The sequence below is a fragment of the Humulus lupulus genome, chromosome 2, assembly GCF_963169125.1.
Source record: "Humulus lupulus chromosome 2, drHumLupu1.1, whole genome shotgun sequence".
Lineage (NCBI taxonomy): Eukaryota > Viridiplantae > Streptophyta > Magnoliopsida > Rosales > Cannabaceae > Humulus > Humulus lupulus.
Window position 1 is genome coordinate 158,027,280 of NC_084794.1, and position 72,089 is coordinate 158,099,368.

The 72,089-nt window shown below is 40.8% G+C and overlaps 1 protein-coding gene across 1 annotated transcript; it reads left to right on the forward strand.

Moving 5' to 3' along the window:
• The first annotated feature begins 27,967 nt into the window (after positions 1–27,967).
• LOC133818650 (nicastrin) lies at positions 27,968–53,774 on the forward strand. The gene is made up of 16 exons (XM_062251655.1): positions 27,968–28,178; positions 28,752–28,865; positions 35,074–35,188; positions 35,507–35,589; positions 36,054–36,130; positions 39,441–39,518; positions 39,727–39,798; positions 39,916–39,989; positions 40,461–40,593; positions 40,697–40,768; positions 42,011–42,130; positions 43,031–43,102; positions 43,973–44,113; positions 52,044–52,128; positions 52,240–52,681; positions 53,308–53,774. Exons 1-16 carry the CDS (start codon positions 28,091–28,093, stop codon positions 53,570–53,572), a joined length of 2,031 nt encoding a protein of 676 aa, XP_062107639.1. The 5' UTR covers positions 27,968–28,090; the 3' UTR covers positions 53,573–53,774.
• The last annotated feature ends 18,315 nt before the right edge of the window (positions 53,775–72,089 follow it).

Sequence of the window (72,089 nt, forward strand, 5' to 3'; positions counted from 1 at the left end):
ATTTATGATTTAATGACTAAATCTTAGTGTTTTCTTGACTGGTTTTTATATTTTTAAGCTTTTGAGTTTCAGAGATTGAAGTGGGATTTTGGTGAGTTTCTAGGCTAAGTTTTTGCTAGGTTGTGTTGCTAGAATCGTGTTAGAAGTTTTGTGATAATCGAGTTGTGGAATTGGGATAGTTTTGGATGGTTTTGAGTGAGGTTTGAGAGTAAAAAATGGTGGTGTTTCTGGGTTCGAAGGGGTCGGGCCGCGGCATAATTCTTAGAGCGTCGCGGCTGATGAGTGCTGAAGATGGAGGGCGGGCCACAGCATAGGGCTTGTAAGGCCACAGCCCGTGTCTGGTTCTGGGCGAGGATGAGCCTCTGTTTGGGGTCCATGCCGCGGCATAGGAAGCTTGAGCTGCGGCCCTTAAGGAAATTTGGGTTTTGGGGATTTTAAGCATGGGAATTTAACCTAGGGTGCTCGGGATCGAATCTACTACCGTGTTTGGTGGAATTCGATGTTCCGGAGACTAGAACCTTATCTAAAAGTCCTTTCACAATTATTAATGGTATTCCTTATCTTGATTGTGACTAGGTATAAGCTAGGGGCTTGGGAAACGGATCGTGATCAAGAGGCATCTCACGTAACCAGTACACTTGGAAACTAAAGGTAAGAAAACTGCACCCGGTTGTGGGTTTATAATGGGACTAAGGGTTCCCTGTTTTGTATGCTTTATAAAGGATGGTATTATGCCATGTAAATAATAAACAAACGGCCTAAGAGTGTTGGCATTTACATTGGTTCACAGGGCGCGGCTCAGCCACTGGTAGCTGAGGATAGCTTATTATGCACCGAGCTCGGTTTAAGCGGACCGGAGTCAGTGGGGTAAACAGAGGGTGCGACCTAAGGGTGTCGACCCTGATTATCATGTGATTTGATTGTTATTATTGATTGGTGGACTTGTCATGCTGAATAGTTAAGTGTTGGTTTGTTGATTCTTTGCTTATGTCTATGGGCTATGTAATTAGTGTGATATGCTTGTACTATAATGTTATGTTTTCTTGCTGGGCCTTGGCTCACGGGTGCTACGTGGTGCAGGTAAAGGCAAGGGCAACCATGATCAGCCCTGATTCAGAGAGCTCTGAGAGCAAATTGTACATGATCAGCTGCTCAGCCGCCACGGTTGAGGAGGAGACAGGAACAGGAGAACCATAAATGTCTGTTTTGCCCTTAGAGTGGCTAGTGTTTGTTTGTACTCTGAAAATTTTGTAAACTAACTTTTTAAACGTTGTTTCTTTTGGGATCCCTTGTGTAAAATGTTTAATTATATGAAATGTATCTTTTGAGACCAAAACCTTTTAACCCTAGCTCATTAATGGTGTTATGATCTACTTACACATTATAGTGTTATGTTCTTTCCAGAACATTAGCAAAGTAGATAAGATCAGATGTATTTGTTACATCGGACAGGACCGATATTGACAGTTGATAAGATAAGTAAACATACCATTATTATCTATTCTATTCATATCATATAGTTGACCATAGGTCGATTCAATCTCAATTTTGAGTGGTTAGTATTCTAACTGATTGTATTATTTGAGTTCTTTGACTTGTTCGTTACCAGCTTACCCTACGGACTAGCCCATACTTACATCTTGGGAACTCGGTAGTATAATTGAGTGGGAGTGTTAATCATAGATATGAACTTCTATAGCTTCTGATGAAGAAGTGAAACGATAGTTTCCTTTTAGTTTGGTTCAAGGTGTTAAATGATAGAGATCTCATTTCAGTAATTAAATTAGTTTACTGAAATATCATTTACAAGGAACGAAGTGTTTTAAGGATAAAATACAATGAGGGGTAAGATGGTATTTTAGTCCTATCTCATTGTAGATCGTCTATAGAGGATTGAGTGACAATTATGGTTGTAACAATGGATAATTAATAGCGTATCTATATTTGTTATAGAGCATTCTATGAATTCAAGAGTGCAATTCCGAGTCTATAGTGGAGTCACGAGGAATTAATAAGTTAGTAAATTTATTTGTTAGATTTATGATAACTTATTGGAGCTTGATTTCATAGGCCCATGGTCCCTATTGTACCTTGGATAAAATCATCTAGATAGTCTCAATTAATTGATTTAATTAACAATTAGAACTATCAAAGTTGACCAGGTCAATTTTGGATAGTTTCACAAAGTTATGTAATTTTGAGAAGAAAAGATAAATTATGGCAGATTTATTAATTAAGATAAATTGGTATCTAAATTAATAAATAAAAGTTCAAATTATAAATAATTAATTTGATAAAGGATTTAATTAATTAAATCAATAGAAAATAATGCAGGCCTTGATGTTAAGTCTAATGGGCTTATAATCAAATGGGAAATTTCACGGGCGTAAAGCCCATGATAATTTCGACCTAGGGCTTCAAATTGGATATTATTTTATTGATTTTTAATTAAATTAAATGGCCTAATTGAATCTATAAAATGAGTGCTTAGAGAGAAGTCAAAACATAAGTTTGATAAGTCACAAGTCAGATTTTCTGATAGTTTTAGATTTTCTCTAAACACAAGTCATTTTCTAAGCCTCTTTGTTATTTTCTCTTCTTCTCTCTAGATCTATCTCATGTGTTGAGAATTGCCCACACTAGTCTAGGTGATTCTAAGGATACATTGGAAGGCTATGAAAAAAATAGAATATCGATTCAGTTTCTTGATAATACTAGACGACAGAGAGGATACAAGAGTTAGAGAAATTGAAGGAATGACTCTTTAATTCCACTGCGTATACTGTAAGTATTCTATTCATTGTTTCTCTTTGAATTCAATTTTAGAAAATGTTTTAGGCTATCTCATATTAATTTGTTTAATATTAGATATACATGAAAATAAATAAATATCATGTATAAGTTTTCCCAACTGTTGACTGTCTTTTTAGCCAACGACGTGAGAACGTCAATAACGACAAGCCTTCAAGAGAATATAAACGACACAGACGGTATAATAAAGAAAATAAAGAACACACAAGATTTTTATAGTGGTTCAGCCCCGATTGTCGGTAATAGCCTAATCCACTTAGAGTTGTGATTTATAGACCTATACTCAAGATCAGATGGACTGAGCCAACTGAGTTTCTTCAGTACAGATTGTGAAAAAATACAAGAATTCTCTCTTATTTCAGCACTTTCTCTCTCTAGAATAGACAGACCCAATTTTCTCTGTCTAGAAATAAGAAGCAGAAGGAAGCCCTTCTTTCATCACATAAGCTCCCTATTTATAGGCCTGAGATCCTCAATTGATATCCCCTTACAATCGGGATATTTTATTATTCATCTTATATTTATATTACAATAAATGTTTAAAATATAACTAATTCCTCAATTTGAGTGAGGAATGAGAGATTCCCGCGTATGTTGTTGAAGCTGTCTCTGGGAACCTTGACTTAGTCTCCTCTATCTAATTGATCCACCTCTTACTGACTACCCATGCAAGTGTTGGTCGGACGTGCATGGTGGTAGGACATGCATGGTGGGTTGAACGTGCATGGTGGTAGGACATGCACTTCTCTCCTCTATCATGGCACTCTCCTCTAGCATGCCATGTTCCTCCTTGAACCAATCTCCTTGGCTTCTCCTCGGACCAAGGTAGTCCGAGGCAACCTCCTTGGCACCTCACCTTGGACAACATTGGGGCAACCTCCTTGGCACCTCACCTTGGACAACATTGAGGCAACCTCCTTGGTGTCTCACCTTGGACAACATTGAGGCAACCTCCTCCATAACATCTCATCTTGGACAAGGTCAAGGCATTCTCCTTTAGCATCTCCCAAACATGTCCGATCGAACATTGTATAAGCTCTCCTTATCAAAATCTAAGTCTCCTTCCTCTTGCATGAGACTCCTCCTCCTTAGCTACTTACCTTGGGCACGTTCGAGCCAACACTTAGGAAACCTTGGGAGGCTTGCCTCCTACACATCCTTGGGGTCTCTTAGGACCACATCCTCCTTGGGGTCTCCTAAGACCACTTTCTCCTTGGGGTCTCCTAACACCACTCCCTTGGAGTCTCCTAGGACCACATCCTCCTTGGGGTCTCCTAGGACCACTCCCCTTAGCTCTCCTAGAATGCAATCTCCTTAGCTTCCTAGGATGCATCTTCCTATTTTTTGGGTATAACACCAACAAATATAACAATCGAATTATCATTGAAGGAAATATCGAAACCTTGTTGATGCAAAATAGAAATAATAAAGCTCTCAATTAATAATCACATTACTAATCATAAACTAAAAAAATTCTAAAATATTAGTTTTCTTGTTCTAAATAGAAATCTAAAATCTCTAAAATAAGGACAGGCCAAAAAAATTTAAATTGTTCAAAACAAAATTAAAATTCCAAATAAAACTAAAAATCAAGCTCCATCTCCATCCAGCGCACAGTTAACCTCTTTGTGAAAAGTGTTGACGCGGTTCTTCGCCAACAGGTATTTAATAGAATAAGAGAATGGGATTAGTGCTAAATAATTAATCGTAACAGATGAATGATCTTGAAATAAAATGGTGATCGAATACTTTTTTAGGTGGTTCAAAGGTTAAAATCCTTCTACTCCACCAGCCAATATTATTGCTAGTTTTCTGGTATTCTTTACAGAGTATTTCTTTACACCATAGAATCCAACCCTTTGCAACTCCCAGGGTCTCCATATTTATAGGAGAGGGCACCTGGGGGTTGGCAAGGGGGGCCATCCCGTGACCCTCTTACCCATCATGTCACTTCTATGACATTCATGATTAATTCCTAAAACCTGACAAGTGAAGTGTGGTCTAATCAATAGGTAAGGGGGATAATGGGCCGCACGGCCCAACCCAGTCGTGGGTGCCTGAACACGCACGTTTATGCTGCGTGTCCGAGAATTCAGGGATATATCAGACACGTGATGTCTGATATATGCACGTTTATATTGCGTGGTTGACTTTATAAGGGGTCACAGCTGCCAACTCAAGCTCGTATCTCGAACTGGAGGTCTTCTTAGCCCGCGGTGTCCATACTTCTGACCTGACTCCTTAGTAAGCCTTTGGTTACCTCGAGCTAAAGAGGTGGGACCTGGTAACAGCAGCTCCGGGTACATGTCATCCACGTGACTGATAAATAATTATGCCATACCTCAGCTCGCTAATAGCCCGTGGAGAATTAGGGCGTACATTTGCCCCCCAAGCCCCTGCTCGTGGCACACGACGTCACTTGGGGCCACAGTGGGGGCTTTTAGGCTTCCTTGTGGACTCTTCACATCCCGCCCATTACGCAGGCGTCGAATACGTGGAGCATCGTGGTTGGTGACGGTACGTCTTCCGAGAACCACATTAAATGGCCTAGCCTATACCCGACCGTCGTTTCACCTTTCGAGTAGTGATCCTTGAATCCTACATCAAGGAAATCTAACGTTCCTCCTCACTTGGCCTCTTACGTATATAAAAGGGGTGGCCACCTTACGCATGGGCCACCCGTTCATTTGGAAATTTTCTTATTTTCTCCTTTCTTCTCAGTCTCAAAAAACTCTCTTTCTTCCGGTTACTGTTCCCAGCGTTCCAGAAGTTCAGGCGCGAGAGCTCCTTTGAGGCTTCGGCACCAGCAATTTCAGCAGGACTCCAACCCAGACGACCATTTCAGCCTCCTCACAACAAAACATTCTGTAAGTTCTCCGCTTATGCATGCTTTAAATTTCCTCCTCACTGTTGCTTGGGTAAATTATTTCTGTAGCCGCATGCAGTATTCTGCTAGTTTTTGTGGGTATGATAGGCGTAGGTTTTTAATCTAGGGCATCGATCATAGAAAAAAAACATTTAGGAGCATGACTCATAAGGTACGCTCTCTGGGGAAATTTTCTGGGTAGAATTTTTGTATGCCTGTTTGAAATAACCAGCTTTTAGGGTGCAAAACCGGGTAGCTTAGGGGACACGCCTCACAGGCGGTTTTGCACTGTTTTCCTACTGAAACTTTCCTTCCAAGGCAAACTTTTATCCTGACCTTCCTAACACACGGATTCTGAGTAATCGGGGATCCGTTGGGAGCACAGGCGTGTGTTCATAGAACCGCGTGGTCTCACTCTCCACGGGCTGAGATTACCTCAGCCCATGTAAAGGAAACACTTCGCGTCAGATTCTTTCTTATGCTTAGGTCGCCCTTTCTAAATTTTCTTCTTTTGTTCATTAGGCAACTAGATGGGACCAAAGAAGAACGCCCCTAAGAGACTGCTGGCAGCTCGTCTTCTCAGCAAGCCAAAGGAAAGGAGGTGGTCACAGATTCTCCAATCCTCGTTTTTGGTCCAGCCGTGGAGCAGGAGCTCGAGGTGGGGCCCGACACTTTCTTCGAGGCCAAGAAGATCGTCTCGAAGATCACCAGCCAGGGGAAAGTGAATAAGATATTCCTTTCCCATAATATTGAGATTGGGAGGGGCGCCCTAAACGCCCGACCTCTCCTAAAAGGCGAGCGGAGCTGCGCGCCGCTCGATGAGGAATACACGGACTGGAGTGATGAGCACTTCAAGGCTGGGGCCTTCCTTCCGCTGGACCAGTACTTCGCGGATTTTCTCAACTACGTGAAGCTCGCTCCTTTCCAGCTCCCCCCTAACTCCTACCATTTGTTAGCGGGGTTGAGATACTTATTCCTAAAGCAGGAATGGGAGGTCCCCACGCCGGCGGACATCCTTTACTTTTTCTGCCTCAAGGCCAGCCCGGAGCAGAGGGGGCGAGGCAACGGGTTCTACTATCTGACCCGTTTTCCAAACACGGCTGCGGTCATCGAGCTGCTCAGCCACCCCAACGACTTTAAAGACCAGTTCTTCATGTCCAAGGGGTTTCGCAATTGCGAACATCACTATTTCAACTGCCCTCGTAAGTACCCTTTACTCTTAGCTCGTAAGTTAATTATTGATTAGCTTCCTTTATTAGTTCCTGACTTAGAAACAATCATGCAGCCATTTTCGCGCGGACGACCAAGTCTGTGACCCTCAGGGGTCAATACGAAACATTGGCGGGGCTGCCCCCCAGCAAAAAGGACTATCGCCAGCTCGTGTCCGACGAGATGATGCTGGTGTGCAAGCTAATCTCCCTAGGCCAGACTCTGGCCTTGAGGAGATCGCGAGGCCTTCCTCCAGCTCGCGAGATGAGGCCCATACCTGAGGAGGAGGCCGAAGGAGAAGAAGAGGACGAGGTGCCCCTCGTGCGGCAGAAGCGGGCGCTAGAGGTCACCCAAGAAACAGACGTGGAGAGGGCCCGGTCCGAAGCAGCAGTCGGCCCATCCGGGCAAGGTAATCCTTATATGTTTAGGGACTTAGTGTAATGCCCCGGACTCCCTAATGTGGTTTAACGGCTGGATTTGTAGGCCGGGAGGGCCATAATTTTTTAATTATGCCATTAAATGTGTTTATGCATGTTTATGAGAATTATATTATAATATAATGTTAATTGTGTGCATGTCGATGATATATGTTGAGACCACATTATGATGTGGGTTTGTTCGAGCTGTTCAACATGAGACAATCGTAGAATATTGATTAGCGGTTTAGTCACAACAGGTTTAAGTGTCAGGACTTGGGTTGAGTCTCGGGGTGATTTTGATGATTAGAGTGTTATCGGGTGATAAAGGGTAACGGGATGTGAATTATTGGTGTTTATGATTATTGAGAATAGCGGGAATTGGAGAGCGTTAATTATGATTAACGAGTTAGGAGGAAAGTACCAAATATGCCCTTGGGAGCCTTTAGAAAGTATTAAATGACCTAGGGGTAAAATGGACAATTCACCCCTAGGATAGATATAACCTTTGATAGTTCAGAAAAGTAGTGGAAAACAGAGTATACTTTAGAGCTCTCCCGTACCTTCTTCTCCTCACTGTTCTTTGTGGTTTTTGAACCAATTTTGAGGATTCAAGCTTGGGAAGCAAGCCTTGGGAGTTTGGGAGTGTGTTCCACCATTGAAGGCCATCATAAGCCAAGCTTTGGGTAAGTTTCTAACCATGGTTTTCTCTGGTTTGCTCTGTTTTGGCTTGTTTTGCAGCTGAGATTACTAGGATGAATTCATGGTTTTTGTTGGGAGTTTTGGCTAGGGTTCCCATGCTTGTGATGTTTGGGTGTGTTAGGATGGTTTTTGGGTTTATTTGGCATCAAGAATAGGCTTTGGAAGCTTAGGAATCGAGTTAGAATCGAGGAAGTTGAAGAAGGTCGGTTCAAGGGTGTTTGGGCCTGGAGGTAGCGCTACAGCGCCCACCCTAGGGCGCTATAGCGCTCCTCAGGAGGCTTTCTGGTGCTTGGGAGGTTCTGTGTAGAGCGCTATGGCGCTAGGGGTTGAGCGCTGTAGCGCTACCCTGTTCCTTCCAAACCCCGTTTTGAGTGTTTTTAAGGGTTTTTGACTTGGGGTTTCAATCCTTAAGGCTCGGGATCGAATCTACTCACCGTGTGGGCATGTTTCGGGGTCCCGAGGGTGGTGCTTAGGTTAAGACCCTATTATTGTGGATTCTCATTAATTGAGGTTATAATTGGTTGTGATTAGGTAACCGCTAAGGAACTAAAAGACCGATCGTTCTCAGGGGTCGTCTTTATCATACTTCTCACTCGAACCTAAGGTAAGAAAACAGTGTACGGATACAGTTGCACCCTGTATAGGTATATGACATGCATGGTTTGATATTGAAGCATGTTGGTTGATATATGTGAACGTGGATTGCATATTAAATGCTAATGAATGCTGATTACCTGTTTAAGACACTGACTAGTCAGGGACCGACTCTAAAGTCGATGATCACGCATTGAATGGCTCTATGGAATTAATGCGGGACCGACCCTAAGGTCGAAGAACTTATAAGCGCTTGCCTGGTCTACGACCAGATGTCTATAGCCAAGGTATATGACCCCGGTGACCGTTAGTCACGTGGCTAAGGGACGCTGTCCATAGCTTCGACTCTAGAGTCGTGAGGAAGGTTATGTTGATGACTAATCACCATGCACCTGTCCTGATCGAACATATGAAAGAATCACTTAACCGTTAAGCCCTGGTGACCCTATCGTCACACGGCTAGAGGGAGTGATGCTCATTATTGTGACTTTTGGCTATTGTCACCTACTAGTTGGACTGATAGTTCTGAGTGATTATTACGGTTGTCGTTGATATTATATCATGTCTTATTGTGTTTTCTTGTCGGGCCTTGGCTCATGGGTGCTATGTGGTGCAGGTAAAGGGAAGGAAAAGCTTAACCAACCCTGAGTGGAGAGCTTGGGCGACGTTGTGTACATACAGGGCCGCTTGACCGCCACGGTCAAGGAGTTCTCAGAGGGACTAGGGGTTTACCCTATTTTTTCCGCTTAGGCCGGCGGGGACTGTATATTTGGAACTGTAGCGACTCTTTTGTATTACGAACTACTTGTAAACATTTTGAAAGGCTCATGAGCAGTTTATTTACCTAATGAAATGTACCCTTTCCTTTTTACTGGTTTTCTACCTTAACCTGATAATAACACTTAGATCACGTTTTTAACCAAAGGACTCGGGTAGCGGGTCAAATTTCCGGTTCACCGTTCACCGTAACTGTTCTGGGGTAACTGGGGCGTTACACTTAGATAGGGCCACTGCAGACCTTCGGTTTGCTAGGTTCAATCCCAGCCAACCCGTTCATCGCCATCTAAGTGACCCAGACCGCGACGTAACCTTACTCCAATGCGTCGACCAGCTCGTGTTGGATTACGAAAGTAGCCGCCCTAGGGGCACTGTAGTCGTAGATAACACCATAGCTTTTAGGTCAGTCTTTTTTTAGGAGTATGGGACCAATCTTCGATCGTGGCCCTCCCTTCGGGAGGGTATAGTAGCTCTAGGTCTTAGGCAGTACGTAGAAGAGTCTAGTCCCGAGCCAGATTCGGACCCAGAGCCTCTTCCAGCTTGCGAAGTCGTTATCCTATATTCCCTCGCTGCAACTCCGGGGCCGGTGGTCGTGACCATAGATTCCTCCTCTAGCTCGGAGGGTAGGATCCCTTTTAATATATACTTGAGATCTGTTTTCCCTTTTATTTTTGTTGTCTTGCATAAATATTTTTACTTGTATATTAATATTGTCTTTTTTTTGCCAGAGGATATGTCTCAGCCCGGGAGCAACGATCTGCGAGATATGTTCCCTGGAGGGAACCCTTCCTCTGGAGCCTCCAGGCCCATGGTGAAAAAGCTCCAGCTGGCAAAGAAGGCCATCGAGAGTACCTCTAAGTCCCCTGCAAAGGGGAAAAACCAGGCTCTGGTAGCTCAGGAGAAAGTGCCTCCGCCCCCTCCTGCAATGAAGATGCCTCCTCCTCCCCCGCGAGTTCCCGACCCTGCTCGGGAAACGGAGGTGCCCCTCGGGACCTTGTCGACCACAGCCTCCGAGGTGCGGGTTCCGGCGAATCCTCGGGCTTTGGAGAAGATCCCCGACGTCTTTCGGGGAACGGTCTACGAGACGGCGAGCTACACCGTGGACCATTATTACAATGCCGCCGAGAGGGACCTGCGGGCGATCGAGACAAGGAGCTCAGAGAACGTGATGGAGTCTTCACTGGGGATGGCTCTCATGGTAATTTGGCCTTGCCATTTGTATTCCTTGCTCATTATGCATCACATGTTTGTTTTTTCCTCTAAGGCAATTGCCTTATCATCTTTTGGTCTTGCAGGGTGCCTTGGCTCTCCATCGGAGCATATCCCGATCTAGGGCTCGGCTCGAGGATATGAGGGGCGAGCACCAGAAAACTTTGGCTGCCATTAACACTGCCCAAAAGCAGGAACAGGATGCCAAGGATGCCCTGGCGACTGTGCAAGTTGAGCTGGACGCATCTCGACCTAAGTTGCAGGAGGCCGAGGCTACCAAGGCTGCCCTAGCCGCCGTGAGGACTGAGCTCGAGGAGGCCAGGGCCGCTCGGGCTGCACTGGACGCCGCGAAAGCCGAGGCCGAGGAGGCCAAGGCCGCCTGGCGACAGAGAGGGTAGCCTCTAGCTCCTCCATGGAGTCTATGCTATACCATTGCTGGGTCTATAACCCAGATGGTGACTTCTCCTTTCTGGGGGCGGTCGCATGGAACAGCTTCCTAGAGAAGTTCAAAGCTCGCCTTCAGCAAGAGGCGCCCTCCGAGACTGGGGAGACCTCCGCAGCCGCCGAGCAGGAGGGCGAGGTGGTGACCTCATCGGAGCAGCCTGGCGCTAGGACTTCTTTTCTTTTTACCATTCGAACACATATTTTTTTTTGTAACTTTGTATGAGGTTTTCTAACCTTGAGACAATTGGCTTTATCAACTTTTTGTTTCTATGCATTTTGGTAATAGTCTCAGTTTTTGTTGGTGCTGTGATTGATATTTTACGCTTTTCTAGGAAAAAACATGCTAACCAATTTTGAACCAACTTCTAAGATAAATCCTGGTTGCATCCTGGACATTAATTTAAAAACTTAGTTCGCGTTAATTTTTTATTAATACCTCGTGCTTTTTAAGAAAAACAACGATCAATCAATTTGAATTAACTTCTAAGTTTTAGGACCTGGTTACATCCAGGACGTTAATTTGAAAACTTAGTTCGCGTTAATTCTTGATTAATACCTTGTGCTTTTTAAGAAAAACATCAATCAATCAATTTGAACTAACTTCTAAGTTTTAGGACCTGGTTCATCCAGGACGTTAGTTTGAAAACTTAGTTCACGTTAATTCTTGATTAATATCTTGTGATTTTTAAGAAAAACACCGATCAATCAATTTGAACTAACTTCTAAGTTTCAGGACGACCTGGTTATATCCAGGATACGACTTAGTTCGCGTTAATCATTTATCAATATCTCGTGCTTTTTTAAGAAAAACAACGATCAATCGATTTGAATTAACTTCAAGTTTTTTAGAACGACTTGGTTATATCCAGGATACGACTTAGTTCGTGTTAATCCTTTATCAATATCTCATGTTTTTTAAGAAAAACATCGATCAATCGATTTGAATCAACTTCTAAGCCTTTTAGGACGACCTGGTTGTATCCAGGATACAACTTAGTTCGCGTTAATCCTTTATCAATATCTCGTGTTTTTTAAGAAAAACATCGATCAATCGATTTGAATCAACTTCTAAGCCTTTTAGGGCGACCTGGTTGTATCCAGGCACCATATGCCCCCCAAGTAATTAGGAAATGGTCTTTCGTGGTTACTTGAGATTACATTCGCAAATATACACAATAATGAAAAAAGATTTAATCCTCATTGCTTAATAAACAAAAAATGGCCTTTCTGAGTAAGCCTTACAAGGGTATTACTGATCATATTTCTTCAAATGGATGGCGTTCCAAGTCCGTGGAACTGCTTCTCCATTTAGCCGAGCTAACTTGTAGGTTCCTTCCTTTATGACCTCGATTACTTGGTATGGCCCTTCCCAGTTTGGTCCCAATACTCCATCTTTGGGATCTCTACTGGCTAAAAAGACTCTCCTGAGGACCAGGTCGCCAATGCTAAAGGCACGTTTTTCTGACCTTTGAGTTGAAATAACGAGTGATTTTTTGCTGGTAATGCGCGAGCTGAAGCTGCGAATCTTCTCGTCTTTCATCAACCAGGTCGAGGGACACGCAAAGCAGTTCATGATTGCGGTCCTGGTCATACGCTTGGATTCTATGCGAAGATACCTTTATCTCGACGGGAAGGACTGCCTCACTCCCAAAAGTTAGGGAGAAAGGAGTATGACCCGTAGGAGTTCGATGCGAGGTCCGGTATGCCCACAGTACCTGGGGGAGTTGTTCTGGCCAAACTCCCTTGGCTTCGTCCAGTCTCTTCTTAAGGCTCACCTTTAGTGTCTTATTGACGGCCTCAACCTGCCCATTTGCCTGGGGATAGGCCACGAAGGAGAAGCTTTTTACAATGTCGTACCTTTCACAGAATTCGGTGAAGAGGTCGCTGTCAAACTGCGTTCCATTGTCTGATACGATTTTCTTTAGCAGCCCAAATCGGCAGATAATGCTTTTGACCACGAAGTCGAGGACTCTCTTAGAAATGATTGTTGCCAAGGGTTCTGCCTCAACCCACTTGGTGAAGTAGTCAATAGCCACCACCGCGTAACGGACCCCTCCCTTTCTAGTAGGGAGGGCGCCAACCAGGTCGATTCCCAAATGGCCACGGGGACGAGATCATCTTTAGCTCGACTGGGGGAGCTTGGGCAACTGAGGAGAATCGCTGTCACTTGTCACATTTCTTGACGTAAGAGACCGAGTCCTTCGACAGAGTGGGCCAGTAATATCCTTGCCTTAAGAACTTCAGGGCCAAGCTTTGCCCCCCAGTGTGATCTCCACAAAAACCCTCGTGCACTTCTTGCAAAATGGTCTTTGCTTCACCTGGAAGAACACATCGCAGGAGAGGCAAGGAGTGCCCACGCCGGTATAATAGACCATCTACCACCGTATATCTTGGAGCTTGGTAAAGTACCCGCCTTGCGTCCTTACGCTCTTCAGGTAACTTTCCTTCGGTGAGATATTCGAGGATGGGGGTCATCCAGGTTGGTCTGGCGTCGATCATCTAGACCTCTGCCCCAACTTCTATGCTTGGTTTTTCCAAGAACTCCACCGGTACTAACCCCAAAGTCTCCATCTCCCAGGAGGTAGCGAGCTTTGCGAGGGCTTCTACGTGTGCATTCTGCTCCCGAAGTATCTGCTCGACTGAGCCCCGTTCGAATGCAGACAGCTCGACTTTTACCTTGGCCAGGTAAGCAGCCATCTTGGTTCCCCGTGCTTGATATTCACCTAGCACCTGGTTTACCACGAGCTGGGAATCACTGAAGCACTGAACGGAGCTGACCTTCAGCTTCTGGGCCACCCTTAGCCTGGCTAGTAAAGCTTCGTATTCGGCCTCATTGTTGGAAGCCTTGAATCCGAGTCTCAACGCCGAGTGGAATCTATGGCCTTCTGGGGATATCAAAATGATTCCAGCCCCGGAGCCATTCTCATTAGATGATCCATCTACGAAGATCTTCCATGACACCTGGGCCGAGGTGACATGGGGTGAATCTTCCACAAGATCTTCCCGGAATCCTGTGCATTCTGCCACAAAATCAACCAGGGCCTAGCTTTTTATTGCAGTTTCCGGAGTGTATAAAAACTCGAACTGGCTGAGCTCAATAGCCCATTTCAACAAACGTCCCGATGCTTCAGGTCTTTGCAAAACCTGCCTTAAATGTTGATCGGTTATGACGTGTATTGAGTGGGATTGGAAATACGGCCTGAGCTTTCGGGAGGCCGTGATGAGACAGAACGCCATTTTTTCCATCAACGGATATCGGGACTCAACTCCGAGAAGCCTCTTGCTGATGTAATAGACTGGTTTTTTAACCCGGTCCTCTTCTCAAACCAATACGGCACTAGTTGCATCTTCTATGACATCTAGGTAAAGGAAAAGAGGCTCTCCTGCCGTTGGTTTTGACAATACGGGCGGCTCGACTAGATGTGCTTTCAGGTCGAGAAAGGCATATTCGCACTCCTCTGTCCATTCGAACTTCTTATTCCCCCGGAGTAGGTTGTAGAATGGCAGGCACTTGTCGGTGGATTTAGAAATAAACCGATTAAGGGCTGTCACCCCTCCTGTCAGGCCTTGAACATCCTTTCGCGATCGAGGTGAGGGCAACTCGAGCAACGACCTGATCTTATCGGGGTTCACCTCGATTCCTCTAGTGTTGACAATGAAACCCAGGAATTTTCCAGATGCGACCCCGAAAGTGCACTCCTGCGAGTTAAGCCTCATGCCGTACTCTCTTAGTATCTTGAAGCATTCCTCCAAGTCGAAAACATGGTTATCGGCAGTTTTCGACTTAACAAGCATGTCGTCAACATACACTTCCATGTTCTTCCCGATCTGGTTGGCAAACATCCTGTTCACCAATCTCTGGTATGTAGCACCGGCGTTCTTCAACTCGAACGGCATGACCTTATAACAATAGACGTTAGTTGGGGTCATGAAGCTAGTGTGCTCCTGATCTGCTGGGTTCATGGCGATCTGATTATAGCCTGAGTACGCATCCATAAAGGACATGAGCTCGTGCCCCGCTGTGGGGTCTACCAATTGGTCGATCCTTAGCAAGGGAAAACAGTCTTTGGGGCAAGCTTTGTTCAGATCGGAGAAGTTAATGCAGGTCCGCCATTTCCCGTTGGGCTTCGGGACCAACACAGGATTGGCGACCAAGATTGAGAACTTAGCTTTGCTGATAAAGCCGCACTTTTTGAGCCAGGCTACTTCCTCTTCCAGGGCTTCAGCTCGAGTTGTTCCCAGGCGCCTCTGTTTCTGGGACTTCGCAGGCATGCTCTTATTCAAATGGAGGGTGTGCATGATGGCGCTTGGACTGATTCCCACCATGTCCTCATGTGACCATGCGAACACATCCAGGTTCTCCTGCAGGAACTTGATCAGCTCCGCCTTCCTCTTGCCACGGAGGTTTTTCCCAAGCTTAAACATCCATGAGGGATTCTGTGGATCGATATTTACTTCCTCGAGCTCTTCGATAGCTTGGAGCTCGGACTTATCCTCGCCTACTCTGGGGTCAATATCATCACTCAAGATGATATTTTCCCCTTCGTCGCTCTGAGGTTTTTCAATCTCAGGATTAGGCAAAGGTTCCTGAGATTCCTCTTCTCCACCTTGGACGGTCATCGTTAACTGCCCAGCTTTTAATTTTCCCTTCATGGAAATGTTGTAGCATTCCCTAGCAGCAAGTTGATCACCACGGACCGTGCATATCCTCGTGGAAGAGGGGAATTTCAGCGTGAGGTGGCGGATGGAGGTAATGGCTTCAAAAGGCATAAGTGTAGGTCGACCCAAAATGGCATTGTACGCGGCGAGACAGTCGATGACCATAAACTCGAGGAGTTTTGAGACTGTCCGAGGTCCCTCTCCTAAGGTGATCACCAGCTCGATCGTCCCTATTGCTGCCGACCCTTCTCCAGAGAAACCGTAAAGCATCATGGAAGTTGCTTTCAGCTCGGCGACAGACAAGCCCATCTTCTCCAGCGTGGACCGGAATAGAAGGTTTATTGAGCTCCCATTATCGACCAGCACTCTCCTAACCCTTCGATTAGCGAGCTACACTGCTACGACCAGAGGGTCATTATGAGGGAACTGGACGTGGCTGGCATCTTCTTCAGTAAATATGATTGGTTGCCTCTCCAATCGTTGCTTCTTTGGCAGATGCTGCTCGGGGACGAACTCCACTCCATTATGAGCCTTAAGTTTATTGACGTACCTCTTTTGGGCACCTAGGCTCATGCCAGCCAAATGAGGACCTCTAGAGATCGTGGAGATTTCTCCTCCTATCACGGGAGGAGGGACGTCCTGATCTACCCGAGACCCGGGCTGACTGACCGGGACTTCCGGAGCTGGATGGCCTGTGGGAACTCTATTCCATGCATACTGAGCCAAAGTTCCAGCTCTGATGAGAGTTTCGATCTCATCCTTCAGGTGTCTACAGTCATCGCTATTGTGGCCAATGTCGTTGTGGAACCGGCAAAACTTGGAAGGGTCTCGCTTTCCCTTCTGGTGCTTTAATGGCTCCGGCTTCTTCCAGGGGAGGCGAGCAGAATTTGCTAGGAAGATGTTCTCCCTAGAGTGGGTGAGCTCCGTATAGGTCGCGTAGACCGGCTTAAATTTTTCTACGGATTTGTTCTTCTTTGGGCCGTGCTAGTTGCCCTCGCTGCTCCCCTTTCTCTTGCCTCCACCAAACTGGTTATTCTGCGTAACGGTCTAGGTCGCTGTCGCAACCTCCGCTCCTGCTCCAGTGGGCTGTTTAGGGACCTGGCTGGTCCCTACAGCTGAGGCTTGCGCCTCCTCCAGGTTGATCCATCCCTGGGCCCTATTTAGGAATTCATTTATGGTGCTAACTCCCTTTCTTTGTATCTCATTCCAGAGTCCCCCCCCCCCCCCGACGAGGATTCCAGTCCTCAAAGCCATGAGCTTGGAGCTGTCATCTACGTCTCTGGCCCGAGCAGCGACGTTCGCGAATCTGCTCAGGTAAGCCTTCAGAGGCTCATCGAGTTGCTACCGTACGTTTGCCAGGGTGTTGGCCTTGACGCAGGTAGCCTGAGAAGCTCAGAATGCTCTCTTGAAGTCAGTAGAGAAAGTTTTCCACGAGCTGATTAACTGTTTTTTACTCAGTTTGAACCACTGTTTGGTCGGCCCAGTCAAGGTGGAGGGAAATATTAAACATCTCAGCTTGGGGCCGATGTTGTGGGCCATCATCAAGGTATTGAACATACCCAGATGATCTGACGGATCCCCGTCTCCGTTGAATTTGGACAAGTGCGGCATACAGAATCTAGGTGGATACGCCGTCACCGCTATGCTGGGAGCGAAGAGCTTAAGTTCGTCCCCTGAATCATATTCGTCTTTTTCTTTTTCTGACAGGAGCTTCCTCATTAGCTTCTCCATCTGAGCCAGGCGCTCAAGGGTTTTGTCCTAATTTCCTTGGTTGTTCCGAGGCTGTTCAACAGCTCCGGATCCATTGTACATGTTTGGCGGGTTATTGTCCCTCCTATCTTGAGATAGGTTATATGGGACATTCCCGCTGTCGTGTACCTCGGACAGGTCTTCCCTTGGGCGAGCACAGCTGTCGTTTCCCACCAAGTCTCCTCTTTGGGAGTTTAGACGATCTCGGAGGTCATCCCTCGGGGCGTCTTGAGGACTCTGCGCAGAGCTCAAGCGTTGGCGCAGGTCTCCGCCAGAAAGGTCACTTCGACGGCTTCCGGTCCAATAGCTCCCATTTGAGAAGCTCGGAGCCCGCCTCTGGGGAGGAGGATTCAGGACTTCTCTGGGCGCCCTGCTACGATGGGAAGGCCCTGCGAAAGGTGGATTTCTCTTACTGCTCCCATAAGCTGGAATATCTTGAACTGGCCGAGGAGGAGACGGATATCTTATCGGTGAAGGAGGATGCCTGACCAGGTCCTATCAGGGCAGATTAGGTTAGGTCAGGACTGCTCTGCTCTACCCTCCGCCGGGTCCTGTGCTCGGCAGTCTGAGTGAGGCGCCGGACGGCTGGCCGGGGCGAGCTGTCGCTGTGAGCCCTCCCCGGATCTCCTTCGCGAGCTCCCTCGAGCCCTCCTGGGCACACTCGAGGGCGGAAGTGAGCTGGGAGTTGAGGTCCGGACCGATCGGCTATACTGTTGCTCGACCCTAGGTGGTTCCTCAAAAGTGGTCTCCTGGTGGTGCGATGTGGGAGTAGAGTTTGATGTCGGGGGTCTGACTGACCGGCGAGGCCTGGACCGATTACCCCGGCGGGACTTATGAGTCTCGCCTTGCCTCTTTCCGACGTTAGCATCGGTTGTAAGAGGGGGTAGTCGAGCCAACACCTCTCGAATCTGCTGGTTAGCTTTCGCCAGCTGACTCCTTAGCTGTGCATTCTCCATTTCTTGGCCTATTGGCTGGGGTGCCGAACTTCCAGTGTCATCTTGGCCTATTGGCTGCTTGCCCGGCCGCTGTTGAACCTCAGGGTTCTGATCATCGGAGATGGCAGCATGATGGGCCTCCTGCCCATCATGTTGGTCCACCTCGTTACCATGTCTTGAGCGAGTGACCACCATGGTTAGGTATTTGCGATAGCACCAATCTAACAAGCTCTCAATGAAAGCACCAAACTGTTGACGAAGTTCTTCGCCAACATGTATTTAATAGAATAAGAGAATGGGATTAGTGCTAAGTAATGAACCGTAACAGATGAATGATCTTGAAATAAAATGGTGATACGAATACTTTTTTAGGTGGTTCAAAGGTTAAAATCCTTCTACTCCATCAGCCAATATTATTGCTAGTTTTCTGGTATTCTTTACAGGGTATTTCTTTACACCATAGAATCCAACCCTTTGCAACTCCCAGGGTCTCCATATTTATAGGAGAGGGCACCTGGGGGTTGGCAAGGGGGGCCATCCCGTGACCCTCTTACCCATCATGTCACTTCTGTGACATTCATGATTAATTCCTAAAACCTGACAAGTGAAGTGTGGTCTAATCAATAGGTAAGGGGGATAATCGGCCGCACGACTCAACCCAGTTGTGGGTGCCTGAACACGCACGTTTATGCTGCGTGTCCGAGAATTCAGGGATATATCAGACACATGATGTCTGATATATGCACGTTTATATTGCGTGGTTGACTTTATAAGGAGTCACAGCTGCCAACTCAAGCTCGTATCTCGAACTGGAGGTCTTCTTAGCCCGCGGTGTCCATACTTCTGACCCGACTCCTTAGTAACCTTAGTAAGCCTTTGGTTACCTTAAGCTAAAGAGGTGGGACCTGGTAACAGCAGCTCCGGGTACATGTCATCCACGTGACTAATAAATAATTATGCCATACCTCAGCTCGCTAATAGCCCATGGAGAATTAGGGCATACAAAAAGATTCTTAACCTGCGATGAAGAACAAAAGATAGTTAGTGGCATGTGCGAGTACAATAATCACCAGAAAAAATATATGTGAATCATATTTGCCTCCGTTTCTTTCAAACAATTAGACTTAGCAACTTCTTCAGCTTTGTCTATTATCGAGTGCCATATTTCATAGGCGTTCTCGATATGTATATATTTTCCTATCATTTCATTAGGCAAGCTATAAAGCAAGCAATAACGAGCCAAATGATTGGACTTACTACCATCACTATATTTTTCATGTTATTCGTAACCATGTGAAAAGGATGGAACTGATAGGGGCTCTTCAATAACTGCATTTGTAACGCCATACTACCTTAGAGCCATTACTAAGTGAGTTTAAAATGTGCAATTAACTCGCTCAGCGAGGTTTTTAGAACAAAAGTGTGATTAAACAAAAAGACAAGGCTGTAATCTTTAAAAGTACTCCATTTCACTAAAAGTTCCAGTAGTTTAACATTTGGGATCCCAAAACGAGGTTTGTAAACTATTTACAACTCAAAATAGATACACAGTTGACAAATTATCAAAAACAGAGTTTAGTACAGCCATTTCTCAAAAATGCCCCAAACCAAAGCAGTCGGGTAGGCCAAACATGTACGTGCCGCCCCCACGCTCTCCGTACTCATGGCTGGTTGACTTTTTCTTTGCCCTTACCTGCAACACAAAGCACCCGTGAGCCGAGGCCCAGCAAGAAAACTCACACAGTACATAACATATGCATATCACACAGTTGCTATGACAGATAGCTCATAGTCAATCAGGCAATCCACAAGATTAAACACATATACGGCCATGCCGTCCCAGAAGCGTTGCCAAAGCCTGGGATCTCGGTCTACACTGTAAGGATATCCCATCTATCCATTAGGGTCTCACCCTAACCACAAGCACTCCATGTGCTAAGTGGTATTCCCGGCCCCATTGCCGTTCTCGGCGTTCGCCGTTCTCGGCCCCTTTGCCGTTCATTCTGCTACAACCATATTTGGCATTCTCAAACAACAATCAAACATATAATAGTTCATTTAAAGCTACATCCTAGCAATGATATATCTTAGGGTCGCGCCTTGCAGCAATACTATGGGCCAAGCCCTGCTCTACGGGTGCTACAGTTTCTTACCTGTACCCTGAGCTTTTCGATGCACCAAGGTCACAAGCACGGTCCTCTATCACGAGCCTCTCCAAAGTCCTAGTCACAACACATATAAAACACTTTTAATACTAACCAATCCCAAAACCACTTCCTGGGACCAATCCCGCACTCTCGGGACCTCTAATTCCCTAAAACAACGCATTGGAACCATCCCCCGAGTCCCCGGGCAAAAGCCCTAAAAATGAAATTTTTGGCTGTCAAAAATGGCCTCGGGCCACGGCACTCCCTTCAAGGGTCGTGGCGCCCAGTGTCTTTCCCTCATCCTGATGCAACCTCGCGCTGCGGCGCCCAAGAACAGGGTCGCGGCACTCCTTCGCGAACCCAGATTTCTGGGTTTTCCCCTGCGTTTTTCCCGAGCTAAAACCACTCCAAATCATCCTAAACAAGTACCTAAGCCCCAAAACCAATTCAAAACCCCAAATGAACCCTTAACAACCTATAAACATCATAAACAAATTCAATCACACATTCACACCCAAAAATCCACTCTTGGGTTTCAAATTTCAGAAACCTAAACCATGGCTTCTAAGACTTAAACCATAGCTTGAAAAATATGAACCTTGCTTCTAAAATCTTAAACCACATCAGAAACCAAAATGTAAACATGTTAGAACTCTTACCTCAATCAAGAATCTGGCTTGAACCCTCCTCAATTCCAGCCTCCAACCTCTTTCCTCTTGATTATCCTAGTTGAATTTCCAAGTAAAACCAGCCATTCCCCCTTTAGATTCCCACACTCAATCTCTGAAAGTTTAAACTTAAATTCAACAAAAGCAGAGCACAAACTCTTACCTCTGAACAATTTTGGCCTAAGCTTGATCTTGGTTACTTCAAACCTCTTGATTCTCCTCCTAAGACTCAAATTCAGCTTCCTTCTTCAGCTCCTCTTTTGCTCTATCTCTAGGTCTCAAATTTTAGCATTTACCAACTATCACCAAGTATAATACGTAAATTCCTTTTTCCTTCTGCTGAAGGCTATCTATCTTGTCAAATGACTATTCCACCCTTCCTCAAATATCCCTTCCTAACTAAACCTCAGGGGCTCTTTTGTCATTTCATATCTATATTACAATTCTACCATTTTTCCTCCTGAACCTGTTACTCTCAGCGGTTACTAACAGTTACACAAGTTACTAAATTACCAGTTACCATTAACTCACAAGAACTCAATTTACAAAATCCCCAAAATACCCCCTAGGCTCCTCTCGAGCTGGGTATTTAGTCCTGTTGTGACCTTTAAACTAATTAGCTCCCTAGGACCGTCTCGGCACGTGCATCACACTGTTATCACCACACTCACGTGGTACAAATCACATAACACATTTATCACATTTATGCCCTCAGCGGGCTAAAATTACCAATTTACCCCTAGCATACAAACAGGGTCCTCACGCATATTTATACCACCTAAGCATGCATTCTAATCACATATTCGTTTAAATTCATAGATTATCATATTAATTCACTTATTGCCCTCCAGGCACGCTAATCAAGGTCCTAAACCTTATTAGCAACTTGGGGTGTTACAGCATTCATTAACTTTTTAGTTTCGAGAACAATCATCATTTCCGAAAACCAACAATGCATGTCATTTAGATCAAATGTGAGAGTTTCGAGGAAGACATCAAGAGTATGTTTAAGTGATGGCATGATTGCTGAAATAAAAAATAATATCACAAAATGAATTTAGCTCATATTATGAATATCAGTAAGTTTTTAGAATAGTAAATACGATGCATGGATGCAACAAATTTGAATACACACATAAAAACACTTATTACTAATTCTGCGATAAATTAATTTGAAAATTAATGGACCAACCTTAGGGTAGGTCAGACTAATCCCAAATTAATTTTGAGACAATTCTCAAATCCATAAGTGAAAACTTAAAATAATTATTTTCTCTTTTGACTTACAAACAACCGCTTAGTTTGGTCAAGATCAACTAGTCTGCTCGAAAGCCTAGTTAATATTTGTGAGTGTAACCCATTATTTTAGATTAATGACGTAACTCAAAAGTATGTCTTAGGGTCAGTCAAACTTGAAATACATCATTAAATCCTATTCTTATAAAGAAGTTAACCTTAAATAATAACATAGTCAGAAACCTTCCTTAGGGGATGCAAACAAAGGCACTTCGAGGCCCATTTCATGAAACATCGGTGTTAACTAATAATGGAGATCATAGGAGTTGTTGTTATGACTCCTGCTCTCACTCACTATTTTAGAATATGTGTTTTCTTAAAACATCTCATGCTTTTTAATTAATTAAATTAATCAAATTAATTTACCAAATGATATTCTAATAGTTACTAATCTCATTAAGCATTTAGTTATTAAACAAGATTTAATCATACTGCTAAATAGACCCTTAAACTATCTAGTCAATATATGCTCTAATTATTAATAATATCATTTTCATATCTAATAAAATTAATTATCAAATAGGACTTGAAATTAACACTTAAAAACAATTTACCACTTTGTTATAGAGTAATCTAGATTAATTATATGATTTATTAAATGCATATAATCAAATAGGACGTTCCTAATCAAAACATGTTTATACTCTATATGAGATACATGCTTTAAATAGATATTGTGTGGATAATATGTATGACATGTTATAATGCATGACAATGTTATTAAACACATTTAATTCATCCAAACATTTAAATAAATAAATACAATAAATAAATGGGAGCCGGGTGTTTTGGGTATTTTTAGGAAAAATTACAACACTTGCAATAAATTACAAAACAAAATAAAAATAAAACCAAGGCTTTATGTTGAATTTTCATCTCCATCTTTTGTGTCTTCTATTATTTTTATGCCATCAAGCCCAATTTTGAATTATAAATGGCTTCAATAATTTTTAAACAATCTTTTAAAAATATTGAACTTGGCTAATTAAAGTCCAATAGGTCATTTAGGTCCATTTTGAACTTGAGCCATTTAATTCAAAATTTAATTAGAATTTTGAAATTTCAATTAAAAATTTGGGCCAAGCCCTCAAATTCAAGGAAACCACCAATCACCCTAGGGCTTGAGCAAGGAGCCAAGCGGTGGGAATTTGCAACAAGGGGCTTGACTTGGTGCGTGGCTCCACCTATGCACCAAGCTGCCAAGGCAGGTGCATGGCAGGGGCCCGAGGAACCAGGCATGCAGGGATGCAAGGAGCCAAGCGCGCAGGGCCACAGGGAGCCAAGCGCGTAGGGGTGCGACTGGAAGCTTAGGCGTAGGAGCGCCTGGTGCGTGCGGTGTAGAGGCACCTGGGCGCTAGTCAGCAGGTGCCGGGAGGGTCTCGATAGTCTTGGGGCTTGGGGCTCGGGATTACATCTTTTTGCAAATAATTTTAAATGAAAAAAATAAAATTACAGAAAATCTTATGCCCATATGGCTTACAATTTTGTAGATATAGAAAAAATTAAGAATAATTCCTAAACTCGAAACACCATATAATTAATGACTCTTAAGAACAATCATTCATAAAAATAAACATCCATCCATTCATCACATATTACAATAATATAAGAATGCATATTATACCCACACATTAATTAATGTATGCATAAATTAATGACCGCTCTGGTACCAATTGTTAGTAATTGGTTTACCATGTGCGCACTAGAAAGCACAGGGTGGTGGGCCCAGAGATTCAAAAAAAAATTATTTGAACAATCTTTAAATAGTGGATCCATTAATATGCAAAACATTAATTAAAGAGAAAGAAAAAGATAAGAATTTACCAGTTATAGAACAATCAAGAATCATTGTTATCTTTTAGTAACTCCAACGAACATCAAATCCAAAGCAACATTTTGAGTACTCAGACGTGTGTGGACACGTAGAGTAATGGTGGGAAAATTTCTGATTCACATGATGTACTCAACTCATAAGATCTTGAAGTATTAGGTCTCAAACAGTTTTCAGGAATAGAGAAAAATAATACGTTATATTTTTCTCTCTGTGAAAAGCTTTGAATTTTCTCTCCAAAATATTCTCTCTATTAAGCATATTATTTTGAAACCATTTCCACTGATAGATTTATAAAATAATTCATTAAATTTTACAATTCCAAATTCAAATTATAAATCAAATATTAAATAATTAAATAAATAAAAAAATATCCAAATAATACGTTATATTTTTCTCTCTATGAAAAACATTGAATTTTCTCTCTAGAATGTTCTCTCTATTAAGCATATTATTTTGAAACTATTTCCACTTGATAGATTTATAAAAGAATTAATTAAATTTTACAATTCCAAATTCAAATTATAAATCAAATATTAAATAATTAAATAAATAAAATAAATATTCAAGACCCATTATAGGACCTTGTTACACACCAAACTATAGTTGGTGTAACGCCCTACTACCTTCGAGCTGTTACTAAGTGGGTTTAAAATGTGCAATTAACTCGTTAAGCGATGTTTTTAGAACAAAAGTGTGATTTAAACAAAAAGACAAGGCTGTAACCTTTAAAAGTACTCCATTTCATTAAAAGTTCAAGAGTTTAACATTCGGGATCCCAAAACTTGGTTTATAAAATATTTATAACTCAAAACAAGTTTATAAGTAATTAATATTTTATAAACTTGTTTTGAGTTATAAATATTTTATAAACCAAGTTTTGGGATCCTGAATGTTAAACTCTTGAACTTTTAATGAAATAGAGTACTTTTAAAGGTTACAGCCTTGTCTTTTTGTTTAAATCACACTTTTGTTCTAAAAACATCGCTTAACGAGTTAATTGCACATTTTAAACTCACTTAGTAACGACTCTAAGGTAGTAGGGCGTTATAGTTGGCGTGTAACACATCCCTTAAACCTGATTTCAGGGATGTGTTACAATCATTTTTTTTAATAATTATTTATTAAAAAATATCTAAACATGATAACTTCTCTTATCAAATTAATTAAAGAAAAAATATCATTTTAAATTCAAATCCAATTTGAATTATGAGAAATATCTTTCACATTATTTAAATAAATAAAACTAGTTAATTTAAAATTAATTATCTTAATTATTTAAATGTTATTTTTGAAAATACCATTTTATTTAAAAATAATTTTTGAAAAAAATATTAATTAATTTATTTGTCTCAATGTCATATTTGACCATGAAGAACAAATTTCTTCCAAATATGTCATTTTCCTGATTCTTCCCAATTTCAATTCTTACCTTGAATAGTGTTGATAGAGCCGTCTCAGGGACCTATGAACCTATAATTTCAAGTTCTAATAAATTTAGGTTATTAATTAAAACTCTTCAATATGATAACCTTAATTTATTAATATCAATATTATTCTACTAAAAATATGAGATTGCACTCTTATAATTATCGACATTTATTTATTGAGTACTTTTGAAACATAAAAGTATCCATCGATTTTATCACTACATACAATTCAATCCTCTATTAATGGTTCATAATTCAAGTAGGAATTGATTACCGTTTAATCTCTTTAATTATATTTTGTTTCCTTAAGTACCATTAACTTTACTAGTGAATGTTCATTCATAAACTGATTTATGAATTTGAGCTCAATAACCTTTCAGTTCCAAAAGCCAACCCTTAAGAGAATCATTATTCAATTCCTCTCGGAAATGTATAGATTCCATATCAGTATATTATGTCCCCAACCATTTACATCAATGGGTTCCCTAAACAAAAGTTTTTAGCCTAATCATTTTGACAAACCATAACGAGTAAAAATAACTCATATGACATAAACATGAGTTTATAATAACTTTGGGATTAAGATCAATTTGTATATGACCATCTTATTGAAATGTTTAATTAATACTTATAAAGTAAACGATATAATTAGGTATGAATAACATATCAGATCCTGTTTATGTATAACCACTTTATACAAAGCACCTCCACTAAGATGACCTACTAGTTTAGTAATCCAGATCTAGATTACATGTATTCATAATACTAGTGAACCGTAATTATAATATTTAATCCAAAGGTTTTATATAACTTTGTTTTATTGTGAACTATTTAAATTCATTCCCTAAATTAAAACTATGAATTTAAACCGTTTATTTGATTAAATTTTAGTTATTTAATTTAAAATTTTTTAAAACCAACAAAAAATTATATATAAATATATATTATTTAATTAATGGTTAGACCATTAGAGTAATTAAAATAAGTGGTTTATCATTAAAAAATATGTATATTTGTGTCTTATTTTACTATTACATATATGTTTGGATAAAAAAAATATGTTAAATTACAAAAAATATAATTAATAAAATTAATTTAAACACATAAATATTTTTCGGTTATAGTATTAAAAACATAATTGATAGACTAATTTAAATACTATAATATAAAATTTTAAAATATGTGATCAGAAATTATTTTGACTAATTTATTATTTTATTTATTTCAATTATTTAGATGATTTTATTATTATTTTTTTAATATATTTACCTTTTTTAGATAAATAATGATAAAAATATGTTAAATTTGACGAAAAACCCAAATATCCGTTAAAGTCACGTATTATTTATAATATTTCTTCTATATAATAAGTGTGTAGATAACATAAGTTCTTGATTTTAACGCTTTAATTTTTTCATTAATTTTAACAGAATATTTTTATATATAACAGAATATTATTATATTTAAGAGTAGATTGTAAACATGATTTAAACTTAAGTCAAAATAAATAAATAAATAATTAAACAAATTAAAATAAGATATTTTTGAGATATTTTACAATGACAATTATTTAAAAATAATAAAACTATATGTTTTATAACTTAAATAAAATTTAATTAAACTTAAACTTCATGTATTAGAATAATATCATATTAAACATATAACATAATATAATCTATTATCAACTAGAAACAAACTTCTAACATAATATAATCTATTATCAACTAGAAACAAACATCTTTAAAAAAAAAACTAGCAACAAACTTAAATTTAAAATCCATATATAATAATACGATTGGATCTCTTTTTCTTCATCAAATTCACAAAGAATATTGCGAGTTATATTAGAAACTAAAAATAATTAGTGCATATATACTGCTCTACACTATGACTTTTTATATTATTATTTTATTCTATTATTAATTTCTTTTGAAAAAAAATCAACTGATTTTTTAAAAATTATAAACAATATTTTGATTTGATTTTTTAATATATTTATATCATACATTATACTAAATATATATTTTTTTTATAAAAATTGATATAATAATTAAAAATAAATACATATTTAAACTTTTAAAATTAAGCAAGCGTGGATAGATTTAAAATTAAGTAAATTTGTATAACTTTAAAAAGCAAACATGTTACGGATTAGTTTGAAGGGAGATATATAAAAAAAATCATAACAAAATGAATAAAATAGGGCTAGCCGGAGTTATAAAATCATTTTAGCTATTTTAGCTGCTTCCTTAGAACTAGTGAGTGAGGAAACGTATACTCTAAATACGTCTGTCCGTTGTTTGAACTTCTCGCGCGAGCATGGTGTAGCTGTAACTCTAGGGTTTGTATGGGCAAGAGGAGTAGTACCATCATGGCCTCCAACTTCCTCTTTCTTCTTTTCTTATTCAATTTCCAGCTTCTACTCTCTCTTGCCGGTGCGTTATCTCTTCAGTTATATATATATATATATGTATTTATATCAGATTTAGGGTTTATTTATTCATCTTGGAGCTTGGAAATGGGTTATTTCAGGATCTTGCTCCACAACTTCAATCAATTTTGTCTTAAACTTGTTTAAACGAGAATGCTAGGTTAAACATGTTAATCAATTTTATACATAATAAAAGCTTGCGGATACTTTGTATCCTCTTCTTATAACCAAAAAAATAAAAATAAAAAAATGAATGATTGATTAAACAAATAATGTCCATTTTTTTTGTTCATTGCTGTTTGGATAAGAAAGATCCCAGTTCAGTAGAACAATTGTATTTGGTTCAGTTTATGGACTATTAATTATTGCAGCTGGACTGTGTGTATTTCAGTATATCTTTCTAACCTGCACATGACTATTTAGCTGTCAAAATGTATCATTATTTGAAATATGAAACGTCAGGTTTCTTCATTTCTAGTGTGTACCCTTTCATATCTTCTATTTCTTGCCTTGTTACTAAAATAATAATGTTCCTGATGAAAACATAATTTTATTTTATGAATTGAAAAAAATTTAGCAGAGACAATCTTGATGCAGTCGGTTCCGGATTTACAAAGTTCAATGTACAAGGTTGTTGATGGAGATCCTTGTGTTCGGCTGCTTAATCTTTCAGGGGAGATTGGTTGTTCGAGTAAGTTGTTGAATGGTCCATTGTTTTGTGTTATTATAGTTTATTATTATCATTTTAATTAACCTTTTTGGAAGTGTGGAGGAAAAAAAAAGAGAAATTTTTTCTCGTGTCTAGAGTGAGAGTGCAGCATAACCCCACTGGTTATGGGAAGAAACAACCGCATTTCACCACTGGATTTGGACAAAAATATGATTCTTTCTCTGTCGACTCTGATAGAGGCTTTTGCTACTGGAGTTTTAGAACGATTCAGAAGGTGTTCATTTTGACTCTTTCCAGTGAAGGAGGGATCGATTCGTATTTGCGAGAGAACGAGGTTGTTGGATATGAGATTGCTATCTCTCTAGATGCAGCAGTTTGGCTTTTAGAAGAGGTAGAATGGTTTGTTTGAGCTTCGAAACTTCATAGAGTGAATCACAGAAAAACCTTCACGAACAATTCTCTAAGGTTGATATTGGAGTGTTTTCAGAATGATAGAGTTGTCTTTATGCAATTAACAGTCTTGAGAGTTGGTGGTTTTAGATCGATCATTGTTCCCGAGGAGGGACAAGCCAAGGGATGGAAGGATTTGGCGGGTTGTCTGGAGCGACTAATTGGGAAGAAGGATTTTATTCCACCAAGGGGGTATGGAAGAAAGGTGGACAATAAGATCTCTTGGGCCTCGACTGAGTGTACAGTCAATGATTGGAGGTACGAGGTTTTGATGCTCAGAAAGGACTGTCGACTCCCTTGGATAGCTCTTCATGCTGGGGTATAGTGAGAGTTGGGAAAAAGCTTAGGTTTTCTAGTTTTTTCGACGATAGAGTAATTATATGGTGCGCCAATGAGAAAGATGTTGAGTCCTTGATCTCCATGGGATCGGTGGCTATACCGACAGTCACTTCCGTTTCTTTCTTTAAATGGAATTGGGAGAATCAATCTTGGGATAGGAAAATTTCATGCAGTAACGAATGGATTGGAATTGAAGGAATTCCTTTGAATATTTGGAACTCTCATGTGTTTAAATTAATTGGTTCTCTTTGTGGAGGGATACTAGAAGTAGACAAGGAAACGGCTGAAAGGAAGCATTTGAGTGTTGCTAAATTAAAGTTGCGTAAAAAAGAACCAACTCCCAATCGTGCTAGTCGTAGCAGTTGTGGCGGGGCCGACAAGTGCAGTACAGACGGTGGATAGACATGCGACGGTGGATAGACATGCGGAGGTCAAGGCAGGGAAGGTGGACAGTGAAGGAAGGAAGGAGTAGCATTCTGAGCAAGATTTGAGTCCGAATTCGTAGATTTTTTTCCCAGATTTCTAGGGATCGAATCACGTGCTTCGTGTTATTCTTTAAAGCATATTTTTAAATGTCTGAAGGCAGATTTGTTGATAGGAACAAGGAAAGAGGATGGCACGTGCTTCGAAGTCAGCAAGTTAAAAACTTCCATGTGCCCTAAGTTGAAATATCAAATTGTTTTATTTTCGAGTAATTTGGGTTGGGCCTTGAAATTGGAGAATGAGCTTTGTTCTTTTATTTTAGATTTGGCCTATTTTAGGGCTCTCGTCAATCCAAGTCTTAGGGGAAAGGAGATGGGCTTTTGTGGGTGTAGGATAGGACGAGTTCTTCTTCTTCTTGGCCCTGTTCAAAATTCTTTTTGGGTTGTTAGGCCTAAAGTCCGTGAGGGCTTTTTCCAAGGGAAAATCAAGTTCTGGGATGACTCGACTGCCAAGACTCCTAGGAAACGATGTGTTTTACTTCAAACTTTGAGAGAGGATTGGTTGGATCTAGAAGCAGCGATTACAAGCTTGAAGGTGTACTCCTGAAAGCCAAAATTTACAGATGCAGAAATTGATTTTCTCTTGGAAGGATAGGGATGGCTTGAAGTTTTGACTGAACAAGAATTGGAAGAGGAAAATTTTATTTGTCTTGTGGTAGATGATCAATCTGAATCTTGTAGTTCGGAAGATGAGGATTTGGACACTGAGTCTGAGGTTGATAAGGAGGAAATGGAAGATATTGTGGTGCATGCTAGAAGATTGTGGGAGGAAGGAAACTAGGAGGAAGGGGTAGAGGCCTGCGATGTAAGTTTGGGGATTGACGAGGGTCAGGTAGTGGGTCATGAATAGTCCCCGAAAGGGAAGGAGGATATTGATAAAGAAGTAGGGGATTGGGGTTTTGGCTTGTCTGCGCACTTGGAAGGAGATAAGGCAAATGATTTGTCCAGGCTTCACAAGGTCATGGATTCTTTGGGCATTATGTTATTAGTTAATGATCAAGGGGACAAAGGGGTAGGCAGCTCTATACTTCTATCTAAAGAGGGGCCATTAAGAACCAAGTAAGTTGAAGTTTAATGTCAATTATGAGAAAGGAAAGAAGAAAGGGGGTGTCGAAGTTTCTCATGAAAATTCTTTCTTAGAACGTAAGGGGGTGCGGTAATAAAGGAAAATGGAAGGCGATTAATGAGACCATCTGTAAAGTGAACCCAAACCTTCAACAGGTGAAAAAGGCAACAGTAGATAGAAGATTTGTGTAGCATTTGGTGTTCCAGATTTAGAGCTTGGATTTATCAGCAGGTTTTAGGGAGATCGGGAGGTACATTAGTGGCTTGGGACATTCGAAGGATTTATGTTATTGATTTCTTGGTGGGGACTTTACGGTTTCTATCCTCATTGAGGCCAAAGGGAAGGATCCTGGTGGTTTTCTGGTGTCTACGGGCCTATGGCGTATGGAGATAGGGATAGATTTTGGGATGAATTAAGCTGGATTGAGTGTTATTTGTGGAAATCATTGGTGTATTGGGGGGACTTTAATGTGGTTAGAAGGGGTGATGAGAAGCTTAATAGTGCTAACACAAGGAGCATGAAGACGTTTGATGAGCTGATTGGAGAGCTAAAACTGATGGATCCCAAATTCCATAATGGCCAATTTATGTGGTCAAACTTCAGACAGACCTATTTGTTGTAGACTTGATTGATTTTTGTTCACTTCTTTATGGATAGATTTTTATCCATTCGTTCGTCAGGAGGTGGTGGTTTGTATGTTGTTAGATCATAGTCCTATTGTGTTGGACTCTGAACCTCCATCGTTGGGGCCAAGCCCATTCAGATTTAACAACTCTTGGCTTGAGCACGAAGATTTCTCTAGCCTTTTTCAAATTTGGTGGAATTCAACTAAGATGCAAGGTTGGCTGGGGTATGGGTTCATGAGCAAATTATTGTTGGTTAGAGATAAAGTCAAGGGGTGGAGTTGGGAGGTTTTTGGACCGAGGATAGTGCTTAAACAATCCTTGGAAAGACGGATATTCGAGCTGGATAGAATAGAGGGGGGGCTTGTGGAACGAGCAATATCAGTTGGAACATTGTAAGATCAAGAAAGAATGGTAACAAATAGTTTTTGAAGAGGAGAGAGGTGTTTGGCTTAAGTTGAAATGTCAATGGGCCAAGGAGGGGATTCTAATTCCAAACTTTTTCATAGTATTCTTAGTGCTTGAATTTTATCTCTAGGATTGAGAAAGAGGATGGTACTATCCTAGACAAAGATGTTGAAATTGAAGAGGCTATTGTGGGCTTCTACTCTTCGTTGTATTCGTCGGACTATAGGGAGTGGAAAGGAGTGGATGGTATCCCTTGGGAGCCTATTCCTTCTTTCTTGGCTTCTCTCAATGAGAGGCCTTTCTCTGAGGAGGAGATAAGGCGTTCGGTGTTTGATTGTGATGGATCCAAGGCCCTGGGTCCTGATGGGTTTTCTATGGCTGTTTATCAAGACAATCGTGAAAAGTGATCTTATGGCAGTCTTTTTGTTTGTTTCTTCAATGATGGAGTTATTCACGGGAGGGTTAATGAGACCTATATCTGTCTTATTCCTAAGAAGATCGATGGTTGTTGCATTCAGGACTACAGACCTATTAGTTTGGTCACTAGTCTGTACAAAATCATCTCGAAAGTGCTAGCATTTAGACTTGAAGGGGTTCTTTCTGGCACGATAGCCTAGACTCAAGGAGCCTTTGTGGAGGGGAGGCAAATTTTGGATACGGTTTTGGTGGCTAATGAGGTAGTGGAGGAGTATCGCAGTAAAGGAAAAAAAGTGTGGGTGTTCAAAATTGATTTTACGAAAGCTTAAGATTGTATGGATTGAGGGTTTTTGGACTTCGTCCTGAATAAGAAAGGGTTTGGTGAACTTTGGAGGAAGTAGATGAATGGGTGTTTGTCCTCTGCATCCTAATCCGTGTTCTTAAATGGGAGATCAAGGGGGAGATTTAAGGGATCTAGGGGTCTCCACCAAGGAGATTCCCTCTCACCTTTCTTGTTTACTTTGGTGGTTGATGTCTTGGGCAGGAAGGGTGGATAAGGCTAAGAGCGTTGCGGCCTTTAGAGGGTTTACGGTAGGCAAGGATAAAGTGGAGGTCAATCACTTTTAGTTCGCTGATGATATGGTCTTCTTTGTGAATGATGAGGAGTCGTCAGTTCTTCTTGCTATTTTGAAGGATTTTAGTGTTGTCTTCGGGCTGTCTATTAATTTGTAGAAGTGTCAGTTGTTGGGGATTAACCTGGATGAGGAGACGGTGGATATTTGAGCTAGAATTGTGTGAGGTGGGTCGTTGGTCTATGAAGTATTTGGGGTTACCTTTGGGTGCGTCCCCTGGTTCCAAAAGTTTTGGGAGCCCGTTATGTCAAGGTGTGCCAAACGTCTGAATGGGTGGAAGTGTGCTTTCCTGTCTAGGGGTGGAAGGTTGACTATCATGCAATCGATTCTATCTTCTATTCCGGTGTATTATTTGTCTCTTTTTCACATACCTAAGGGTGTAGTGGGGGGTTTTGGAGAAATTAATGCGTGATTTTTTGTGGGAGGGCGCCAATAAATCAGCATTTGACCACTTGGTATCTTGGTGGGATGTTTGTAAATCACGAGGTCATGGTGGTCTAGGTATTGGTAACTTGGACTTGAGAAACAAGGCGTTTCTCATGAAATGACAGAGGAGGTTTCCTTTGGAAAATAAGGCTTTGTGGCATAAGGTGGTGAAGAGCAGGTATGGGTTTGATGAAAGCTTTTGGGATACTGTTAGATGGTTGAGATTGTCTGTTCGGGGTCCTTGGAAATATATTTCAACTTTGTACAAGGAATATAGCCAGTTGGTCAGATTTAAGGTGGGGAGAGGGGATAAGATTCGCTTTTGGGAGGACGTTTGGTTCGATGATGCTCCTTTAAAATCTCAATTTCCTAATTTATTCCTGTTGTCCAAGGCTGATAACGGTTTGATCAAGGATTTTGTTGCCTTTTGGGGGTGAGGAGACTTTAGGAGGCCTTGGTTTGGACTTGTGTTTGAGGAGGAATTTGTTTGATAGGGAGGTTCCTAGTCTTGCTCAGTTGCGTCAATTGTTGGAGCATGGTTCTATATCGGGGATTCTGGAGGATAGGAGGGTGTGGCTTCCAGACTCTAGTGAGTTGTTCTCTTGTAAGTCAGCCTTTTGGAGGTTGAGCTAAGCTCATTTGGGTCCGAAAGAGAAGTGGGCAAAGAAGTTGTGGAAGAGTGTTTCTCCCTCAAAAGTTAAAGTGTTTGGTTGGTTGGTCTTTACTAATAGATTAAATATGCATGATAACTTGCAGAGAAGAAGACCTTTTCAGTGCTTATCTCCTAACCAGTGCGTTTGTTGTAAGAGTGCAGGAGAGTCAGCTAGACATTTATTCCTGAAGTGTTTTTTTGCTAGGGAGGTGTAGGGTAAAGCGCTTGTTGAGTTTAGGGTCTCTTGGTGTATGCCCCCTTCTTGCTCTCAATTGTTTTTGTGCCGGTTAGAGGGGAGGCAAGAGAGTGTCTCGGTTGTGGCAAAGCACCTTGTTGGCAACTCTTTGGGCTATTTGGCTTGAAAGGAACAGTAGAATATTTGAAGATGTCTTTAGCTCGGTGGAAACTATTTGTGATAATTTGGGTTACAACTTGGGTGTATAGATCTAAATGTTTTGAGGGGTTTCCTTTTTGGATTTTGTAGGGATTGGGGTAACTTATGGCTCTAGTGTCTGTGAGGTGTGAGGTGTGAGGTTTGGGGTTTTTGTTGTTGTTTTGGTGTCATGGTTGTTTTTTGTGTTTTTTCCTTGCTTTTGTTGGCTTGTGTTACCACGGTTTTCCTCCGCATGTGAGGGCTCTCAATATATTTGAGAGTAGGTCAGTCTAAGACAAAGGCCCCTGTCTCTTTTTCAATTTTTTTTTAATTAACCTTTCTGTCGACTGCATATTATTAGATCCTGGACGAGAGAAAGTTGTAGCTCCAATTATCAGATTCAGAGATGCCAATTCTCTGTCTCGTTCATCAGCAATTTTGCTGTCTCTTGATGAAATTCAAGATTTCTTTATCAGGTTTGTCTATCACTGCTTTCTAATTGGATGGTTTCGTTTCATAGCAAGGACAAGCTTTTCTTAACAAACAAACTGGAAAGGGAAAAAATATTCTGAAAAATCTTTCCAATTCAACAAAATCATATGTAGTAAAATCCCTAGAAGTCTTTCAACAGAACTGTAAGAGATGCAAGTTTTATGGGAGTATATATTTGTTTGTATCCTTACATACCATGGAAGTCACACACTTTCTCGTAATGAAGATGATGTGACTATCACTTTTGGCTGTCTTACTTTTTGAAGTAGTGCTTACATGTTACAAACCTTGTCCTGTTTCAGAGTCGCAACTGATTCAAGTTTCGCTACGAACGTGGGTGGTGTTTTAGTTGAATCAGAAGCTGACTTCCAAAATATGTCAAAAGGTGAGAGCCAGTTATCCACTCAAAGAGCACTCACAATGGTTCCTTTACCCTATTGTTTAAAATATATTTCCAAGCCCCACTTTTTCTGTTGTGCACGCTAACTTTTATAACGCACTATGCATTGGTTCATCTATTTTTTCTTCATATAATTTAAATATTGTATTGGATAATTTTTTTATTCATTTCAAATGAAATATATGAAGAAAAAAGGAAAGTAGGAAATAGAAACTAATAATTTTTTTTGATGAATAGTGTTTTATAAATGTAGAGAAATAGTGTAGCAAAATGTAAAATTTTTGTTTATTGCAAAATCTGATAGAGTTTGATTTTAACTAAAAATCTTATACTTTAAAGAAGATTCTATTGTACATAAGCTATTGTGAATGCTCTTATATTCTTATTATAAAATCATACATTGGTCGAACATCATTCTTATAGCTGATATTTGCGCTTTTCATTTGTAGGGTTCTCTCCAGCTCATAAGTTTCCTCAAGCTGAATTTTCTCCTTACAAAAACACCAACTACAAGTGGAACCCTATTGTATGTTATTTTTCCTCTATCAAAAAGTTTAATTGTTGCAAATTTTAAAATGAATTATTAATGTGACGCATGCTGTAGTAGTCACCAAATAAACTGGTTTGTTGGTTGTTTGCTAAGATTCTGGTTGGTGTTTAAGTGAATAGTAATAAATCACTCCTTTCTTTTATTAAATTTTAGTAAGAAGGCTGTTGTCAAGGTTTGATTGTTGGAGTTTTGATGTTCTTTTATTGATAAACAATTTTTGAGATCATAATTGCTTTATTCTTTTACTTCATACCTCAAGATTTTATTTAATTACCTCAATTTGTGACTCCTAATCACTTGATACACCACACACCAAACTCCAAAAAACATTGTTAACTACGTTTTTTGTCAATAATAAATAAAGCAACACTGTCTCTTTTATGTATTTAGATTCACTAACGTAATGGGAAAAAAAACTTTATAGTGTTTCAGCCCAAAAAAGATGGCTTGCGTCCATGGGAGTTTCTTACATATATGGTGTTTTGTTACACAAGATTTTCCAGCCACTTTTTCCATCACAGTTTATTTATAGGATAACATTAATTAGTTAACACTCTCCTAATTTGGGGATTCATTTTCCAGATTGATATAACAAATATTCAAATCAGGTAACTAAATCACCATTTACATCATATTAATAAAATAAATCCTTATTTTTGCAATTTGATTGATCACGTAAGGTCATTCAAATGAAATTAGATTGATTTTAATCTCTTATTTTTTCGCTTCACCCGAATGCCCACCAATAGGGGAATTAGAAACTCTTCCCGCAGTAACGTAGTAAGCTTGGACGTTTTAGGTATTACCAATCTTCCTTTTGTAATGAAGTGTCCAATTAACTACTAAAAAGCCCTAATGTTGTTGCCAATCTGTTTAGATGTCTTCTCTAATTTTCTTCAACAATTTGTCTTGCTCCACTTCGTTCAATAGTTGATCTCAATGAACCCATTGAGTGGCTAAAAGTGTGACACATTCTAGATTCATGCTTATCTTAGATAAAGCATCAACCGCCTTGTTGCTGGTGCCACTTTGGTATTCTTTGTCATAGTCATACTCAGCCCATAAATTTGGTGGTCTATTCTTCTCCTACTACTCGCTGTTCCAACGAAAAATTTATACTTTGTTGGTCAATTTGCACTAAAGATTCTCCTCCCAATCATGTAGGGTCTCCATTTGTTGATTGCAAATACAATGGCCATTAATTCTTTTTCGTATGTGGATTTAAGCCTCCCATAGGGTCCCCAATGAATGGCTGTAATAACAATGGGTCTTGAGTCTTGCATGAGGACATCTCCTAAACTGTACCCTGAATGGGTCTTGAGTCTTCCACGAGGACAACTCCTAAACCGTACCCTGAAGCTGGCATATCCAAAACTGACACTTGAGTCATGGCTTGTTTTAAGTCTTTCTTTTTTTTTGAAAGAGACAAAAGTCACATGTCCATGAGTGACCCCTCCCAAATATATTGAGAGCCTACTTATGGCAGAGGAAAACCGTGGTTACGAACACCGACAATTTATAGTACAAAATTTGTACAAAAACAAACAGAGAAAAAGCATTATTAGTACAGAAAACTTCCCCATCATCTACTAAGATCTAAACCCTCAAAAGTCTTTTGTTTTATAAAATCAAGTAGCCATGCAAATTTAATCTTATCCCATACAGCTTCTACCGTATTTTGTTGACTCTTTGCCTTTAAAAATTCTACAATTTCTTTTGAGTCAAACCACCCAAAAAATGGCTAAGATGGAAGTTGTCCACATCTTAGCTTGAAACACCTTTTTAGCCTCTTCGCTCCATCCAAAATTGTTCTTGGGAAGTTCATTCAAAGGTAGAGCAATTCGAGCTTATCCGACCATAAGCTTTCTATAATATTCTGTCAAACGCAAAAATCCTCTCAACTTCTTGAGAGATTGTGCTTTGGGCTCGTTATTCGTGGCTGATATCTTGCTTGGGACAGCTGCGACTCCATCCTTTGATATCATGTGCCTCCACACTTCGTGAGGTTCACATATAGTTGATTCTTTTGTAAGAGTTGTAATGCTTTGGCGACATGTCTTTGATTGGTTGTTTCATCCTTGCTATAGATGAGGATGTCATCAAAAAATACCTTGATGTTCCAAAATAGGTCATTCACTAGGGATCGAAAGGTTGCTGGTGCATTTATGAGTCCAAATGGCATTACTAGAAATTTGTACTGTTTGTCATGAGTTTGGAAGGTGGTCTTTGGTACATCTTCAGATGGTAGCCTGATTTAAAGTCTAGCTTTGAAAAAAATTTACACTCCATGTAACTCATCAATGATTGGAATTTGATATTCGTCTGGGACTCTAGCTTTATTGAGAGCCTCGTAATCCACACAAAAATGCCATGCCCTGGCCTTTTTCTTGACCAATTAAACAAGGCTATAGAATGCACTGGAATTGACCTAAAGTACGAATGCTTCTAACATTTCTTTGATCAGTCGCTCAATTTCATTTATTTGAAACTAATGATAACAATATGGCTTGACATTTATTGGAGCTGTTCCCTACTTAAGTATGATAGAGTACTTACTTGGAGGGAGCCCTGATGGGGTTCCAAATCTTCGAGAGACACTTGGATATCTCCACCAAAGAGCTAAACTCTTTACATAATAATTTGATGGCCCTGTAGTCCCAACTAGGTTCTATTTATAACAATCCCAACCGACTAGAACGTACAGAAATGATTACATAATTAATAGAACAATAGCAACCAATAGAACAGTTACTGAGTAGGATACTAAACTAAACTAACTGTACCAGCCAGGTCAATAAAAGTAGTTCTAAGGGTATCTTAAGTCTCTGCCCCTGTAGCCTTCTTGTGCCTCTAGAATATGTTAGGCGAATCGGGGGCCTTTCTGCATAGTACATACCAACTAGGAGAATTGACCAAAAAGGCCTCTTTTGAAGAACTTCATGCACATTCAGTCCGACATCATGTTAGTCTTTGTGATTTAAATCAAACCAATGTCTATAATCTTAGTTAACAGGTACTATTACAATATACAAATATATGATATTGTAAAAATATAATTTTTCTTACCTTTATTATACTACTTGAAGAACATGGAACAACTTAAATTCTACCTGTCACATTTGTTTAGGTGAGTATCAATGTGTTTCACATATTAAAAGTTAGAACATTATATACTCCTTACTTTTACTGGTTATAAATGCCAAACTTATCTAATGTATTGTTCGTGTTTCATCTTTTAACATTCTGTTTGATATATTGGACTAACAACTTCCTTCCACATTTTCAGGGATCTGGCATATTGTGGAACAAGTATGATTTTCCTGTATTCTTGCTCTCGGAGAGTAGTACGAAGAACATCCAAGAGGTAGCAAGTGTCATTTCATTTGGTTTTCATTTTGTACCGTCCACTGAAGAAGTGAAACCACTTTTAAAAGAAAAAGTCTAGTTATTTCAATTTTCATATTAATGGACTGTATTTAATTGTTGTTGATGTTTGCCCCCCCAACCACAAGACAATTTTTTGGCAGCTTTAGTTTATTGTTAATAAACTTTTTGATGTCACTCATGTGCAGGTTTCTGAAGAAATTTTGAAGGGACAGAGATCTTATACCACTGTTGTGGCTGAGTTTGATCTTGTGATGCAGGTAGCTTGTTTGTTTTTAACTTTCTAGTGCATTTTATTGACTTTATCTCGCAAACATTTTTTGGTTGTTGGCTTAATGATGTTTTCAAGTAATCTGTGATACATTTGTTTTGATTAGACAGTGAAAGCTGGAACTCGTGATTCAGAATCTTGTTTGAAAGAGGAGACCTGCCTTCCATTAGGGGGATACAGGTAACTCATTTTGCATTTGTTGGTATCCATAATGAAGTCTAACAGCTCTAAATGTGGTTCACGATTTGTATTTGTATCTCATCTCTCTTTTGAGTTCGAAATCTGACTTGTATTTTAGAATGTAGTCCTTATTCTCATTGGCTTGGTTTTCATTTTCTTTCTTATTAGATTTTATATTATTATATGTAAATATATATGTGTGTGTGTGTGTATTTATTGTTTTGAGTGGGGAAGATTTCATGGGATTCTTTTTCTCAGTTTTATTTGTACAGGGGAGGTCAAAAGAATATGTATGTTGGTCTATAGTTGAGCTTTGTAGGATTCAAATCTTTGATGCTGAAACTTACTTCCATCAACTTTCAGTGTTTGAAACACATATTTAAAAGATCAACACATTTCTTCTTATCTTTATTCTTTTGACCTTCCTAAATTACTTTGAATTTAACTATTGCTCATAATTATGAAGGGCAGTGTTTGGTCATCACTTCCAACGCTTAATATCTCCTCCTCAGATCAGGGTAAGCCTATTATATTGACTGTGGCGTCAATGGATTCGGCTTCATTTTTCCGTGACAAAAGCCTTGGTGCAGACTCCCCAATATCAGTAAGTTTTAAGTCTTATCATGTTGCTTTCCATGTTGAAATGTGATATTACATCTCTGAAGTTTAGGAAACCCTTAATTAACATTTTTGTGGAATGATTTTAGGGCATGATTGCACTCTTGGCAGCGGTCGATGCACTATCACATTTGGAGGTTTTCCATGACCTTAATAAACAGGTGAGTGAGATGTATATAAGAGTTCCTTTAAAAAAAAGTGCTTATAAGAGTTCCTTGATATAGTGCCTTCTTAATGTTTTTTTTTTCCATATATGGGAAGACATTGTTCTAGTGGCTTTGTCGTCTCTTAACCTGGCAAAAAAGTATTTTCTTTTTCAGTGATCACATTTTCATCAATCCGATTTATGAAGACTGTACTATATTCAAGTGATTGTGTGTTATCTTATTCATTGTCTTTATATTGCTTGTCTTGATTTTAATAGTATATGGATTTTCAATACGTCTTTAGACATGTAAGTGGGGCCTCTCCTTATTACACTTGTCCCTCTTAGGCAATGTAAAAGCTCTATAATAAAAGGCTAGCATCCTCGCATCTATACTGCATGCTGAGGTTGTCTTTGATGTTATCTGCCCAATCCATTATTTAGTTATTCTTGTTGGTTTAAAGAGAGAAAACTGTTCACTTCATTAAAAAAATGTACTAGAAAAAATACAAATAATAAGGCAACAAAGGATGTGCCTGCACTTTTGTTTTGTCATTTGTTTTATTAAAATGTAGGAATCTTCTTTGCGCATAGCATACTGGATGGAATTCTTGATAATGTGTGAGGTTGAAGCTCATATAGTTAATGTTAGGAGTTGAACAAAGATACTTGTGCTGGTCAGTTTCGCGAAAATGGAAAGGATTTTTATTGAAGTTGGGAACCTTTGTTAGGCTGCTGGCTGACTTTAATTTTCAATAGGTGTATCCTTAGCTTGGAGTCGATCTTTGTCAAGTGGACTTTTGTCCTGGGAAACAAGTAGAGGAATGAAGCTGGGAAAATCTGCTTGTATAGGCACTCAGACAATTTGGTTCGAGAGAGCACAGAGTTTTTGAAGGTGTTCAGGAAGATTTAAATTATCTGTGGGATAGATCAAAGTTCTGGATGGCTTTGTTAGTAGTAAATACAATAGGCTGCTGTTTTTGTCTAAGGACTTGCTTCTATTATATATCTATGTCGGGGCTTCTTGTGCTTGTAGTTTTATTACTTTCTATTAGTCTTTAATAATATTGTGTCATAAAAAGAAAAAGTGTCTTTACCTATCAAAAAAATGAAGATTAAAAATAAAAGAAAGAAAGAAAAATGACTCATGTTGTTGATAGTAAATGCCCAACATTCTTTGTGTGAGTTACTTGCTGCTTCATGCTATTTATTTATTTAAAACAGTTCATTGACCAAAATGGCTTAAATTTTAATGCAGCTTGTATTTCTTGTTTTGACTGGAGAAGCTTGGGGTTACCTTGGTAGCCGAAGATTTTTGCATGAACTTTATCTGCAGTCTGATGCTGTTAAAGGCCTTGATACCTCATTGTTTGAAATGGTATAAGATCTGTTCGTGGTAATACTGAAGTCCTATGCTAATTGTTGTTTATTTCTTTTGTTATGGTTTTATTTAGTTGCCAGTACCCAAGACGGGTAGCTCAAATGGTCAAGCATGTGGTTTGTTCCTACAAGGTCTGAGGTTCAAGTCTCTCCTAGCTCTATAAACAGATCGACCTGTCCAATAACTCTTGTTTTACAAGACATTAGTTAAACTCGATGTAAACTAAATTACTGTACTGTTACAGTGTTTCTTTATTATCTCATCTTAAGGACAATTTCTTCTCCTCTTAATGTTTACTTGTTGCATTTCGGATTAGATCACTGGTTACATAAAATATAATTTTTTTTATTGATTTTTGCAGTAATTAGTTTGCCACTCGGAAGTTTCTTAGAACAGTTCCCCTTAATACTCTAGTTTGATAACAAAAAACAAAACTTTCAATAAGAATAAAAACTGCAAACAATGGATGAACCCATTTGTTAAAATTAGCCCAGCTGGGGTTTGAACCCCAGACCTCTTACACACAAAACACATACCCAACCACTTGAGCTAGGCTTCCGAGACTCAGGTTAAGCTCCGTCTCGTAACCTTGTGGGGTTCGGAGTAAAGCATCCCGAAGTGGTACGCTGAGTCCCCATTTTGGAATCATGATTTTATCTTGAACATTCTTAGTTTCCTCTATTCTGAAAATGTTTTTTTCTTCATTCCAGCTAGAATGTCTAGAAGAGAGCAATGATTCCACAGTTGCCTACCCAATTTTTATGCATCTTTTGATTTTGATTTTATTTTGTGTCACTGTTAATTCAGTGATTGATTGTCTCGTAAATAGTTTGGGTCTTTCTCATTTCTTGCCACACATCTAAAAATCTATTGGTTTGCTTTATTTTTTTCATTTAGATTGTTGAAGTTGGAAGTGTCGGGAAAGGCTTCAATGAAGGAGTTGCTAGCTTTCATGTTCATACAACTGGGGTGAGAATTTTTTATCGAAACAGATTTCATACCAACTTATGTAACTACATGATATCAATTGTTTATTGATCAAGTATATGTAGCACACATCATGTACATCAAAGGCCTCTACTAAACTATATGTATGCTAGAAGGAAGAATGTAGAGGGTATTGAGTAATGTGCCTTCTGTGTCTTGGGTAGTGAAAGTTGTGGCTAACTCAAAGGAGAGAGAATGTAGTTATTTCTTTTCAGCTTGTATTATAGGTGCTAGGGGAGAGATGAGGGGCAGGGGATTTTAGTGAATTGTTAGACGAGGCGGCTCTCAAATCACTGGGCCTTGGTGTATTTCTTCTTTGAGAAATACAAAGTTACAAGCCTATCCATTTGCATCCTAATTTCCTTTCTGATCTTTTGATTGTTGCTTTATCCATTATACTTGCTGTTTTTCTCTACTGTTTGCTACTTGTGACTTGTCAGTACATCAGATGTCTCGTGGTATGCCAAAGCTACATGAATATTAGTATTCATGAAAAGTACTTTCCTTCATTTATGGTGCTTTTAGTTTTGCAGCAAAAGAGTAAATTATAATACCTAGATGTAATCTTATGTCTTTTTGTTGATATTTGTTAGCTATTGCATTTTCCATAAGAAGCTACGAACTGTAATTGATTAACTGAATTAATAATAATAAAAGAACATGGAATATACTACAAGAAATAAATTAGAATGGAAAAGGAAGAGAAGGCCTTCAACAAACTAGCCCAACCCAAAGAGATTAATGAAAATCGTCAAACCTTGCATTTGTTGTGTTGTGTTTTTATTTCTTCTAATCCTTGAGTCATCTCGGGTTTCTGCAAATGTTGACTTGTTTGAAATGCTTCTCATGTAGTTTTCTTCGGCTACAAACAAGACATTGGATGCATTAAATCATGCTCAAGATTCACTCAAGTCTAGAAACATAACTATCTCATCGGCAGCTGCTTCAAACCCTGGCATACCTCCATCTTCCTTGATGGCTTTTCTGAATAAGGTTTTTGTTACAGTATACTTAAATTTTCTTTTTCTTTTAGCTGTTTCTTCATTCCTTAGTTTTAGTTTTCCCCCCCTTATACGAGTGCATAAAACAATGACATGCTATTATTGTACAAAAATCCTTATTAATTGAAAAAGGTATTGCAAAAAAGAGTTAAGGTACCTTTATAAAGAAACAAAACATAGTCAAACAATAATAGAAACTAAGAACTCAAGCTAGAACAAACAATTTTTCCAGCCAAGTGAAATTAGGGAAAAGGGAAAAGCCCAAATTTTCTTTTTTCACAGAAATCCCAAGAGTAGTTATGAGATTCAGTTTTGGGTGGATGCTTGGTTAGGAAAAGTGTCACTCAAAGTTGCATTTCCAGGTTTAGCAAGACTATGTTGTAAGAAAAATGGTTGTAAGTAGGGTTTGGAATCTACATTCCGCTAGAAATCCCAGCAAAAGAAATTTTCCAGCTGTGATAGAATTAATGCAGAGATTGGAGGATGTCAGTGTAGGTGGGGTTTTGGAGGATAGGAGAGTTTGGTTGGGAGATAGTACTGAAATATTCTCATGTAAATCAACTTTTGAAAGGCTGACCGTGAATGAAGATATTCAGATACTATTTTTTATTGTTCAAAAGTGAGAGTTCAAAGATACATATATTTATATATATTTTTTCCAGATTTTGTTTGCATTTTGTAACCTGTGATCTAACTTCTTTGTGGATCTGTTAACATCATTTTGGACAGAACTTACTATCTTCACACAGTTATGCTAATAAACTCATGGCAGAACCTTTGATCTATCTTCATTTGGTTCTGCCAATACTCCTCACGGCAGAACCATTTTCTTTTTCTCATATCAATCATCTTATATTTGATCATACAGTCCAATCTTTGGATAAATCGTCATTCTTCATATAACCAAATTCAAATCAATCATTGAATCTTCAAAACAATCATCGCATCTCAAATTAATCGTAATCAATTCTCAAGTTAACCATAACCAAATCTCATATTGACATAACATAATCACATCTCACATCAATCATCATATCTTCAAATCAATCATCAATCAATCAAGATCTTTCTTCACATGGTTCTGCCAATAAACCTATGGCAGAAGTAGAACCTTCAACCATTCTCTTGGTTTTTCTATTACTTCTCATGGCGAAACCTTTATTTTTAATCAAATTTCAAATCAATTATCATATAATCAAATCCAAAATCAATCATTGCATATCTAAATCTCAAATCAATCTTTTTATGACTATAACCTATTAAGAATTTCACTTATCTTCTTTTGTCGATCCGATGGGGAATGTATTTTTTTCATGGCTATGTTCTTTAGCTGACCCCTTCTACAACATCCCAATTTTCCTCAACATTGGGATGTACTTCTTAGCCCGCTTTTGACATCTGCAAATATCAATAACATATGTTTGGTCAATCCACAGATCATCAAAATCATTTTCAAAGCCTATTGTTAGCTTCTTGAAGCAAATTTGGAAGGTTCCTTTACAATCTACTCTGTGAATGGTGACTATGACATGCTCTTCATAGCTAGTGTTGCGGGCTCAACGAGAGTTTGGGCACGCTACTTGATTGTCATCTTTATAATTCTTTCATCATGTAGTTCGATCTTTCTTGATGTAATTCTAGACAACAAATGATCCAATTGTTTAATTAAAAAGGTTGCCTAGTAAATGACTTCAAGATTGAAAAACCAAGTCTTCAAGATATTGAATATGAGAGAAACCTCTTAGGTACCTGCAAGAAGGTGTTACCTGAAAAAATAAGCAAGAACAAACCAGAGACCAAGCACAACACTAGCAAGACAGTAAGTAATTGAAGCACAAAAGTTCTGGAATTTCTATTAAGAGGAATAGGCAAATACAATCTCACAACCACTGGTGGTGTTCGAGAGACCACCAACTCTCTACACATTCAACAACTCACTCTCGGATCCCCTTACAAACCAAGCCCTTACCTATTAATAAAATAAACCACATCCTATTCCCATTCCGAAACTGATAGCAATAACACACAACTTAAATAACATAATAGTAATTAATAGCAACCCATTACAATTCTATAACCTCAGAATATGAACCAGCACCTCTGTTTCTTACGACTAACATAAGTGATGTGAGTTGGAGGCCTAACATTACCCGTCGCCCAAACTCAAACCATGTCCTCAAGGTTGAAATGGGGAAATTTCTCTGTAAGAACCTCAAAGCGCTCCCAAGAATCCTCAAAAGCTGGCAGCCCCTTCCACCTGATGAGAACCTCAATACCTGTATAGTTGGGATGTGTGGAGAATCGCACACTAACCACCTCCAATTGTTCCACCAAAAGCTCCATGTCAGAAGAGAGATGAATAGGAATAACAAGAAAAGTTGCATGTTTACCCACTGCTAGCTTAAGCTGAGAGACATGGAAGACATCATGAATCTTGGATGTAGGGGTTAACTTAAGCTGATATGCGACCTTTCCAATGCGGCGAAGTATCTCAAAGGGGCCATAAAATTTGGGAGCTTGTTTTTCATTGATTTTGCGAGCGAGGGACTGTTGTCGATTAGGCCTGAGTTTAACATAAACAAAGGTCCCGTTCTTAGGTAAGCCCTCAATGAAATCCATAGTAATATCACCCCAAACTTGTTGTGGAATTGGCAAGGGTTGAAGAAGTCCAGCTGGAGACATGGCTTCATACTTGCTGCGTTGAGAAACATCACATGCAGCAACAAAATTCTGGACAGATCTTTTAATGCCTTTCCAATGAAACTCAGCTGCCAAACGATGATAAGTACGACGTATTCCAGCATGCCCTTCGACCACCCCGCAATGGAATTCGCGAAGCAATATTGGAATATAAGGAGAATCTGCCGGTAAAACGAGTTTCCCATTGTATCTCAAATGACCCCCAACAAGTGAATATGTAGAATAAGAAGCGGGATCTTGCTGCATGCAGTGCTTGAAAAGAAAGGCATCAGCATCAACTTGCTCCTTGAGTTCCTCACAATCTTGAATGATTATGGCAGAAAGTGTACCCAACGTGACTTCAACTGGTAATTGTGAAAGGGCTTCAGCAGCAGTATTAGCACTTCCTGGCTTGTATTGAATGTCAAAATCATAGCTCATAAGCTTTAATAACCAGTTATGATGCTCGCCATCGACAACTCGTTGATCTAATAAAATTTTTAAGCAGCGTTGGTCTGTACGAACTATGAACTTTTGACCAAGAAGATATGGGCACCACTTCTTCAACAGCAGTATTAGCACTTCCTAGCTTGTATTGAATGTCAAAATCATGGCTCATAAGCTTTAATAACCAGTTATGATGCTCGCCATCGACAACTCGTTGATCTAATAAAATTTTTAAGCAGCGTGGTCTGTACGAACTATGAACTTTTGACCAAGAAGATATGGGCACCACTTCTTAATGGCGAAAACAATTGCCATTAGTTTCCTCTCATAAACAGATTTAACGCGAGAGACAATACTGAGCTTGTGACTGTAAAAAGCAATGGGACGGTCTTCTTGCATAAGGACAGCTCCCAACCCAAAACCAGATGCATCTGATTCAATCACAAATTGTTTAGAAAAATCAGGTAGCGCAAGCACTAGTACATTGATCATGGCTTCTTTAAGTTGGTGGAAAGCTGCCTCCGCTTCCACATTCCACCCAAAAGCTTCTTTCTTCAGTTGCTGAGTTAATGGCCATGCGATCTTGCTGTAATCTTGCACAAAACGACGATAATAGCCAGTAAGGCCTAGAAAACCTCGTAAGGAACAAAGACTGGTTGGTTGAGGCCAGTCCACCATGGCTTGTATTTTTGCTGGATCAGCTGAGACTCCGGTATCATCAATGATATGCCCTAGATACTCAATCCTCGTTTGAGCAAAAACACATTTCTTAGAATTAGCATACAATTGATTTGCACGCAATAAAGAAAAAACACACTGTAAAGTGATAAAGATGACTTTCTTCAGATGAACTATATATCAGACTATCATCAAAGGAAACAAGAACAAATTTTCGGAGATATTCACGAAAAACCTCATTCATCAAGGATTGGAAAGTGGAGGGGGCATTGGTAAGCCCAAACGGCATGACAAGAAACTCGTAATGCCCTTCATGAGTGCGAAAGCAGTCTTGGGCACGTCTTCTCCTCGAACACGAATCTGATGATATCTGGATTTATGATTGATCTTGCTAAATACTGAGGCTCCATGTAATTCATCCAATAATTCCTCAATGACAGGGATAGGAAATTTATCGGGAACTGTTGCTCGATTCAAAGCATGATAGTCAACACAAAAGCACCAACTCCCATCTTTTTTCTTGACCAATAAAATTGGGCTAGAATATGGACTCGAACTGGGTTGGATAATTCCAACTACTAGCATCTCAGGATCCAACCGTTCAATTTCATCTTTTTGAAACTGAGGGTATCGATTGAGGACGAACTGAAATTGGTGAGGTGCCCTCCTTGAGAATAATGGCATGGTCCTTGACTCTAGTAAAGGGCAAGCAAGAAGGCATGTTGAAGACATCACTGAAATTAGTTAAGAGTGGCCACCGTTGGTGACGATATAACCGGCGAAGCCGAGTTATCCAAATCAAGTGCCAACATAGTCATCTGCCCAAGTTCCAATAGCAGACCATGCCCCTCATGAGTGATCGTTCACATCATGGCGTTTAAGGAAACTTGAGCTTTGCTCAAAGAAGGATCCCCCTGAAGCTTAACCCTCGAGCCTCCCACTGAAAACCTCATACACATGGTACCCCAGTTCATGTAAGATTCCCCAAGAGTAGACAACTATTGGTACCCCAAAATTACTTCCGAATTGCCCAAACGCAGTGGAAAGAAATCTGCAATCACATCAAATTGTTCCAGGTGTAAGCAAACCTGTCGGCATACCCCCATAGTACGAACCTTATCACCATTGCCCATAGTGACTTCGAACTCTCGTGTATGGCAATAGGCAGTTTTATCTCTTCAACTAGGCTTGCTGAAATAAAATTATGTGAGGCTCCAGAATCAATTAAAATCACAACCTCTCGTTTGCCAATCAGCCCACGCACCTTCATAGTGTGTGGAGAGCATAGACCCACTAAGGAAGAAAGGGATAACACTGAAGATTCTGGTTCATCACCCACCACTGAGTTGTCGGTAGTGGCTTTCGTGATCAGTCCCTCATCACCTGAATCTTCTGGTTCTTCATTGACCCATAAAACTTGAAGTTCCTTCTTCTTACAGCGGTGTCCTGGACTAAATTTTTCATCACAGCGAAAACAAAGTCCTTTCTCTTGTTTGGCTTGCATCTCTGCATCAGTTAATCTGCGAAAAGAAGATTGGTTAGGGGGTTTTGAAACTTGTATATTAGAGGAAGCTGGTCGATTAACAGGTATGATAGTGGATGCATGAGAAGATCGGTGAGTGAAAGTAGCACCAGAAGGAGTAGCCCCATTGATAAATTGGGTCCAGATCGATACAACAAAAGGGCTTGATTTTTGTCTTCAATTTTCTGGACTAATTTCATTTTCCTGACAAGGCCCATGGGCTCCAAAATTTTGAGTTCAGCTCTAATGTCCTCACGTAGCCCTTTTATAAAAATACTTTCCAATACTTGTTCCGATAAATCATGGAGAGGGGCTGAAAGTATTTCAAACTGCTTTATATACGTCTGAACTGTGGAGAGTTGCAGAAGAGAAAAAAGTTGCTCGTGAAGTGACTCTTCTTGAGATGACCGAAAACGTTCAAGAAGCATGTCACGGAATTCTTCCCAGCCGCGAAAAGGTTGTCTCCCATCCTCCCAATAATACCACGAAAGAGCATCACCCTCAAGACACACCACTGCTGCGCGAAGCTTCTCTGAAGGAAGCATGTGGTTGATGTCGAAATACCGCTCAGCCCGAAACAACCATCCATCTGGATTAACCCTATCGAAAATGGGCAGCTCCAACTTCCTGGGTAACAAATCAGGCGAGTTTCTAGGCGTAAGTAACTCCGCAGAATTCTCGACATCCATACTCTTCTCCTTATCACTACTAGAAGCTGCCGCTGAGTTCGGACTCGCACCAGATCCAGCAGAACGTTGAGGACCCAAGTTGGGCCTTTGATGAATAAAGTCATCGAACCGCCTAACAAAGGCACAAATACTTGACTCCAGGTCTGGAATTTTATCGATTCCATTGTGCAGTTTTGCAATTTCGAGTCCCTGGAACTCAGATCGTAGTTGGCCAAATTCAGTTTGAATGGCCTCCAATTTTTCCTCCAAATCGCCGACCTGGTTCTCCACCCGTTTCACGCCCTCCATAGCCCAAAAAGGAGATTGCTCTGATACCATTGTTAAGACCTGAAAAAATAAGCAAGAACAAACTAGAAACCAAGTACAACACTAGCAAGACAGTAAGTAATTGAAGCACAAAAGTTCTGGAATTTCTATTAATAGGAATAGGCAAATACACTCTCACAGCCACTGGTGGTATTCGAGAGACCACCAACTCTCCACACATTCAACAACTTACTCTCGGATCCCCTTACAAACCAAGCCCTTACCTATTTATAAAATAAACCACAACCTATTTTCATTCCAAAACTGACAGCAATAACACACAACTTAAATAACATAACCCATTACAATTCGATAACCCCAGAATATGAATCAGCACCTCTGTTTCTTACGTCTAACATAAGTGATGTGAGTTGGAGGCTTAACAGAAGGCACTCAGATGCTTAAGGTAGCAAGGATCCTCTAGATATCAACAATAAAGTATTGTGTGTGAAATCAATCCAAGGTCCTAATTCTAGTCCCGACCCTTAGCTTAACCCTTGAAAGGGTTGGGCAAGGTCGTAACCTCCTTTCCCACGAGGTTTCTTGTTGCTGCCAGGCTATTTCTGGAGCATTGGGTCCCTCTTCATAGACATAACTTTTGACTTTGGTTGAATCACGAGACCCATAATTTGTGAAATTGAAATTTGTTTAGAGACCCACACACTCAACAAGGTTAGCCTGTCGCACCCTGATTTCAGGCCTAAAAAACGCTGTTTGAACTTTGAAGCAATTTCGGAGGCCCATGAGAATTTTTAGTGCAACAACCTTTTTCTATTTGAAACCATTCTAACGATCTGCTCATTGTTAGTAAACATGAAAATTTATCAAATAAAAAGGCATATTTAGCACGAATAAATTTGGTCCAATCACCTTGATTTTAAAAAATTGTCTCATCTAAAACTTCTTTCAATCTCAAAGACAACACTTTGGATATGACTTATACAGGATAGTGATGAGGCTAATAGGCCTATTATCTTAGCAATTAAGTTCTTTATCCTAAGAGAAGACAAAAATTTTACAGAATCAATCGAAGAAAATTATGCAAATTGACAACCTAATTTTTTTTTCCTCGACACATTCAAATGGTATAGCTGAGGAGCATGTGTTTTTTTCTGTAAAAATCTTAACTTGTCAGTATAAAATATTTTTAACTGGTAAAGTAGAAGAAGTTTTAGGACTTAATTACTGTAATTAGAACTTTAGGGATCAAATCATAACAAGTGATATAGTTTAATTTCATGCGAATAGCTTTCAAAAGTCTAATATTCAGTCAAAAATTGATTTAGAACAAGAAAATTTTGCAAGGGATTGGTTCAAGAAAAATACCATAAAATAGTAAAGAAATACAACTGTTTGTTGCTGGTATAGTGAATATTATTATTCCTTTAAAGAAAAGTCTTATTACTAGGACAGTTCGATATTGGGCTTGTGCATTAAAGGTTTTAAAGATTGTCCAAGTCTAGGATAGTTAGGGATTGGGGGCTTATATTAGTGTTGTGTTTTGCTTGATAAACAATGCTAGAGGACAAAGCTTGTTACCCTGTACTGTTGCTGTATTCCTTTTTTTTATGTTAAAGAAAATAATTATCGTCTTATAACAGAATCCTGTTACCTCTGGAGTTGTTTTGGAAGATTTTGATACTGTCTTCTCCAACAAGTTCTATCATAGTCACCTTGATGATTTATGTGAGTTTGCTCCTGTTATTATTCTTATTTATTTGTTTTTAAGAATTATTTTGATTGTAGAATGCCATGCTTCAGTTTCATCTTTGTCTCTCAACCATGTTTGAACTGCAGCTAATTTAAACTCTTCATCTATCGTGGCGGCTGCTTCTCTTCTAGCACGCACCCTTTACATCCTTACAAGTGACACTAAAGATGACAGCATATCAGCTCTAGCTTCTGTCAATGTGAATGTTTCACTGGTTGAACAACTTATGGGTTGCCTATTGGATTGCGAGCCTGGTCTCTCATGTGAGCTAGTGAAAAACTATATCTCTCCGTCCAGTACCTGCCCAAGCCATTATGTTGGTGTTATTCTGGATGAGCCTTCTTCCACACCCTCTCCGGAATACATCAGTGATGTTTCCAGATTTGTGTGGAATTTTTTGGCTGACAAAACTTCTTTACCAAAAGGGAGGACCCCTTCTGTTTGTACACAAGATTGCAGCGAGAAAGGTGGAGTGTGCACCAGAGCTGAAGTAGATGGAAAGGGAATTTGTGTTGTCTCCACAACAAGGTACCTTGCTAGAGATAGAATCGTAATTGTTTTCAAGTCCAAATTATCATGTGAAGCATTTTAAACTTATGCTTTGTGGCGTACCTCGCCAAAAAGCTGTAAATGTTACTTTGAGGTGCTCACATTTTAATTATAGTGGGCCCACCTTGATTTCGTTTTAGGCTTTAGCATGGGGTTTTTTATTACTTACGGTTACATCTCAATCATATTAGGCCCACCTTGACATGTTTATGCCTCTGCCACTTGATGCTTAAGTCTTTCTTACAATATTTGAGCCTTTATGTATGGGTCAAGTGTTTTCCATAGCTCAATAAAGTCTAAAATTACTTGAAGAAGTTGAAGCCCTAGCCAAAAGACATCCTCATAATGTGTATCATGTTCATTCTGTCTGCGATTTATCTGTTTTACAATTACCTGGCGTAGACATCATACCCACCTGTGATGTTGAGTTGTACTTGCCTTATTTTATTTTTAGTACTGTTTCGATAACCTTTGGCTAATTGACACTTCAACTGAATTGTTTTTGCTAAACACTACAATTATATAAATATATATTTATATTTATTTTTGTTAAGGTCCTGTGCTTAATTTTTTGCAATTACTGAAGACTTAGATTTGGCTCACAGATATGTACCAGCATACTCTACACGGTTGAATTTTCAATCTGAAACTTGGATTGTCTTGCCTTCAAATTCGTCTGACCCAATGGGGATGCATGATCCTGTTTGGACAGAGAGCAATTGGAATGCAATAGGACTCCGAGTATACACCGTGCAGACTGCTGCTTTTGACCGTCTTGTTCTATTGGGTGGTATTGCCGTTACAGGTGGGGCGTACCTTGCAATAATACTCACTAGAGCTTTTGTTGCAAAGATGTTAAAACAAGATTGAAAAGGAGACTGAAATCTTTCTCAAGAACTTCCTCCAAAATAGAATTGTGGTAGAGTAGGAATTATTTTGTTTACTCATTCTGTTTAGGATACATTTGTATAGAATGCTCAAGTTAATGTAATATTTTATTCGTATTTCATTATGACTGGATTCTAATTTCAAAACACTTTAGAATAATAACAATAGTTACTAAATTTGAGTTTGACATGTGTCGACAACTGACAACAGTTTATCTCTCTAACCACGGTCAATGTCTCAATAGATGCGATGTCATCAACCACACCTAATATAGTCCAGGTTCATTCTTAAGGCTCGTACAGATTCAACTGCCAAAGATGATCCTCCTCTTCCTATAAATGTGATGCATTCTCTCTTTTTTTTTCCCCAAGATTTGCAGAAAATGGCCACACATTCCCGTTTTAGACCATCAAGCTACAATTTCTCTCTTTAACCTTAATACTTTTTTATTGGGAAAATTTCAAAATTACCCTCCATTATTAAATTAGGCTTTTCATAGAGGAAGATTTACACTAAATAATTACTTATTTGATATTGATATTTTAATATTCTTATATTGCAATATATAGGTGTATTTGCAACAAAATCTCTTATTTTTTTTACAAAAGTTACGACAAACTCCCTAATAAAACATTTTGGTGGCAAAATTATATTTCGTTAGTGGTTTGTTGCAAGTTATTAGTTTTAGGTGTTAAATATAAGTTAAGTACCAATTAAGATGCATGTGACGACACTTTATAGAGCTATATGTCAAAAAATAAATAATTAGTTTTTAATAATAAATTTAATAAATAGAACAAATAATTTTTTTTTTCAAGTTTAAGCTTCATTTAATTATTATTATTATAAAACATTAAAATAATAGAAAAAGATAGTTAAAACACTAAAACAAATATTCAAGTTTTATGACTTGGAGTAGTATTCTTTAGGGGCACTCTCTTTTGCAGCAAGGTCTACGATGGAAAGTTGGCAATGGCGAGCGAATATCATGTGCTATTGATCCCTGGTTTCCTGGACACTAATTTTCATCCTCTTGCTTCTTTTGGTTCCAATTCTGGTATGAAGGTTGCAGAATTACTCAGACTCAAGGCAATGGAATGTCACTTTGCTCCAATTTTTGTGTTTGCCTTCGGATGTGGATCATATTCTATCAATTCCTCTTAGCTTGTTCCCTTCACCAGATTCAATGCTTTGGCATCACACAACTACAGGTGCTTATACTGTCAAGTCAGGATATCACATGGTTTCAAGCAATCGAAATGATATGGCTTCCACTAGTTCTGCAGATTCGGTCAGGTGGTGGAATAATCTCTGATCATTGTGTTTTCCATCTAAAGTCCGTATTTTCATGTGGAGAGCAGTTCACGACCTACTACCGGTAGCAGGGAATCTCGCACATTATCACATTGCTGCTTCAGCGGCATGTTCTCTTTGTTCCTCTCATTTGGTGACAGTTACACATGCTCTTTTTGGTTGTACAAGGGCTAGGCAAGTTTGGCGATGATGGTCTTTATTAGTTGGTGCACATATCAGGGCTCTGCCTCTTGTCACTCAATATTACTAGCCTTATCTGAATGCTTATCTCCTGCTGAATTTGAAGAAGTGGTGTGTCTATTATGGTGCGTTTGGTCTGAGCGAAATGGTGAGATACATGGGCGCCAACCTAAATTGGCTTCTATTCTGTCACCATGCCCGTGCTTACATCCATGAGTTCCGAATGGCGCGCTGACCTCCCAATTTTTCATCTCAGCAGCAAGAGTCCGTTCAGTTATGGGACACCATGGAGCAGCACTGGATGCTACCTCCTCCAAGTAGTCTAAAGCTCAATACAGATGCAACGATTGACTCTCACAATGGGAAAACTGGGTTTGTGGCTATCCTACGTGACTCCAATGGTGCTGCTATTGCTGCCATATCGAGACCTGTCCTTGGCTCTTTCAAAGTGCATGTTATGGAGGCTATGGCCTAACTACACAGGCTCAAATGGCTTCTTGAGATGTAATTAGATGTACAATAATATATTGAATTTGATTCCTTACAGGTGGTTCAAGGATTGCAATCTCTACAGGCACCTCGCACTGAATATCACTCTTTATTATTTCACATTAGACATCTTGTATCCAATTTCCTAGGAGCACAGATCTCGCATGTTTTTTGATCTACTAACACTGAGGCTCATTTGTTAGCTAAGTTTGCTTTGATGGTGGATACTGATTCTATTTGGTTAGGAGAGATTCCTTCTCCGCTAATAACTCTTGTATTATGGTTTCTTGATTAATAATATAACAGTTTTATCTAAAAAAAAATTATTTACTTATATACCCACTCTTTTTTTAATAAAAACTATTTTATTAAGGGGTATTTGCGGCATAAATACATAATGTTTTACACTTGTTAGAGTTAAATACCTAATTTTTTATTTTTATGGCAAAAATACCCAATGTTTAATATATGTTAAAGATTAATACCTAATTTTTTTTATTTGCGGCAAAAATACATAAAGTTACTAAAACATTACTTTTGTCAATACCTCATGTGTTGAAACTATTAAGCATATTGACTAAGCAGATCTTTGTCACTCTGTAATCAATCAATTTCATATTTATTTTTTAAAAAAATATTTTAAATTAGAAAAATGAATTGAAAAGACATTTTAAATTAATACAAATTTTGATAACAAAAATACCTAAATTACAGAGCAATACATATCTGATGAGTCAACACTTAACAACTCCAACAGATGAGGTATTGAAAAATGTAATGTTTTAAAAACTTTAGGTATTTTTGTCGCAAATAAAAATGATTGGATATTTATGTTTAACGTATATTGAATATTGAATATTTTTGTCGTAAAAATAAAAGATTACGTATTTAACTGTAACAAGTGTAAAACGTTAGGTATTTATGCCACAAATATCATTTTTATTAATACGTATATAATATACCCAATTGGAAACATTTATATTTCCTTAAGAAATTGCTTTGCTTTTTAAGACTAAATGAATTTTTCCCTTATTTTCTTTGCTTTTTACGACTTAGTTGGTATATTAAAATAGAGATTGTTCAATCCCTAATTTTTGAGCTTTTTTTTTATACAATTAAGTAGTCAATTTTTATTTAGAATGAATAATGATCTATTTTTACTTCAATATTCATAATTTATTTATGAGAATTTACTTATTTTGTACCATGTGATTTTGCAAAGTATCATTTTGGTATCGTCGTTTTTTAATAATGTTCATATATGGTACCCTCTATTTTAAATTAACATATTTGGTACCATAGACTCAGATTTGATAAATAAAATTTTATCAATATGAACAAACTGTCATCAGATATATATAATTAAGTAATTACATTTGAATTTGGAACTCATATAATTGAGAACAGTCTGATTATGTTGACAAAATTTTATCAATTAAATTTAAATTTAGGGTACCAAATATGTACGTGTTGACGCGGTTCTTCGCCAACAGATAATTTAAGAAAAGAAGAGAAAGGGATTAGTGCTAATAATGAACCAAAACAGATATGTGATCATTCAAACTGTGAAATGGTGGCTCAAGACATGGTTTTTAAGTGGTTCAAATGTTAAAATTCTTCTACTCCACTAGTCAATATTATTGCTCTATTCTGGGTATATGATTACAGGATATTTCTTACAAGAGATCATCCAACCCTTATCAACTCCCAGGGTCCCCATATTTATAGGAGAAGGCACCTGGGAGTTGGTAAGAAGGTCATCCCGTGACCTTCTTACCTATCATGTCAACTCTGTGACATTCATGATTAATTCCTAAACCTGACACATAAGTGTGGTCAAATCAATACGTAAGGAGATAGTGGGCCGCACGGCCCAACCCAGTCGTGGGTGTTTGAATACGCACGTTCCTGCTGCGTGTCCGAGAAGTCAGGGGCATATCAGACACGTGATGTCTGATATATGCACGTTTACCTTGCGTGTGTTGACTTTACAAAGGGTCATAGCCTCTATATTCTGCTAGTACCACGAGCTGGATACTTAACTCGACCTTCGGCCTTCAGAGTCCAGGCTCAAGTCTTAGGCAATCTTGGCGAACCCTTGGGTTACCCCGAGCTAAGGAGGTACGACCTTATGACGGAAGCTCCGTCTTGGGGAGGTCCACGAGATAATCATGATTAGGCCGCAGCTCAGCTTGCTAATCAGCCCGTGGGAAAATCAGGGCGTACATTTGCCCCCCAAGCCCCTGCTCGTGGTATACCACGTCGTATAAGGCCACAGTAGGGGCTTTTAGGCTTCCCCATGAACTCTTCACATTCCACCTCTTACGCAGGCACCTGATACGTGGAACATCGTGGTTGGTGATGGTACGTCTTACGAGAACCGCATTTAATGGCCTAGCCTATGCCCAGCCGTCGTTTCGTATTTCGAGTGGAGGGCCTCGAATCCCTCATCAGGGCCATCCAACGGCCCTCTATACGTGACCCTTCACGTATATAAAAAGGGCTGGCCACCCTACGCATGGGCCACCCTTTCATTTGAAATTTCTCAGAACTTCTTTCCTTCTTCTCTCTTCATCTCAGAAGAAAAAGAAACCCTCTTCTCCGCGACCGCCATTCTCAGTGTTCAAGAAGCTCAGGCGTGAGGATTCCTTCGAATCTTTGGAGACAGAAACTCCTACGAAGCTCCAATCTAGGCGACAACTTCACTTACCTCCCAAACAAACACTGTAAGTCTCTTGACCATGCGCGTTTTGAAAATATTTTTCACTGTAGCTTAGGTAAATATTTACTGTAGCCACATGCAAGGGTTTATTGGTTTTTGTGGGTATGAAGGGTGAAAGCCTTTTAGGTTAGGGTATTTTGCTGTAGGAAATCGTTTAGGAGTATAGTTTATAGGATGCATTTTCTGGGGAAAATTTCTGGGTAGGAGTTTTGGAATTTTGGGTGCAAAACTAGGTAGCTTAGGGGACATGCTTCACAGGTGGTTTTGCAATTTTTTCTTACTGAAACTTCCCCCCCCCCCCCAAGGAAAATTCTATCCTAACCCTCCTGACACACGGATTCCGAGTAATCGGGGATCTGTTGGGAGTACAGGCGCGTGTTCATCGAACTGCGTGGTCCCACTCTCCACGGGCTGGGCTTACCTCAGCTCGTGCAAATAACACTTTGATTCTTCCTCATGCTTAGGTCGCCTTTTTCTAAAATATTTTATTTTTGTTCGTTAGGTGACCAGATGGCACCAAAGAGGAATGCTTCCAAGCAGAACGTCAGCAGCTCGGCCTCCCAGAAAGACAAAGGAAAGGCGGTGATGCCGGACTCCTCGATCCCCAACTTTGGTCCTGCAGTGGAGCAGGAGCTCATAAGTTAAGTGTCGTTTCAGCTCCTCCCGTATCCCTTTCTGACTTAGACTAATTCTGCAGCCATCTTCGCAAGGACAGAGAAATCTGTGACCCTCGGGGCCCAATATGAGAAGCTAGCGGGCTTGCCCCCCAGCGAGAAAGATTACCGCGTGCTCGTAACAGACGAGACGATGGTAGCCTGCAAGCTGATTTTCCCAAATCAGACTTTGAACCTCAGGAGGCCTCGAGGGCTTCCCCCAACTCGCGACACCAGATCCATCATCGTGGAGGAGGTCGCGGGAGATAAAGAGGAGGAGGATGAGGGCGACGAAGTTCCCCTCGTGAGGAATAGGAAGCGGGCTTTGGAGGTCGCCGAGAGGATGGGCGAGGAGAGGATCCAATCCGGAGCAGCCGCGGGTCCTTCTGGCCAAGGTAACCCTTACATGTTTAGGAGTCTAGATAGGACCACAGTAGACCCCCGGCTGGCTAGGTTCAATCCTAGGCAGCTCGTCCACCGTCACCGAAGTGATCCGGACCTGAACACAACCCTGCTCCACTGTGTCGACCGGCTTGTGCTGGACTACCAAGATAGCCGGCCTAGGGGTACCGTAGTAGTAGATAACACCCTAGCCTTTAGGTCGATCCTATTCGAGGAGTATGGGACCAACCTTCTGTCATGACCATCACTCCGGAGGGGCGCCGTAGCTCCGGGGCTTAGGCAATATGTAGAGGAATCTAGCCCTGAGTCAGCCTCGGACCCAGAACTTGCGCCAGCTTGGGAAATAATCAACTTAGATTCTTCTTCTAGTCCGGGGGTAGGATTCCGTTTAGTATACACATACTTGAATTTTTCCTTTTCCCCCCTTGTTTTTGTTTGTGTGATTGTTAACTTGTACTAATCATGTCTTTGCTTTGACAGAAGAGATGTCTCAGCCCGAGAAGAGCCTACGAGGTGCGTTCTTCGGGGGGAAGCCCCCAGCAGGGGCCGCTGGGCCGAAAATGAAGAGGCTCCGGACGTCTAAGCACGCTGTCGGGACCCCCACCAAGTCTCCTGCAAAGGAGAAGGAGCAAGCCCCAGCTGCTCAGGTCGTGGGAGCGGTCCCTCCTGCTGCAGGGGGAAGCAACATGCCTCCACCTCCTCCGCGAGCTTCGGCCACCGCCCAGGACGCAGGAGCGGAGCTTGGGACCTTGGCGATTGTACCCTCCGAGGTACGAATCCCAGTCAATCCCCAGGATCTGGAGAAGATCCCAGAGGCCTTCTGGGGAACGGTGTATGAGTCGGCGAACTACGCCGTCAGCCACATCTACAAGTTCAATGAGAAGGATGTAACGCCCTACTTCCTTAGAGCCGTTACTAAGTGAGTTTTAAGACAGAACAGTGCAAAAGACTCGCTAACCGAGGTTTTCTTACGAAAGTGTGACTAATAAAAGTTAAGGCTGTAATCTTTGAAAATGCGTTGACTCAATAAAAACTTCTAGTATTAAACAATTGGGATCCCAAAACAAGGTTTGAAAACTAATTACATCTTAAAAAGGTTTACAGTTGATCAGTTATAAAATCCTAGATTATTACAGCCATTTTCCGAATAAACCCCCAGCCAAAGCAGCCGGGCAGGCCAAACATGTACGCGTCGCTTCACGCTCTCCGTACTCATGGTTGGTTGACTCAAGCTTTGCCCTTACCTGCAACACAGAGCACCCGTGAGCCGAAGCCCAGCAAGAAAACTCATGCAGAACATAACATATGCAATTTATACAGTTTATCATAACAGATAATCCACATGCAAACAAGTCAACCATTAGACTAAGCAAATACGGCCATGCCGCCCCAGAAGCCTTACCGAAGCCCTGGGGTATCGGTTCTCACCGCAGGGATATCACACGTATCCCCTGGGTCCCGGGCCCTGCCCTGACCATAAGCATCCCATGTGCTTAGTGTTACTTCCGGCTCCACTGCCGTACCCGGCCTACGCCGCACTCGGCCCTTGCCGTTCATTTCATTATAATCATACATAGCATAAATCGAACAACATTCATACAATTATCAATACATGTAAGTCTACACCCTAACATGTCATGCAATATAGGGCCATGCCCCGCAATCACACTATGGGCCACGCCCTATCCTACGGGTGTTATAGTTTTCTTACCTGCATTCCGAGCCTCCTGATGCACTAGAGCCATGAGCACGGTCCTCAAGCACGAGCCTCACCAACAACCTAGTCACAACACACAAGAAACATCCCTCAATACTAATCAACCCAAAACCACTTCCCGGGACCAATCCCGCACTCTCGGGACCTCTAAAACCTTAAAACAACACCCCGGAGACATCCCCCGAAGCCCCGGAGCAAAGGCCTAAAATTGCCTAAAAATGCCATCCTGAAATTTGCCTTGTGCCGCGGCACAACTTTCTTGTGCCGCGGCACCCAGAAACCAGAGGCTCCCCGCCGCGGCAAGCAAAACCCGTGCCGCGGCACGCCCTCGCAGACCCAGAATTCTGGGTTTTTCCTTTGCGTTTTCCCGAGCTTCAACCTCCCCAAATCACCCTAGACCAATATCTAAACCCCAAAACTCAATTCCAAGCTTCATATGAACAACTTAACAACCTATAGGCACTAGATACAAGATCAAAACATCAACACACCCAAGAATCCACCCCTTGATTCCTATTTTCAGCCACCCAAACCAAAACTCAAACAACTAACTCAAAACTCAACAAAAACAACTTAAGCTCTAGATTTTACCAATCAAAACAGAAATCAAAACTTAGATGAGTCTAAAAGCCTTACCTCAAATGGAGAACCCACACAAAGTCCTTGATCTCCTCCTAGACTCCCACTTCTCCTTCTCTTCTTCTTCTTGCCCTAACCTTCTTTCTCTTCTCTTTCTTCTCTTCAATTTCTATCAAGCCTCAAGTGGCATAAATGCCCCCAAACCGTATACCCCCAAATCCCAGCTGCCATTTATCTATTTCCCAACCAAATGACCATTTTGCCCCTCCTTGCCTATCCTTTCCTACTTAAACCTCAAGGGCACTTAAGTCCTTTCATTTCTATTTCATTTCTACCATTTTCTTTCTAAAACTTGTTACTCTCAGCAGTAACTAATGGTTACCCAGGTTACTAAATCTCCAATAACCATTACCCGCTAAACCTCAACTTAACCATAAAATCCCGAGGTACCCCTAGGCTCCTCCCGAGCCGGGTATAGAAATCCCGTTGTGACTCTTGAGTTAACTAGCTCTCTAGGACCGTCTCGGCACGTGCATCACAATAAAACAACCACACCCACGTGGTACAATTCACAGAATACAATTATCACATATCAATACAGTTATGCCCAACATGGCCAAAATTACAATTATGCCCTTCTAACACGATCCGGGCCTACATGCATACTAGTAAACATAGCCATGCATCTCAGTTAAACAAATAGCCAAATAACATGCTTTAAATCATAATCATGCATTTAATTCATAAAATCACACATAAATCCCAACCTGCCCTCCTGGCACACTAATCAAGGCCCTTAAGCCTTATTAGCGAATTTGGGTCGTTACAACTATCCCTTCCTCATAAAAATTTCGTCCTCGAAATTTACCCAAACACATCGGTCAGCAACCCGCAACCTGACCATAATCTCCAAGGTCCATCGCCTTACCTTAGTTCCCACCAAAGCTCTTTCAGGAGAACAATCTTGGCTCGCAAGATCTCGTCTAATAGCCATACACTCGATAGCCCCCCTTTACCACCGCAACCCTGCCGAAGCCCAGGGTCTGCCTAGATTACAATGACCAATTCATTGTCTTATTCCTGATTCCATAGATACTCAAACGTCATCACCTCTACTAGGTGGGATCAGCTTGTAGGCCCCGCTGGCCTAACACCTAGTACAACTTCGAAATTTTACGTTGAATCAAGGGTCAGAACTCTCCCTTCTTTCTTGGAACGCCTCACAGGTCCTCGTCTGTTATTACGCAGAGATGCAACTCTTTCCTTCCGGAGCTTTATTTCCTCATAATTTAACCATTCACAAGCTCTTTATCCTTTCAAATAGGCAGACACTCTTGCCTTAACAATTCCAACCACTTGTCTGGCTTTCACTCTGAACCAATGCCAAAACGTAGTATTCACTAACCTTTACCTCTTACCATGTCCTATGTCGTGTTTCATTAACCAGACACCAGCAACTGCTACCACGACTAACTCATCAGGGATTACACTTCCCTTAATACCTCAAGTATTCGCCTACCCAGCGCTCAATCCCTTAAGATATCTGATCAACTTTCAGACTGACCTTTTACTTGCAATCAATTGATAATTCCAGGTTCCCACTCTGTTCTTTTCGTTCACTAAATCTATTCCAAAAATTTAAAATACTATAGGGTCTCCATTCAATATCATCGACGTTCTATCCCGAAACCAGTTCACTTGCCCCAACAACATTTACTCAAACAACCGAGTTAAAACTTTTCATGTCCAAACACCTTACTTAAGGTCTATTGTGGTCTATCCCCACGATGCACCACCACATCACCTAACCCTTCAGGGTCCAAAGGAAATCACTAGGTTCTGTCACCCGCTCAACCCTCCCGGTACGACGTACCCTAGGAGGTGGAATGATGTCCATTCAGAATCCTCATTCAAAACCATATCCCACCTGGATCCTTCACTCGATCCTGGTATCCCACTGTACCACCATGACAGGGTCCTTCCCTGTTTCAACTCAAGTCAACACTTCAGATTCCATAGCTCAGTGACTCTCACCAGCTAGCCCTTACCTATTAACATCACGCCGCTCTCAGTCGTTGCTTTGTCCACCCCATTACAATCTATGGCGCTCTTCCCCGACTGACACACGCCTCACAGCTAGGAGTTCCGCCTCCAACTACATCTCCCCTCGCTCAATCGAGGAGTTCAAACACTGATCGTTCGTCTGTTACTTTTCACCACATCGGGGTCTCAGCGCTAACCTTCTTACTAATACCCAACACTCAAGTATCTTATGCCATACTCAACAGTCGACTTAACGTTCCAAGTGTATCAACCATGATCCATTCTGTCGCCTCCCGCAAGGTTCAATCCATCCTCGCGTCAATTTATTCCTGGGCGTGCCCAACTCGTGATGCACTCCCACATTTTCATAACCCTACCATAGATCAGGTCCTTTATGAACTCACTCTTTACTTAACCAAAACACACGCAAATTCCATCATTACCAGATACTAAACAACCTTACCTTATCTTCTGAATTTCTTTCTGATTTGACACCACTCAGTCCGTCTACCCTCGAATTTTACTGTTCTTCTCATCTCTGATGTAGTAATCTTCGGAGGTGCTTATGCAGTAGATGACGCGCTTACCAGTCTTGTTATGCCTTCAATTCTTCGGACGTTCTTCATTAGCTTCTTTGCGGCTTCCGATCAAATCTCCTCATGCCTGACCTTTCTCCTTGTAGCTCTAATCTGAGTATTCCTGACGACGCTCAAACTAACAATCCGTAGAACCTTACCTGAGACTCTGCCTTCTGGGTACAAACGTCTTTCGCATAGTCACTTGCTCACCATTTCCATCTGGGAGTAATCCACATGTACTGCTCGTGAACTTGAAGGGAACTTGCCTGAACCATTCTTGTATCCTCTACTTAAAGAACTTACCTGTGCTGCCGTAGCTTGAACCAAATCTAGAATCTTTGTTACCAACTCCTCGCACTTTACTCAGTTCAAAACAAAATTCCTGAAATGTCTCTTTCCTTGGTTTCCAACTGGAAATTAACAGGTCATAGATCAACTCTTGGAGACATCGTCCTACCTTGTATCCAACATCGTACTTTTCGTCCTACCCCGATGATGCTAACAATCCCCGTAATATAACACAGTGGCTACACCAGGCTCAAATTCCTTCGATTGTTTCAATAGGCTTTCTGTCGGCCAAAACCGTCTTTTACAACATTCCTTAAACCAATCCTATCTGTAGTCTGACCTTGAAGTATTACCTAAATCTTTCTGTGCATAACCATATAGCTTTCCCACTGACCAGCTCTGTCTCCTTCCCGTACTCCAGATGATATCCACCACAATTCGTCTGCCAGAGTTTCTAATTCCTTCTCAATAAGTATTACTGTCCTCAGCCTCTCAAATGGCACCATTGAGGCAACCTCTTTATGTCCATCACCCTCTCGGAGCATCCACACCACCGAGTCCTTCCAGTTCGTTATATGTCCAAAGCATAAACCATTCTGTTAAATACTCATCCTCGAGGAATCGACCTCGAACTACGAATGTAGCGAGGCATTCAAGTTCTCCGTTCCCTCACCACGGGAATTCCATTCTATCATACCGAGTCATTCCATGTAGGCATCATGCCTTCGCCTGACCTCCTCTCAGGTGGCATCCTCTCCCTCACGCATACCAATAACCTCCCTGGTTCCTATCGCCATCTTGATAACTAGCTTCTCACTCAGGTTTCTTTCCAAACTCAAATTAGGTGCCCAAGCACTGTCTGGGGTCCTTCTACCTCAAAATTGAGAATCCGACCTCGCTGCGTTCTATCAACACAAGTACCATCTTATCAATCTGACTTTTCCCTCTTTCTGGCAAACCAGAAGCCACAACCCTATCCGGGGTTCCTTTACCTTGATTATCACGAGTCTATTTTTACCACTTCCATCCAAGGAAGCACTGCCCTTGTGGCTCTAGCACTCAGGCTCTAAACATCGACCATCAGTTCCTCGAACCACATGGCCCTCTCCGCCATCCACATGCGGACGATAATTCCTTATATCAGGGCGGCCCAAGCTCTCTAGACTATTCCAGATCTCATATCTTTAAATGGGTCGCCATCCAATTCCGGTACATCCGTCAGTATAAATTCCCAAATGAATTATCCAATTCACCAGACCCATTGATCTACGCTGTTGTTACCCCTAACAGTCCAAACCAGACTTACACATTTGTCCGTCTCCACGGCTCTAATCATGTCTTTAAAATCTCTTCTAACCATTCATCATCTAGGTTCTTTCCAACCCAATAAGCCAGTACTTCAGCCCGAGTATCACTTCCAAGCAACTCTCTGCCTCAACATTTAACACAACCCTCTAATCAGGATCTCTCATCCTCTTAACCAAGGGTGGAATTAACTCTGCTCATCTATTGGTAAATTCCTTGTCAACTCGTACCTTCCTCAACACTAGAGGATAACACCCCCTAAGCCTTTCAATTAGTACCCTTATCTGTCCATCCCTTACAGTAAACCATCACCGGTAACCTTACTGTTAAAGCATCTAAATCAGCCATCTCCCCAGAGAATCCGCTGTTCTTCTATCCCATCTCAACTAACAAACTCCACAGCTTACTCACACCCTAGTGACCTTTTGCTGCTGCTCTCAGGGATAACTAGAGATCTCAACTCCAACTTATAACTAGAATCCCCCCTTTCCAACACAATATCAGGTTCACAAACCCTTCTAGGAACCAACAACACGAGTTCACCTGTCAAAGCTGACCAACTCCCGAGCTCCGTGGTTCATACTCCGAACCAAACCACAACTAGATTCCAACGACCACAGATATCATGCACCCAAAAAAAGCATAAATAGGCCGAAATCACAATGATCAACATTTAGTTACCAGATTCTATCATCACTAAGTATACCCAGATCTCAACATGCTTCACACAAGCAAATAAACAGATATAACTAATGAATAAATTCAGAAAATTAACCACATACACTCAATATGCGAACCATTATGCCAATAATCATCCATATGCATAATAGTATTATTCAGCATGCATCAATCTCAACATGCAATAGTCAAGGGCCAGGCCCTATCAGTATCTCATGCATATGTCACTTCATTCCTCATGCTCCATATAAATAAGCAGGCAAACAGGGCAATCAAACATATATTCAGACATGTCAATTAATCATACCAACCAACCCTGAGTCGAGCTTGTCACTGACAGCGAGCGTACATGTTCGGTCGATCTCCAGAACCAATAAACCTTGGCTCGCTCTGATACCAAGTTGTAACGCCCTACTTCCTTAGAGCCGTTACTAAGTGAGTTTTAAGACAGAACAGTGCAAAAGACTCGCTAACCGAGGTTTTCTTACGAAAGTGTGACTAATAAAAGTTAAGGCTGTAATCTTTGAAAATGCGTTGACTCAATAAAAACTTCTAGTATTAAACAATTGGGATCCCAAAACAAGGTTTGAAAACTAATTACATCTTAAAAAGGTTTACAGTTGATCAGTTATAAAATCCTAGATTATTACAGCCATTTTCCGAATAAACCCCCAGCCAAAGCAGCCGGGCAGGCCAAACATGTACGCGTCGCTTCACGCTCTCCGTACTCATGGTTGGTTGACTCAAGCTTTGCCCTTACCTGCAACACAGAGCACCCGTGAGCCGAAGCCCAGCAAGAAAACTCATGCAGAACATAACATATGCAATTTATACAGTTTATCATAACAGATAATCCACATGCAAACAAGTCAACCATTAGACTAAGCAAATACGGCCATGCCGCCCCAGAAGCCTTACCGAAGCCCTGGGGTATCGGTTCTCACCGCAGGGATATCACACGTATCCCCTGGGTCCCGGGCCCTGCCCTGACCATAAGCATCCCATGTGCTTAGTGTTACTTCCGGCTCCACTGCCGTACCCGGCCTACGCCGCACTCGGCCCTTGCCGTTCATTTCATTATAATCATACATAGCATAAATCGAACAACATTCATACAATTATCAATACATGTAAGTCTACACCCTAACATGTCATGCAATATAGGGCCATGCCCCGCAATCACACTATGGGCCACGCCCTATCCTACGGGTGTTATAGTTTTCTTACCTGCATTCCGAGCCTCCTGATGCACTAGAGCCATGAGCACGGTCCTCAAGCACGAGCCTCACCAACAACCTAGTCACAACACACAAGAAACATCCCTCAATACTAATCAACCCAAAACCACTTCCCGGGACCAATCCCGCACTCTCGGGACCTCTAAAACCTTAAAACAACACCCCGGAGACATCCCCCGAAGCCCCGGAGCAAAGGCCTAAAATTGCCTAAAAATGCCATCCTGAAATTTGCCTTGTGCCGCGGCACAACTTTCTTGTGCCGCGGCACCCAGAAACCAGAGGCTCCCCGCCGCGGCAAGCAAAACCCGTGCCGCGGCACGCCCTCGCAGACCCAGAATTCTGGGTTTTTCCTTTGCGTTTTCCCGAGCTTCAACCTCCCCAAATCACCCTAGACCAATATCTAAACCCCAAAACTCAATTCCAAGCTTCATATGAACAACTTAACAACCTATAGGCACTAGATACAAGATCAAAACATCAACACACCCAAGAATCCACCCCTTGATTCCTATTTTCAGCCACCCAAACCAAAACTCAAACAACTAACTCAAAACTCAACAAAAACAACTTAAGCTCTAGATTTTACCAATCAAAACAGAAATCAAAACTTAGATGAGTCTAAAAGCCTTACCTCAAATGGAGAACCCACACAAAGTCCTTGATCTCCTCCTAGACTCCCACTTCTCCTTCTCTTCTTCTTCTTGCCCTAACCTTCTTTCTCTTCTCTTTCTTCTCTTCAATTTCTATCAAGCCTCAAGTGGCATAAATGCCCCCAAACCGTATACCCCCAAATCCCAGCTGCCATTTATCTATTTCCCAACCAAATGACCATTTTGCCCCTCCTTGCCTATCCTTTCCTACTTAAACCTCAAGGGCACTTAAGTCCTTTCATTTCTATTTCATTTCTACCATTTTCTTTCTAAAACTTGTTACTCTCAGCAGTAACTAATGGTTACCCAGGTTACTAAATCTCCAATAACCATTACCCGCTAAACCTCAACTTAACCATAAAATCCCGAGGTACCCCTAGGCTCCTCCCGAGCCGGGTATAGAAATCCCGTTGTGACTCTTGAGTTAACTAGCTCTCTAGGACCGTCTCGGCACGTGCATCACAATAAAACAACCACACCCACGTGGTACAATTCACAGAATACAATTATCACATATCAATACAGTTATGCCCAACATGGCCAAAATTACAATTATGCCCTTCTAACACGATCCGGGCCTACATGCATACTAGTAAACATAGCCATGCATCTCAGTTAAACAAATAGCCAAATAACATGCTTTAAATCATAATCATGCATTTAATTCATAAAATCACACATAAATCCCAACCTGCCCTCCTGGCACACTAATCAAGGCCCTTAAGCCTTATTAGCGAATTTGGGTCGTTACAAAGGAGCTTCGGGCCATCGAGACAATGAGCCCGATGGGCATGCTGGAGTCTTCACTGGGCATGACCCTAACGGTAAGCTGACTTTACCCTTTCATGGCTTTTTATTACTGCACTTTGCCCTGTTTTTTCTCTCTTTTTTCTAAGGCAATTGTCTTTTCACCTTCGCAGAGCGCCGTTTCCCTTCACCGGAGAATCACCAGGACCAAAACTCAGCTCGAGGACATGAGGAGCGAGCACCAAACTACCCTACAGGTGGCTAAGGATGCCTTGGCGGCCTCGTAGGTCCAAGAGCTCGAGACCTCCCTCGCCACCTCGCGGACAGACCTAGATGCTGCGAAGGTTGAGGCTCAGGCCGCCCTAAAGGCCGAGCAGACAACTTCGGAAAATTCCCTGGAAGACCTGTTCTACCATTGTTGGGCCTACAATCCAGACGCTGACTTCTCCTTCCTGTCAGTGAGCCTCTGGGAGCGCTTGCTGGTGAAGTTCCAAGCTCGCCATGATAAGGAAGCGCCCTCCGAGGCCGGGGAAGGCTCTGGCGCGGCTGAGCAAGGCGAGACGGCGACCTCCAAGGGGCCACCTGGCGGAGCTTAGGGTGTTTCCTCTCTTGTGCCCTTCACTATTTTTTAATATTTTTTGTGTAACCTTTGCATGAGGTGCTTCCACCTCGAGACAATTTGATTTAACGTTTTTAATTGATCCTCTTTCTTGCCCTTACGCATTTTGGTTACAATTTTTTGAAAAACTTAGTCCGCGTTAACTTTTATCCATATCTCGAGCTCTTTAGGAAGAACAATGATCAATAGATTTAAATCAACTTCTAAGTTTTATGACCCGGTTATGACCAGGAACTTATTTTGAAAACTTAGTTCGCGTTAACTTTTATCCATATCTCGAGCTCTTTAGGAAGAACAACGATCAATAGATTTAAATCAACTTCTAAGTTTTATGACCCGGTTATGACCAGGAACTTATTTTGAAAACTTAGTTCGCGTTAACTTTTATCCATATCTCGAGCTCTTTAGGAAGAACAACGATCAATAGATTTAAATCAACTTCTAAGTTTTATGACCCGGTTATGACCAGGAACTTATTTTGAAAACTTAGTTCGCGTTAACTTTTATCCATATCTCGAGCTCTTTAGGAAGAACAACGATCAATGGATTTAAATCAACTTCTAAGTTTTATGACCCGGTTATATCCAGGATAGGACTTAGTTAGCATTTAATCCTTATCAATATCTCGCGTTTTTTAAGAAAAACAACGGTCAATCGATATGAATCAACTTCTAAGTCATTAAGGAGACCTGGTTATATCCAAGTACCATATGCCCCCCAAGTAACTGGGAAAGGGTATTTCGTGGTTACTTTAGATTACACTTGCAAACATGTACAAAAGCTGATCTTTATTAATACATAAAGAATGGCCTTCGAGGCCTTACAAGTGAATCATTGATAATATTTCTTTAAGTGGATGGCGTTCCAAGTTCGCGGGACCGCCCCTCCATCAAGTCGAGCTAACTTATAAGTTCCCTCCTTAATGATTTCGGTGACCTGGTACGGTCCTTCCCAGTTTAGTCCCAAGACTCCATCTTTGGGATCTTTCCCGGCCAGGAAAACTCTCCTTAGGACCAAGTCACCAACGTTAAAGGCGCGCTTTTTGACTTTGGTGTTGAAGTAGTGAGTGATTTTCTGCTGATAATGGGCGAGCTGGAGTTGCGAATCCTCTCGCCTTTCATCAACTAGGTCGAGGGAATTGCACAGGAGCTCGTGGTTGCGGTCCTGGTCATAAGATTGGACCCTATGCGAAAGCACCTTAACCTCCACGGGGAGGACTGCCTCACTCCCAAAGGTTAGGGAAAAAGGAGTATGACCCGTAGGAGTCCGATGCGAGGTCTGGTATGCCCATAGGACCTGGGGGAGCTGTTCTGGCCAGACCCCTTTCGCATCATCTAATCTCTTCTTGAGGCTCGCCTTTAGAGTCTTGTTGACAGCTTCGACCTGGCCATTCGCCTGAGGATAGGCCACGGAGGAGAAACTTTTCACAATCCCGTACCTTTCACAAAACTCGGTGAACAGGTCGCTGTCGAACTGAGTACCATTGTCGGAGACAATCTTCTTGGGCAGGCAGAATCGACAGACAATGCTTTTAACCACGAAGTCAAGAACTTTTTGGACGTTATCGTTGCCAAAGGTTCTGCCTCAGCCCACTTCGTAAAGTATTTGATGGCTACCACGGCGTAACGGACCCCTCCTTTTCCAGTGGGGAGGGCACCAACCAAGTCTATCCCCCAAACGACAAATGGCCATGGGGACGAGATCATCTTCAGCTCGACTGGAGGAGCTCGGGCAACTGTGTCGAATCGCTGGCACTTGTTGTACTTATGAGATCGAGTCTTTCGACAGAGTTGGCCAGTAATACCCCTACCTCAGGACCTTTAAGGCCAAGCTCTGCCCCCCAGTGTGGTCTCCGCAAAAACCCTCGTGCACCTCCTGCAGGATGGCCTTTGCTTCATCTGGAAGAACACATCGTAGGAGAGGCAGGGAGTGCCCACGCCGGTATAACACCCCATCTACTATCGTATACCTTGGAGCTTGATAGAGTACTCGCCGTGCATCATTACGCCCTTCAGGCAGCTTTCCCTCGACGAGATACTCAAGGATGGGGGTCATCCAGGTCGGCCTGGCGTCGATCATCTCGACCTCCGTCCTTACTTCTTCTATACTTGGTTTCTCCAAGAATTCTACTGGTACTAACCCCAAGGTCTCTGTCTCCCCAGAGGTGGCGAGCTTGGCAAGAGCATCTGCGTTAGCGTTCTGCTCCCGAGGTATCTGTTCGATCGAGCCTCGCTCAAACACAGACAACTCAGCTTTTACCTTTGCCAGATAAGCGGCCATCTTGGGTCCCCGTGCTT

Coding starts and splice junctions, on each gene's coding strand:
- LOC133818650 (XM_062251655.1), top strand. CDS start 28,091: ATGGGCAAGAGGAGTAGTACCATCATGGCCTCCAACTTCCTCTTTCTT. Junction 28,179..28,751: donor GCTTCTACTCTCTCTTGCCG/GTGCGTTATCTC, acceptor AAAAAAATTTAG/CAGAGACAATCTTGATGCAG. Junction 35,590..36,053: donor CTTCCAAAATATGTCAAAAG/GTGAGAGCCAGT, acceptor TTTCATTTGTAG/GGTTCTCTCCAGCTCATAAG.